The sequence below is a fragment of the Alligator mississippiensis genome, chromosome 3, assembly GCF_030867095.1.
Source record: "Alligator mississippiensis isolate rAllMis1 chromosome 3, rAllMis1, whole genome shotgun sequence".
Lineage (NCBI taxonomy): Eukaryota > Metazoa > Chordata > Crocodylia > Alligatoridae > Alligator > Alligator mississippiensis.
Genome location: NC_081826.1, coordinates 130,800,884 through 130,863,158, shown reverse-complemented (window position 1 = coordinate 130,863,158; position 62,275 = coordinate 130,800,884). Strand labels below are relative to the sequence as shown.

Genomic DNA, 62,275 nt, shown 5'->3' with positions numbered 1-62,275 from the left:
ACGTAAAAAAAAAAAAAAAAAAAAATGCATGTAACAGTAATGCTTGTGCTTGCATTTAATTATAAAGTGCTACTTGGATCTATAAACCAACAAAAAAAAGTTTAGGTGTTCAGAGCTATAACATTCAGGATTGTAGCTACGTGGCAAAATTCTTGCCAGTGATCTGTAGAGAACTAATGTGGGCAGTGGAGCTCCCCAGGGCTCAGTCCTCGGGCCTGTGCTGTTCAACATCTTTATCAGTGACTTGGAGGTGGGCGTGGAAAGCACGCTGTGCAAATTTGCTGATGCCGCAAAGATGTAAGGCGAGGTGGGTATACTGGAGGGGAGGGACAGAATCCAGCTAGATCTAGACAAGTTACAGAGGTGGGTGGATGAGAATGGGATGGAACTGAATTGCTTCCAGTCCATTCTCACTTTCAGGTTTGTATATTTGATGAATGCTGAAACAGATGTATCAAGTATCGCATACACGTATCTGCAAGATTTAAGACCCTCTTTTCAGCCATGCTTTACTTGGTTTGCATTTCTGTCACCCACAAATCAGGCACGAAGACAGGAAGTTCAACAGAACTGCAGACAAAAATAAGTCTGGGGACAAATTTTGCTTGAAAACATGGAGCACTACTTAACTAAAGATCTGGCCCTTGTCATGCAGACAAATGCAAGGTGCTGCATATAGGGAGAAGGAACCAGCAACGTACCTACAGGCTGGGGAAGACCCTTCTCAACAACACAATGGTTGAAAGGGATCTTGGAGTCATTGTTGACTTCAAGATGGACACGAGCTGCCAATGTGAGGAAGCCATCAGTAAGGCTAACTGCACCTTGTTGCACATCTACAGATGCATCACAAGCAGGTCCAGGGAGGTGATCCTTCCCCTCCAACTGTGGCTTGACCAGTGCCGCATAGAGTACTACATCCAGTTCTGGGCACCGCACTTCAAGATGGTTGTGGCTAACCTTGAGAGGGTCCAGAGGGCAGGCAGCAGGCCAGGTCCTACAAGGATAGACTAAAGAGCTTGAATCTATTCAGCCTCCACAAGAGAAGACTGAGGGGATCTGGTGGCTGTCTATAAACACAGCAGGGGTGACCAGTGGAAAATATGTGAGGCTTTGTTCCCCATAAGCAGCACCTGGGATAACAAGGAATAACAGCCACAAATTGATTGAGAGCAGGTTCAGGCTTGGTATCAGGAGGCATTACTTTACAGTTAAGGCTGCCAGGCTCTGGACTGGGCTCCCAAGGGAGGTGGTGCTCTCCCCTACCTTGGGGGTCTTCAAGAAGAGGTTGGATAGATATCTGGCTGAGGTATTATGATCCCAGCACTCATTCCTGCCCAGGGCAGGGGATTGGACTTGATGAGCTGTTCAGGTCCCTTCCAACCCTAGAAACTGATCACCAGCATACCAGTTCATCCTGATTCTTGCTCTTACGTGAATTAAAACAGAAAACAGTACACATGTTCTTCTACTTGCATTTGCAAGTGAGATTCTATATGGCAACAAATCAGGTTTTTAAGAGAATTGCTAATCTCTGACTTTTTTTCACAGGCCCATGCCCTCCCTGAGGGGCTAGTACTTCCTACTAACTGACCATGCATGAGAAATTAACATTCAGTATTAGAATCCTCTGGCAACAACAGATACTTCACTTTGTTTCCTTCCATAATATACCATCTGTACTACCAAATCAGCTGATAGGCTTGAAAGAGTCTTGTGAGGTATAAACACAGGAAGTGTAGCATGAAAAAGGCTGGGGAAATGGATTATCAGATGAACCCACTTTGGAAGAGGTTGCATTACAACATTTGAAATTTGGTTTTTAATTCCTTAATGGAAGTATATTAAAATACATGAGCAAGAAGCAGCAGAAGAAGTGCACTAAACTCTAAAGCAATTGACAGTGCCTGTCAAATATGTAACACACATTCAGAGCTTGAGTATTAGACTGACATGTTTTTCTTTATTCTTGACTTTTGCATCTGCATGAATTAATGCTGTGCATTAAAGTAAGTGACATTTCTTTTCATGCAGAAGAAACTGGACCACTCAAATTATCTTTGGGGGAAAAGTTTCATACAGACAATCTTCAGAATAAGTGGTTGATGCGGGTGGTTCTTTGAACATGGTAAGTAATACAATGTGGTCTGACGAATAAAGATTAAAAGAAAAAAAGCTATCCTGTAGAGTTTATGGAATATTTAGCCCTGCAGTTTGCTTTAGTACTCTTTTTTTTTTTTAAGCCACCTAGAAAAACCTCCTCATCACCACTGACTCAACTCTAGGCAATCGAAAAATTAAGACCCACTGCTTTTATTTATTTTATTATTACCCAATTATTTTACTTCAACTGTAACTTTTTTGGGAGAGGTTCACTTTACTGTGACAAAGCCTTTGCAGGTGCCACTGTGATGGTTCTAGTTAAGTTATGCTTATTAGAACTGAAAAGCAGATTAAGATAACACAGGCAACTAGATGCACAACACAACCTGTGTCAATAAAGGGCGGTAGATACCCTCTTAGAGATTGTTGTTTTCCTCCAGTTAAATCTTCTAACAGATAGTGGTGCCTTAGTACAACTGGAAGAAGCTGTGACAAGACAAAAACGAAGGAACAGAGAATACATTTGATGGAATTCCATTAGCATTTATAAAAAACAACCACTTCCTGGAAGCTCATACTTGAATAGTGACTAGCAAAAAGGGTAGCTTTTATTTATCTGTCTATGAAGACTAGGCAGTGCTTTACAATTATTTATATAGACAAAGTTGACAAGCAGCAACAATTTTACACTTTAAAAACCCACTCAGGCAAATAAATAAACTTCCACTTCAGAGAAAGATTTGTTTGCAACGGGTAACCAAAAAGATTAGATACCACTGTAAGTAGAATGTCAAAGTATATCAGTTCCAAGGAACATGTTGGTACTTACCCTAATGAAGGTAATTTCAAATAAAATACTGTGTTGTTATGCAAGAAAGTGAGACAGTGAATTAAGCAAAAGCTAAAAAGATTAATTTAGCTTCTCTGTTTTAAAAGAAACATCTTAATCCTCATACTTTCTAACATAATAGTAGATAGCAAGAGTAACTGCTGTAACCTCAGAACAGTATTTACTCCTAATCAGACATGTTAACCTAGAGAATACTGACATTGTGTTTGTAAGCTGTTTCCCAGCCACTGTTACACACTGGAAGAATAAACAGACCATTATCAAATCTGTGTAGCAGTCTAATGCAAAATATTAGCTTTCTTTATTCAGAGGTTGCCTAGAAGTTATTTTGAATATAGCACTGAATAGTTAGGTAGAATTTTAGAATATAAAAGTAAATACTCAATCGTTTAACTTCTGTGAAGTTAAAAGCATAACACAATCTGGTTAATATTTTCTGCATGCTGAATACAAACTCCTTCAATTACTTTATATGGTCTTATGCAAGAACTTGACAGAGACTTCCCCCATCAAAAGGAAGAAGCAAGTCAGCTTGTTACCATGATCTGTACTGTTCCTGTTACAACTCTGAAGTTATTTACATAAATCTAATTCACTAAATACCAGTGTAACTTGCCCTTCCCACAGAAAAAGCAGTTAGCAATTCACCCCTTCATTAGGTTTGACACGAAGTAAATGACTTAATGCTTAAGACTTAATCATGCAAAACCTTGTCACAATACATGTTTAGGTAAAACATTTTAGAAGTGGTAACAGAATACAGGTCCTGGAGTAAAGTAATTTATTGCAACACTTTCAGGGAAATAACTAATACCTGGCTCCCCTACACACACTTCAGAAATTCAAGGGAACCTGATTTGCTGTACTTCTGCCGCCTGCTTGCACAGAAATACTGCCATCCCCCTCAAGGGGATATTTTCTGCTACATGGCTTATGCAGGTGTTACCACCAAACAGGTGCATTCTTCAACTTAGTTCTCTAACTTTTTATGGCAGAAGAACTAGCATTTCTTTTGAAATGGCAAAATTCTAGGCAACCACTTTATGTTCTGGCAGAAACACTGTCTTCGTCTTTCCTGCCAAACTAATGTTAATACTTCCACATTTAAAACAATACTTCCAGATTTTAACTTCTTTGGCATTCAAGGAAAAGAAAAAACACTCTCAAAGTAGTTGCTGGCATCACATTGAAGTGATGCATTCTGTTTAACTCTCTGTCCCCAGCTACTTGGGCAATGTCATTTATGTTAGGGGTATTTTTAAAGGAGTTCAAAGTGTGTGGAAATCTGTTTTTTTCTTGGTATCATCTGACTCCATTCCTTTTTACCACAATAGTTCCTGCCACAATATCATAGGCTGTTCTGTTATGCTGAAAAAATAGTAGAGTAATAAAAGCTGGAAAAAATGAAGCAATAGAAAAGTTCTTGATCAATGCTCTTATTGTAGACCTGGAATGATAAGAAAAAAAAGCTTATTTTAAGTTTACTAGTTTAGACAGAAAAGTAGTTTTGCTAGGCACAAACTAAATTCAACAGGATTTGGAAATCAAGTACTGTATCATTTAAAGCTGGAGCAAACCCTTTAACTGATTCCTGGATCACAATTACAATGGACAATAGGATTTTGCCCAATAGAACCAATACTAGGTCATTTGGAAAGATGATAAGACTTCCATTCAAATTACAAGATTTCAGCAATAATTTGCTAGTGACAAAATTTAAGACTACTTACGTTGTTATGCTGACATTAGAGGATGGAATCACTAACACGCGACTTGGTGCAATAAGTACAGATGTATCACATGTCACAACTCTCAGTCCGAGCAGAAATTTGCCTGGGGTTGCCCCACCTGCTCCCCAAATACAGATAATCTACAAGAGAAGTCACTTATTTTAATTCTGCAGTCAAATACTGTTGGTTCTCCAGCAAGCATATGGTCTTCACAAAGAAAAACAATCAGAATGGCACAGAAACACTATGTTTTAAGCAGTCTTAATACAGAAAAAAGGACTTTGCTTTACGTGTAGTAATTTATGCAGTAATTTTACTTTATCAGTCAAAGCCCCCAACTGCTGGTAGCATTAGAGCATGTACTTAATAAGATCAGGTAACTCAACAATTTGATGCATCTGGTAGTTACACATTTCTGACAAACATCCAGTTGACAATCTTAAGAGTTAATGCTAATACCACTTACCTCATAGAAGCAGACTAACATCCTGTAGATAAGAGCCACTATCATCATTTTTTGCAAGTCTTCCATGGATGTGTCTTCATCTATTTCTTCTATTATATAATGCATAGCAAACTTGGAGATGTCCCTGTATAAAACAAGACTGTCCTTTAATAAGAAAAGCTACTTCACAAACGTAACATGATAAGAGTGAATTCAGTATGCATAACTGGAATGCTCTCTCATCACTTGGTCCTTTAAGGGCTTCATTTTCTGGATCCTCAACTAAAGAACAAAGTCAATCGACCATTATTAAGCAGACTTGCTACACCGTGTAATATTATATCCTCCCTAGCTCATCTCCTCTATTTGAGACCTGCAAAACTGCCTTAAAAAGACATCTCTGGTGGGAGATACACATGGGATTTGTGCAAGAGGAAACATCCCTGCATAACTTGATAGGAGCCCCGCCCCCCCACCTCACCTTTTCTGGTATCAGAAAGAGCACATACTTCAGGCTGGATTCTTCCTGTGCTCTAGCTTTCCTTGGAACTAGGTGCTCTCAAGCAGCACAGCTGGTTTAACATATGTAACTTAACTTTGTCCCAGGAACCACTGACCCTTTGCCAGGACCATGTGAAACTCCTGACCAGTCAAACTGGAGGCACTACACAGGTCAGGCAAGCACATCTGTCTTTCTGCTAAAAGGGATGCTTGGATGTTCCAGGCTCATCTGTTTCACGGTGCCTAAAACTTGATTCTCAAACAGCACAGAGACTAGTCTCAGGTCTAAGGTCCTCTGAGACAAAATCCAAAACATGTATTACCATTCCAGGCTCAGTATTATTTATCCAAGACTGCAGTTTCATTAGCATTAAACTGGGAGCAAATCCCTTACCCAGTAACACCAGTGGCACCTAAATCAAAAGCAGCTTGGAAGACCAAGCTAGTCCTGCCTATTAAGACCTCAGTAGCTTTGGCAACAATGCAAAAACAACTCTGGCTGGCATCTAGTCATTTGGCACTAACCTCTGGTGCCAACACCTCTGCAGTGGCTGCGAGTCTTAGCAGATGCTCATCAGGATACAAAAACAAGTGCACCTTCCTACAAGAGAAGCACAAGCAGAAGAAAGACTATCCTTTTCCTTTACATTCTGCCCCACCTGGACTTCAGACTGCTTGGCACTTAACTGCCATGCTCCTCTGGCGCCCAGTACCTTTATACTCAAAAGGGAGGTTTTTAAACCTCTCTGCATCCAAATAGCAAACATTAAGCGTACTGCACAAAACTTCAGAAATGTTCAGATTTATTAGAACCAAAATTTTCTGCACACCCAGCCTCCCATTTCTGGGCATTCAGAGCAGAACTGTGAGCAGCAATAAGAGCCTAACTGTTCCTAGTATCTTTACCTCCCACAGTTTACCCAGGAAGCCATTCTAGCTAATGTCTTTTTTGTCAGTAAGTAAGGATTCAGTCTCCCAAGCAGAGACACTACTTTTCTGTATAAAGGGCAACCTTGGACTATTTCCGTCATAAGGAGTTGAGACATCTTCTGACAGTCCAAAAAAAGAAAAGGTCCATCTAAAATGTTACTGAAAAAGGAACTGTCATTTCCCAGCACCCTGTACAGGAAGGTGGAGTCCCTGCAGTTCTGCATCTTAAATTGCAGGGCTTAGCTTAAGCTTCCTTCAGAGTCCATGTTCACCAGTATTTGCTCAATTAGATCAAGGACCAGCTCATCCTCTCTAATCCTACAGCAAGACATGTTAAATATACCATGGTAAATACAGCACCCCCAAAACAACTTGCAAATCCCTACTTACAAGCTTCTGGTGCAAGCCTTAAAATCTGTTACCAAAAACAGCTTTTTCTACATGGCAATTATACCTGTTAGGAGAATGAACAAGTGTTGCTCTCGAGCTGCCAATACCATAGTCTGCAAAGTCATCATAATGCCCCATCTTGGCATATGTGTGAGGTGCTCTTGGACAGCAGTGTACCTATGGCAGGGCAACAAGGGTAACTACCACTGCCCCTGTGCCCTAGGCTCCTGGCTGTGTGGCTATGATCTTGCTCTCAGATTTCTACCTGTGGAATATTTCCTTGCCCATGCCCACCCAAAGCAAACTCATCTCCATAACCTACACATAAGAAAGACTTTTACATAGGAAAACCAAACCTTTTTGAAAATCCAATAGGTCAACTGAAGCACACATGAAGAGAGGCTAGGGACAACGCATCATTAACCATTTCTCTTGGTGAATAAGGTGTAGCAGTATTTCATACATTGTAGGAAGCCAGCTCTTCTTGATTCAAATATCCATTTCCCAAGAGCCATTACAGCATCAGTAACATTCCTTAAACTGGCTCCCCAGGCTATGAAGCACAACTTTGGAGTTTAGAGCCTGCTTTCTCTAGGCACCTGTGCTGGGATACAACATATGGACCAATGCCCAAGCACAGAAGCAATGTAGCAATCCATATTTAGCTAACCATCTTTTACACACCCTCATCCTGAGGTAGTACTGGTTTACTAATTCACCCCACACAGGATTACACAGAGACCTTCCAGAGAGAAGTTGCATAACATTTACTTGTTTTTCAAAGGCTGCCTTTGGGCATTCACCATGACTTGCCCGCATACCCCTGTATTTAACATCACAGCTCTGCAATTAGAGCTGAGGCACTACCAGTGGTAGTGGTAGATGGGGCATAACGTGCTACCTTAGAAAGCACAAAACACCTAGGACATGAATTTTCAGGAAAGTTCCTCAACTTAGCATGTTGCAGGGGTTTAGGTTGTAGCCGTGTTGGTCTAAGGACACAGGCAGACAAGGTTCCTTGGGTGAATTTGATATCTTTAATTAGACCAACCCAAATGGTTGGAGAATGGTTATTAAGCAAGCTTTTGGGTTCAAAAACCCTTTGTTAGGCTAAGGAAGCTTCAGCAGTTGGTGTGTGCTCTTCATATAATCTGCCTGGCAACTGACTCCCCAGCCCAGCCTAGCCCTGGCTTGTTTACTTTTCATTCCATCCAGGAAGAGCACACACCAACTGCTGAAGCTTCCTTAGCCTGACGAAGGGTTTTTGAACCCGAAAGCTCGCTTAATAACCATTCTCCAACCATTTGGGTTGGTCTAATAAAAGATATCAAGTTCACCCAAGGAACCTTGTCAACTTAGCATTTGATTTGAAAACAGGTGACTCTTTTTGAAGATTCTTATACATGGTAAGCAACTTCCCTCCCCTCAAAAAAGGCATGATCATTCAAAAATCATTAAAAAATGATTCCCTTAGATTATCCATAACACATACTCTCCTTCCCCCTCTCCCTCAAGAGGCCAACTCTACAGGGATGAATGAGGAAAAGAATACCACAGGCCAATCTATTGCTTTACATGCTAAATAACTGATACACATTTTCATGAGTATGGCTGGAAGTTTTGGCAGCTGGTAAATAGATGACAGAACTCTGGATTAGGAACTTTAGTTGGATATTTCTGCTGAAGTGCTCAGTAATAAAAATGTCAATGGAAACATCAACATTCACCACAGATTTTGGACTATTCCAATATGAGAACTACCAACACATCTTTTCTTAGGCTGTTTTGGCAAAAATATGAACTCGAGACAGGCTCTAAAGCACAATTCTGTAGCTAGTGCATTGGCCTCTGCTGAAAAAATATCATATTGCTTCAGTATGACACCATGGTGGCAGAGAACTGAGACAGGCCTTAGTTTGTCCTGCTATCTCCTACCCCGGGGCTACAACAGCATAGCTGCCTTGGCATGCATGTGGTAACACACTAATAAGCCGAGATGGTGCTTACTATCATGCATACAGAAGCTTAGCCTGGTGTTCCATAGTGCTATGCCAGGACAATGTAGACCTCCTCAAGTCACAGACAGAAGTAGAATAAGGTAGGGTTACATAGCTTCAAAATTTAAAGATTTCAAAGATTTATGCCTCCATTAATTGAAAGGTTCGCAGACATCTTCAATCACAGAACCAAGAGGTTCTGAAGAAAAGAGAACAAAGCCTCTGGCTTAAACTGTATGGGAATAAACATTTAAAATGAAAGATCTCTGAGTGGAGTACAGCTTATGCATACTATATTTAGTTGGTATTTTCTAATCAAATCTCAAATAAACTCATCTCATGATCAGTGAAGATGGAAGCATAAGACTACTAGTCAACAAGTCAAGCATTTATACAGACAGCATATAATTGCATATAACATTTAAGTTCAAGTTGTACTAACCAATAAGGAACCAGTCAAGTTTGGTAGGTTCCATATTCGTCCTGCATTACCACACCTAGTCACAGTCCCTCAGACTTATTTTAAATAAATATTGCTTGATCTTTTTGTTGAAGCATATGCAATGCATGCAACCCCTAAAAGTTCTGGTATTTGTAGAGAACAACTGACAGAGATAAAGATATCCTAGTTCAAGTTTTAAAGGTTTCTATTCTCTCCCCCTGTCCCCTTTGAAAACTGGACTCAGGATTTCTGGAAAGCCTTGGCAATATATTTTTAAAGAGGAGCCATTAAACTAGTTTCAAATGCTCTCTTCCCACTACTCATGCTCTCCTATTCAAATTAACTTTCTAAAATAAGTTGTCCTTGCCATGATCAAATTTGTTTGATCATACAAAATTATTTTTAGGCAGACAAAATAATGTTTGGAACACCTATAGTATGTAGCTATGTTTTGAAAAGAAAAAGCCTGTTAACCCATGAAAGGAGCTACATAGCAATTCTTAACCATGTTCCATGAGTCATCCTAACATTTAGAAAGCAAGAACCAGTATAAAGGTCAATTGTTAGCTGCTCTAAAATGTAAAATATGCTTCCAAATGTCAGAAGAGTAACAAGGCTTTATATAATAAATGCCTTAAATTGATAACTTACTTTATTCCACTGAGGTGCATAATACTTAAGACAATGGTTGCCTTTATAAAGAACAGAATAAAGAAATCCACCATCTCTGCTATAAACCTGTGCGCCAAGGATGGAATAATGAACTCCTGACCTGTAATAAAAATAAACTGAGATTATGCAAACTTTTACTGCAACAAAGCAAAGTTTACAATTTAAAACTAAAGATTCTGTATACTGCAAGCCAATTTACAAGAAACACATTAAAAGGGTATTCAATATTTAAGAAACATTTTAAAATCCTTGTTCTGATCTACCAAGCCCATCTCTTTCATTCAAGCACCTCCTTAACTTAAAATACTCTTCACAATTCTGATAAGAATTACATTCAAATTAGAAAAGTTAGTTAAACCAACTACAAACCCATGTTTTAACTGAGTTACAGGTCTTTGCTGATGCTCATTCTTCTTTATTGTTTTAAGTCTTATCATATTTCAGTTTTCCATCTGTTAAAAGGTCACTTCTTTGTAACATGCCTAGGACACATCTATGCCTATCCATTTTTTTATTCTATAGTTTACAGTTATTTTGGTACAGAATGATTTCCTTCAGCTTTTTTTTTTTAAATCTGGATACTTTGATTAGAGGTAAAGCTCATTACCCCTTCAGTTTAGAATGGTGGGAATTCAATAAAGAAAGATAAAATAACTGTTAAACTGCTTTTAAATAAATTTTGATAGTGTTACTAACAAACATAAGGATTTAAAAAAAATTATTTTGAACAGTTCCCCTCCCCCCCCTCCAAAAAAAATGCTAGAGAGAACAATCTAGAGGTGCACCAATACAGCGGTCCCATATTGGATCAGCACCAATATAAGGAAAATTGACAGTATCAGCAATTGGCTTTTTCTGACCGATGTGGCCAATGCCACCAATAAATGCTCCTGTGCATACGCACAGCTGCAGCAGCATGCAGCCAGCAAGGAGCACAGCCCGGCAGCATCCAGCTGGTAAGTCTGCTGTGGGGAAGGGGTGCATGGGGGCGTGTTCCGCTGGCTCTGTGTGCGGAGGCGAACGGGCTGGGGTTGGGCTCTTCCCAGTGAGGGGCCTGGGCCAGGCTGTTCTTGGGGCGGGTGGCAGCACAGAGAGGGACTACAGCAAATTCTGGGGTGGCTGCAGCCCTCACCCCATAGCCCTGCTCAGCACTGCCACTGCCTACCCCAAAGCACAGCCCACCCCAACCCCCTGCTGGGAAAAGCCTGGTGCCACCCTGGCCCCAGCCCACAGCAGCAGCCTGCCCTTGCCCCCTGCATAGATCCAGGGACGCCCCCCCATGCCCTCCTGGGGTGCACACAGTGGCGGGAGCCGTCCCCCTTCTCCACACCCCCTAGACAAGCTGCTTGTGGCTTCATCATGTCCTCCTCCCCAGCTGGACAGCCCCAGCCCCAGCCCCACTCCTTCCCTCACCATGGGGGCCTCGATCTGCCCCCCCCCCAACAACAGACTTACCAGCTGGATGCTTCTCTCCAAGCTGCCAGGCCGCATATTAGCAATTGGATCGTATCAGCTAATACAGCTCCTTAAAAATCAGTCATTGGTATCAGCCCAAAAAATCTCTGTTGGTGCACCCTTAGAAAAATCCTAGAAGGTATGCATTTTGCCAGTAGCATATACAGAATAACTTGCCTGAAACTAATGAGCATCCTCCTAATTGAATTCTATTTAAGGACACACACACACACACACACACACCTGACAAGATATTTTATCAATCCAATGCTTGCAATGGTTTTATGCATGAGTGTCCATCTGTTCTGAAGGAGCCAAGGATGGCATTTACTATCCTTTACCTACCACCCCACCCCCCAAAAACATTTCACCACGGTAACCTCATTTACAGAAAGAAAGCTGCACAAGGCTTCTACTGAAGCTGCACAAACGCTGCTGTAAATATGTGCTGCGCTGAAGGAGTTCCTTGAAGCCTAAGGTGCTCAGTCTTTTTTTGTCTGCTCTTTCTTTTAAAAAGGCTAGTTTGTGACAGGAGAGTGAATGGATAAGGGCACCTTCTTATTAACATATCCCCTTCTTTGCATCTTTCTGCTAGCTCACTTAAAATTTTCAATAGCAATGCAGAATATCAAAATGGATTCAATTCCCATTTATGGGAAAGCTGTCAATAAAATTCCCATCACAGATCGTTTATCTAATGGTGAAGAGAACCGGAACAACCCAGCTAAGTATTCTGATCCCAGCTTGGCTGTGCATAGCCACTAGTTACAAATCATAAAGTTCCAAAGTGAGGCTATTTATTCAGTACGAAACAAACTAAAGTATTATTGTGACTACAGTCACAATAAAATTACACTCAAATTTGATGCTACAGAGACTTACAACTAAATAAGGAGGAAGATATGCATCCCAAAGAGACAGGGAGAATTCACCTGAGACTTATCAGTGTCTCAACTTAGTCTATGGCAGTAGTTCTCAACTCAGGTGGCCCAAGGCCCCCTAAGGGGTGCCATGACAGTGTTCCAAGTACCTGCAGCACCTGCAAGCAATCCTGCCTGCATTGGGGGGCTCTCTGATCAGCCTAAAGTGGGAAGGAGAGCTGGTTTGTGCTACAGCCCTTCCCAGTCTACCCCCTGCATGCTCCTCCCAGAAACAAAGACAGGCAGGACACTTCCACTTGCCCAAAATGCCTCTGTTTCCAGGAGATGCCATGCAGAGTTGCACCAGGACACGCTGTAGCACAAGCCAGCTATCCTGTATGCTTCAGGCTGATCAGAGAGCCCTAATGCAGGTGCTGCGGCTTTCCCTGACTGCCTGTACACAGAGTATTCTTACTGCTGAGGTAGCAACTTTCAGTCTGGAGGAGCCATGCAGCATAACTGACTTCTGTATGAATCTCCATCTGTCACTGAAACATTAAAATAACTGCATAAACTCTAAACAGATACAATTAGCTCACCGTCTAAACAGGCATTGCTTAGAGACACATTAATTCAGATTTAATAAGGATTTTTTTTAATTGGTCAAAGATCACTATAGTGGCTTTCAGAAAAATAAAAGACTGCACAGCGTGTCTTTTAACTCTTCAATGTCCACCTCCCCCTTTCAACGCAGGAAGGTTTTTTCATGGTCCCTCTATGCCTCTTCTAAGCACTGTCCATACAAAACAGATTGCAATAGTTCAGTGGTTCTCAACTGGGGATGCCTCCACATTCAAAAAAGTTGTGGACAAGTGCCTCCAAAGAACTTGTGCCCAATTCTAAAACCACTAAGATTCATTCATCTATGGCGCAGACTCTATCATGGGACTGCTACTGCCTTAACTCGAGTTTTACACACCCGGTGTAGACACTAATCTGGCCCCATGGGGCCAGTCCACAGGCCAGGCAGAACCCACAGACCAGCCCCGCATTCTGGATCTGGAGTGGGTCCTGTGTGTAGCATGGCTCTGCTCCAGCAACTCCGGAGCTGTGCAGCATGGCCCTGGAGCTGAGCAGGTACGGGACTGCATGCAACGTGGCCCCAGAACCCCACAGTGCTGCGCTGCCCGCAGCACCTGCTCCAGGATATGAGCTGGAACAGGCCACCCAGTGTGCTCTGCACGCTGCCTGTCGGTCACTCCAAGCCCCATAGGCAGCACCAGGGGTCAGATGATAGCTCCACAGGCAGATCCAGCCTACAGGCTGTGTATTTGACACCCAAGGGTTCTGATAACACTTTGCTGGCAAAACTGAGTCCATGCTGGATAGCCAAAGTTATGCTGACTACAGGGTGCAATCTTCTTGTATCCCATGCCAAACAGCTACTGCACAAAGCTATTGATTTCCTACATTCACCCATCCGGACTGTACAATTAATTGTGCTACACACTCTCCTTTGAGGAGAGCTGCCTACACTGCAGTGGAAATGCTCTTCTCTCATCAGGAAAGCTGTTTTCCATCGCTATCCTCGGTGAGCAAAGAAACATTCCCATTCCACTGAAACGTATTAGCAGGCAGTCAATTCCCTAGTGTCCTTGGCATAGTGGCTTGATCTACTATTATCTGAAGATGTGCATGACTGTCCAAGAGTGATTTTACTAAACCTTGTTCATACCACATTCTGGGACAATTAACAGCATTTGTTCTTAAGTGATCTAAACTTCAGAGTACGACTTCCCTTATTCCTTTTAAACCAAGCGCATATCTGTTCAGAGCTCACAACTGGGGGGAAAAAGTAAAATCTGGAAGCAATTAGATTTCACTCATTTTCGCTGGTTTTGTCCCCTTGACCTGCCATGCAGGTCCAAAGAGAAATTACTGATCTGCAGCATGGGGGTCACTCTAGAACGGCGGGTGTTGCCTGTTCAAGACCCAAAGGAGCCCTGCAAAGATTCAGGGCCCCCTCAAAAATGCCAACTCACCATTTTTTGACTACAGAAAAGCACTAGAGCCGTTCCGGTGCTGCGCAGCAAAATGGTGCTGACACCAGGGACGCCTGGCAGAAATCTCCAGGTCCGTCTTGTGACTCACGTGCATGGCGCTAACAGCGCACGGCACCCCCGCAAGGACCTCAGGGCAGCGTGGGGCAGAGCAGACAATCCCTGCTCTGGGCCGCTCAGCTTCCTGGGGTGCGCTCTGCCCCCTGGGGCCTGCTCCAAGGGCCCCCTCATTGTGATCTACTAGGCTGGGGGCTGACAGAAGTGCGCAGGGGCGGTCCCGTCCACCCGAGGCGCGGCTCACCTGCCGGGCGGGCGCTATCGCGCGGGGCGCTGCTGGCGCGGGGCGGGGCGGCGGGGCCGGGCCGGGGCAGCGGGGTGAGGCGGGCCGGGCCAGGCGCTGGCAGCACGTAGAAGGGGCTGTAGTAGGCGGCGGCGGCAGCGGCGGCTGCGGCGGGGCCCGCGCTGCAGGGCGCGGTGCCCGCGGCGGCAGCGGCGGCGGCCATGAGGGCGGGCAGGCCGCTGTGCCAGCTCACGTAGCCGCAGTACGAGTCCCACAGCCACTGGTGCACGCGCCGCGCGTACTCCGCCGCGCTCGGGGGCGGCGGCGGGCCTGTGCCCGGGCTGCTCCCCGCGCCCCCTTCCTCCTCCACCTCAGCCCCTGCCGCGGCCATGGCCGCGGGCTCCGGCTCCGCCATGGCCCCCGTCCGCTCCCTCCACACGCCCCTCCTCCACTGCGCATGCGCAGGCCGACAACCTCGCTCCGCTTCACCCACCTGCCAGGTGGGAGGGGGTAAGAGCAGGAGCGACCAACTGAGTGAGGAGGTGCGGGGGGAGGCAACACCGCTCCAGCGCGAGAGGATATCGCCCCCCGCCCCCACGGATACGGTATCGTCCTGTCACGCCAGCCCGAGGCTGGATGGAGCACAAGCAGTGGCGGGGAGGAGCTAGGCCGCGGGGGGCGGGGCTTCCGTTGCCAGGACGATCGGTGTGGCGCAGCTCGGTTCGTGGCACGGTGACGCCCTTGCTTCAGGGCTGCTGTCATGGCAACCGGCCCGGGGTTACCAAATATGGGCGGGGGAGGGGCGGGCGGCAGCTTGCAACCCATGCTGCCTCAGGTGGCGCTCGTCTGCCCAGAGTTTGATTTGCATGTCTCCCCTGGCGGGTAATACCGTAGCAGGCCAAGGGGTAATCCCGCAGTGCCATACTTGGAGTAATCCTGTTGTACCACAAGGCCATGCTCAGTGGTAATGGCTTCATTACCCACAGGCTTCCTGCCTGAGGAGGGGTTGGGAGTCCACCCTTGGGGATCTTTCCAAACACCCTGCAGGTGGCCTTGGAGAGCCCCAGTGGCTGCGTCACTACATGGAGGTTTTGATTCTCCAGCCAAATTTGCAAATATGTGAAGCTGGCAGGGGCACGCTGAAGGCCACTCACTTGCCCTGGGGGATGGAGCGCTGCTGGGCAGATGCTCACAGACCCTCCGGGTGTGCTGTGATCCACTTGAGGCTCAGGCACTGAGGGGTCCTGACGCTCTTCTCTGGAGCCTCCGCTGCTTCCAAGGAGCTGTAGCCGGTGGGTGAGGTCTGCTAGGTGAAAAGGGACTACAGGATCACATCACTAGGGTGGTTTGACCATAGCCCTTTAGACAGCCCCTTCCCTTCCAAGAATTTGCACTTCTTCTTCTTCCTGCCCTTTTCCCTCGGTGCTTCCCCAGTCACAGGAGACTTGTCACTCCCTGACTTGCCCATGTTGGCCCTTCACTCCAAACCAGATTGAACTCCTGCTCCTTTGAGGTTGACGTTTGGATCCTCTCTGCTGTTCTCTGCCTTTCTCCTACCTATGGGGTCTCTTTATCCTTGTCAATGCCCAGGAAAGGATCTATTCCCCAGCTCTGCATTACCAATATATCTCACGCTACATTTACTCTAATGACATCCAGTGTTCCTATCGACACTGGCTGTGCACCATGCCTTATCCATCCTGGCTCTGAAGGAGACCCTGCATCAGGAACCATTTGGTGGCTTCAGGTTCACAGTTGAGGAAAAACTGGTCTGAATCAGAGATACGAAACACACACAGGGTTAAAACACAAACATTTCTTATCCTGTCCAATTCAGAGTGTTGCCTCTGGACCATGCCCAGCTCCTTCCTGCTACATGCGGAGCTGGTAGGAAAGGTTACTCTCAAGGCAGGTCTTCTGTGGATGCAGAATTAGTCTTTACCTGTTTCTGACCTGCAGGACCTGGGCCTGAAATCAGAAGAGACCCTCGCTTCCTTGCCACCTCCACAAGGATGTGAGGTTCAGGGTGGTTTGTCCATTTACCCAAGCCTTACCTGCTCCCCCTCAGCTGAGTGATCTCTAGGACAAATCCTCCTCTGGACTGGCTTTGTTGTCCTTCTCCAGCTGCTGTCAGGCAATCACTATGAGGAACCAAAAGTGCCATGAAGTCTCACAAGTTTGCATGAAAAACTCAAGCACCCTGAGCCTGATTTAAACAGGGAAATGAATCCTGAAGTGAGGTGAGGAAGGATCTCATGTAAGCAGTACGCCTGTGTGTCAAGTGATGGAAATAGGCTACATGCTCAGGGGCGAGGCTGAGGTTGTGAAAACGTGGAGGAAAGAGGAGGAGGATTTTCTACGACAACCTCCATCATTTGGAGCTGTGACCCCTGTCGCTTAAGGTGTTCTCCTCGCCTGGTGCACACACTTGGCTGTCCTGTTTTTTTTTAAACAGGCCTGGAAAGCTCCGGTCCTGGTTCCTGCAGACCAAGGAAATGGAAACAGACTTTCTGCGGGGGCCACCTAGGCTGAGCATGGCTTGGTGATCCTCTTGCCTGGCTTTAAAAGCAACTAAAAAAAGGAGTAGGAAAAGGGACCAGCCAGTTGTCCAGGCCTTTCTTAAACTGTGATGTAAGGGGTGTTTTGCTGAGTAAAAACTGCAAGATGAGGTCCCAGTAAACCCCAAGGCCCCATGAGACTGTGAAGTTGGTGGAAATGTCATCAAGTCAGGTCATGGGGAACTGGTGCTGTCTTAGTCGGGGGGACACGTGCCCCCCTGCAACCAGTCTCGCAGCACAGGGTGTGGGGGTCCCCCCTGCAGCCAATATCGCTGCCCGGAGGGAAATCCCCCGTGGCCGATCGCTGCAGCCACTTCTGGGAGCAGCTGCAGTGATCGGTCACCGTGTGCAGGGGGGGCACTGTCACTCCTGCCTGCCCCCCTGCCCATCACTTAAGCAGTGAGCGCAGCCATCCAGGGTCTGCACCGGTGCAAACAGACCCCCTACACATTGCCACTGAGTCAGGTGAGGTGTCCCGGGGACCCGGCGCCCAGGAGCAGTCCAGCGCTGGGTCCCATGTGTCAGTGAAGTCTGACGCAGACATTCGAGGTTGGCAAGACGCCTCCTCCCTGGGATCCTTGTGCGCCGAGGTGGCAGGGCAGGAGAGGGGCAGCATCCCTAAGGTCCCGCTCACCTGTCCCTGCCCAGACACGGGGCGGCCGTCAGCACTGCTCCAGCCGCCGATGGCAACTGCCTGCAAATCCCAGGTGCCGGCGCGATGATTCGAGCACTGCCGCAGCAACGCACCACACTGTGCTCCACCACAGCCGGCCCCTCCGTCTGCCAGGGTCACATCCCTTTCCAGCTCGGCCCCCTCACATGCTCCTGGGGATGGACCTGCATGTGGGCAAGGCAGTTGCTCCCTCAGATGGAGGCGCTGCATAAATACATGTACTTGTGGGTGGTCATTACCAATGACAATGGTGCCAGTGCCATTTGGGTGTCTCATGAGAGACATCACTGTTTCGAAAGAGGTGCCCTGTGTCGGGGAAATGGGAGCTTCCCTTCAACAGAAATCCCCCCAACCTACCTGGCGGGGTGGGCCAGCGGGGAAGGCAGGGTGGGGAGGGACGTAGATTCAGAGATTCATAGTCCTAGGGTTGGGCGGGACCTCAAGAGATCATTGAGTCCGACCCCCTGCCTAGGCAGCAAGGAGTACTGGGGTGAGATGACCCCCACCAGATGCCTATCCAGCCTCTTCTTAAAGACCCCCAAGGTAGGGGAGAGCACCGCCTCCCTTGGGAGCCCATTTCAAAGTTTGGCCACCCTTACCATGAAGAAGTTTTTCCTGATATCTAGCTGAAATCCGCTCTCTTTCAGTATGTGACCATTGTTCCTTGTTACCCCAAGAGGCGCCCCGATGAACAGAGCGTCTCTGATCCCTTGCTGCGTCCCCGTAATGAATCTGTAGGTGGCTGCAAGATCACCTCTCAGCCGTCTCTTGTGGAGGCTGAAGAGGTCCAGGTCCCTCAGTCTCTCCTCATAGGGCTTGTCTTGTAAGCACCTAACCATACAAGTGGCCCTCCTCTGGACCCTCTCAAGTCTATCAACATCCCTCTTGAAGTACGGTGCCCAAAACTGGATGCAGTACTCCAACTGTCGTGTGACCAATGCCGCATAGAGGGGAAGTATCACCTCCGTGGATCTATTTGTCATGCATGTGCTGATGCATGGTGAGGTGCTGTTAGCTTTGCTGATGATATCGTTACCCTGATGACTCATGTTCATCTTGGAGTCCACAAAGACCCCGAGATCCCTTACTGCTTCTGCACTGCTGAGGGGGTCACTTCCCAGCAAGCAGGTGTGCTGGATATTTGTGCGCCCTATGTGCAGCACTCTGCACTTGTCACTGTTGTACTGCATCCTATTGTTGTCCTGTGGGGCCAGGCCAACTCTCAGGATCTCAAAAATGAAGTCTTAGATGGTAGGGTATGACACAATTGCACATATACACAGACAAAAATCAATTAGGCACATACACACCCTAATGATAATGAGATGAAATCATACACAATACAAACATACATACACATATACACACAGGTGAAACACTAACTCAGGTGTGAGTGTGTGTGTGTTGGTGCCTGCGTTACCTATGCTGGAGGTGCTTGGTAACTAAAGAGCAAGCTACAGAGATCAGGGAAAAAGTCAGTGGGGATGAGGCAATAGCAGAGGAAGAGATCGGGGAAAAAACAGTGGGGATAAGGCAATAGGAGTGGCAGAGATGGGGGGAAATTGCAGTGGGGATGAGGCAAAAGCATCGGCAGAGAGGGGGGAAAAGGCAGTGGTTCTGAGACAAAAGCAGAGGCAGGGGACGGGGTGGTAGCTGTGGCTCAGATTGGGGGAAAAGGCAGTGAGGATAAAGCAATAGCAGTGGTAGAGATCATGGAAAAAGGCAGTGGGGATGAGGCAATAGCAGTGGCAGAGAGCAGGGAAAATGTCAGTGGGGATAAGGCAATAGCAATTGCACAGATTGGGCAAAAAGGCAGTGGGTATGAGGTAATAGCAGTGGCAGGGATTGGGGAAAAATGCAGTGGGGATAAGGCAATATCAGTTGCAAAGGTTGGGGAAATAGGCAGTGGATATAAGGCAATAGCAGTTGCAGAGACTGGGGGAAATGTCAGTGGGAAAGAAGCAATAGCAAAGAAACGGGTTTGCAGGCCGAGAGGAGCTCCGGATGGCTGGAGCCACAGGAGCATGGGACAGGTGCTGGAGGTGAGGGAGAAATGAGGCAGACCGTAGAGGGGCGAGGAGCAGAGATTGGAGTGGGCCCAGAACTGTAGTAAAGCAAAACCCAACTCAGGGTCCAAATAACAGTTTTCTTAAGTTAACTCTGTACTGTACAGCTTGGTTCCCACACACACGCACATGAGGACTCCCACACACCCTCACACAACGGTGTCACAACCCAAAGTTGTGATTTTTTGTTTGTGTGTGCTTCAGCACTGCTAAATTATTTTTCCCGCTAAATTGCAGCTTCTTTGCACGGTGGAGTTTTCTGCTGCAGAAGAGAACCCCGGTGCAACGGAGAATTTCCCGCCAATTTGAAGCTTTCTTTGCATGGTGCATTTCTTTTGCATCTAAGAAATGCACAGTGCAAGGAGTTCCCGCCATTTGTATGAAGATTCGTGCCACATTATTGGCCGATTCTAATATATGCACACGTGACGGCTAGCGATTGGCTTGCTAGCCGTATAAAGAGCTTGGTTGGCTTCCGCCCAAGTTGGACAGAAATCAGTTGGAGAGAGAGAAATTGGAGTTAGAGCGTGAAGATCTCTAAGCGCTGCGGATCCTTACGGACCCAAAGCATTTCTTAAAAGGCAACAGAGGCCTGAACAGCCTCTAGCCTCTCCCCGTCGCCGATAAATTCCTAGACGTATCCCTTCCTGTACGAGAAACTACCGAACCCGTGGAGCTTCAACAACTCCGGGGAAAAGAACGAATTTGTCGTAGTCCTCTAACGAGGATTTAAGCGGAGCTGAACCTGGAAACTGTCCAGCCTACACCACGACCATCTTTGGTGTAAGTAAACAATCTTTAAATCAACCACTACGTGTCCGTGACTAATTCTAGCTCGTCCCCGGTCTTCTCCGACCCCGCGTGCCCGGGCTGCTGGCCACAGCCCGCGTGCGCAAAGACGGGCCCGGATCGCCCCTGGCCCGCATAAACGGGAGCAGGAGAAAGAGAGTCAGTGAAGGGGCTGGAGTCCAGGTAGGGAAGAGAAACAGAGTCCAAGTCCTTGGTTGAAGAGAGGGGTGGGGGTGATAGCTACCTTTCCAGGTGGGGAGGGGGTCCTCGATGGCCAGTCGGAGTCTTTGTCCAGCAGGTGTTGTCCAGAGGGGTCGCCGGCGGGGCCTCTGGGTTGATAGGCAGTGTGACGTGGAGCAGGTCTGCTCCAGGTGAAGATGGCATCCCAAGGAGTCAGTCTTCACTGGCAAGCTTAGAGGTGAAAGGCTTGCAATGACCAAAGGTCAAGAAAGCCAAGGGTGACTAACTCAACGCAGCCGAGGGCTGGAGGGTTTCAAGGCTCGGAACAGCTCGGTGCAGTCGGAAACCGGCAGGCTTAGAAGCAAAATATCGCACTTGGTTGTAGCCTGTCCTAAAGGGATAGGCTTCACGTGGGGAAGTTGTGTGGTTTGGTGACCAGCTGTGTGGTTTAGGCCAAGGAGGATCGAAGTCCAGGCGGAGTGATAGGCTTCTGACCAGCAAGCTTAGAAAAAGAAGCTCGGCGTGGAGCAAAACCGGCAAGCTCAGGGCAGGTTGAATTGGTAAGTTGTCAGGAGAGAGAGAGGTGAGTGACTTGAGGCCAACAGATTGGGAAAGAATGGAAGTGGATGTGGTTTATAACTCAGAGGTTTTAGGGAGTATAGGGACCAGACGTTGGTAGAGAAATGAACCCTATGAAAACAATGGGTCCAGGAAAAAGGTACCCGTCCCTGGAGTCTGAGTGCCTTTCAGGGACATGACAGCTTAAAGCAGGCTTATAAGGCATTTACTGTTTTGGTTACTGCCATGAAATCAAAGGTAATTAAGAAGTAAAAGAAAACACAAGCCATTTTCATTTTCTGGAAGGCTGCAAAGTACTATACAAATTTAGCTCAGAATCAAAGAGAGCTGAAATATATCTATATTTAGAAAAAAATCTGCTCTAAATTGTAACCAAATTTCAGAATAACTGAGATCCTGCTGTGGTTAAGTATAATGCCTTCTGTCGTGGAAACACACGCAGCATACTTTTGGGTCAGGTCAGCAGAAGCTTTTATTCAAAAGAAACTACAGCTGTAGGGGGGATTCCAAAGTGACATGGATTTCCCAAGCACTTGGAAGGGGTCCCCCCCCCAAGAGCAAAATCAGGAGGCTTATATACTTTTTAACAGTTGCTTACAACTCATGTGATCATATAGTGAAATTAGCATGAAAAGCGGCTATAATATTACTTCATTATTTCTTTGCTGTAATCAGGATGGGAACTAATGGGGGAGGCGAGGTTAGTTCACAAACCTCCTTCTTGCACCTGGAAATCAGATTTGTACATACTTTTTTGCTATCTTCAAGGCTGCAGTGAGCGAAGCAGTTGCAGAGGAGTTACAAAGAACAAACACTTTCTCTTATCTGTTCTACTATACAGAGCCAGCAATTCTCCACAAAGCGGTTATGTCATCTTATAACTAAAATAATCAAAGTTTAAGGCATATATTTTTTCTGATTCCACACTTCTCTTGCTGGTTCGATAGCAAGTCAGTAGCAGAGAAGACTAAGCTCTGTGCTCAAAATGATGTAAATGTTTAGAACAAAAATGAAGCCTAAAAAAATGGGCTGCAGTACAGAAATTATTAAGCTATTTATGTAAAACAGAGAGTGTAAACAGTGTTATGTGTTTGCTGTATGCCTGTAGTGTACAGCAGAGACTGTCAAAAATATGAATGTATGCAGTCTCATCGGTAATGGGATAAAATAGATCTAAAAACAGCGGGGGGATAGCCTAAGTATTCTAAAAAGTTTTTGCTGTTATTGAGTAATTCATAAAGTTTAACCAAAACAATTAAATAAAACCATTTCCTAAAGTCTGGCAGAAAAAGAGTTAAAACACAGCAAGATACCTGCATGTTTTCTTTAAATAAGACATTAAGCTTCCTCCTCACAAGAGTAGTGTAAAATTCACTATGGGATAAAATAAAATTATAATTCATAATAGATAATTTAAGTAAAAAAAAAATATAAATGTTTAGTATAGATAACTCTTTAATTTTGGTTCATGTTAAGAACAAACAAGAACCTAGAAACTAACAATGAACTTCAAAACTTTGAATGAAGTAATAACTTATAGCTCCTGATATAGCAAATTACCGTAAAATTCCAGCAGCTATAGCAGGAGTAAAATGATATTCAGTATTAAATTTGGCTCATATAGGTTTTTCTGGTTATTTTTGTGGCAAAAAAGGGCTAGTGTAATTTTAAATGTATATTAAAAAAACCCACAACACTATCATTTTATCCTAATTGAATATGTTAATATGTGTGTGTGTGTGTGTGTGTGTGTACACACACACACACACACACACACACACAAAGGAATATACATACAAAGGAAAAGAGATTGACGTCATATATCTCGGATTCAAAAATGCTTTCGATCTGGTATCCCACGACAGTCTTATAGGAAAACTGGCCAATTGCAGCGCCTTGGCTACATCACAGTCTGCTGGCTGGGGAATTGCCTCTGTGGTCGGACGCAGAGAGTGGTAGTTGATGGAAGTCAATCACTGTGGTGCGCTGTGACCAGTGGGGTCCCCCAGGGTCCGTCCTTGGGCCTATCCTTTTCAACATCTTCATTAATGATGTGGACATTGGTGTCAGGAGCGGACTGGCCAAGTTCGCTGATGACACCAAATTTTTGGGTAAAGCGTTCACGCCCAAGGACAGGATGGTGATCCAGGCTGACCTTGACAGGCTCGGAAAATGGGCAGACAAAAACCTGATGGCCTTCAACTCCGAAAAATGCAAGGTACTCCACCTTGAGAAGAAAAATTTGCAGCATGCTTACAGGCTTGGCAGTGCTACACTTGCTAGCACCATGGCGGAAAGGGACGTGGGGGTCATGATTGACCACAAGATGAATACGAGCCACCAATGTGATGTTGCAGATGGCAAAGCGAGCAAAACTCTGGCTTACATCCATAGATGCTTCTCTAGCAAATCCCAGGATGTTATCCTCCTACTGTACTTGGCCTTGCTGAGGCTGCAGCTGGAGTACTGTATCCAATTCTGGGCTCCACAATTTTAAAAGGATGTGGACAAGCTTGAGAGAGTCCAGAGGAGAGCCACGCGCATGATCAGGGGGCAGGAAAACAGGCCTTATGAAGCAAGGCTGAGAACTACGGGACTCTTCAGCCTGGAAAATCGCAGGCTCAGGAGGGACCTGGTGGCTGCCTATAAGTATATAAGGGGTGCACATCAGGATCTGGGGGATTGCCTGTTCACCAGAGCGCCCCATGGGATGACAAAGTCAAATGGTCATAAACTTCTTCAAGACCGTTTCAGGCTGGAGATAAGGAAGAACTTCTTTACAGTCCGAGCCCCCAAGACCTGGAACAGGCTGCCACTAGAGGTGGTGCAAGCACCTACTCTGTAGTCCTTGAAGAGCCAATTGGACAGTTATCTTGCTGGGATCCTATGACCCCCACTAACTTACTGCCCCTGGAGCAGGGGGCTGGACCCGATGATCTTCCAAGGTCCCTTCCAGCCCTAATGTCTATGAAATTTATGAAATATATATATATATGTTGATGAGCAGACCCCACTGTGGTTTTGGGCATTACAGGGATCTTTGGCTTAGGTAAAAGAAGCGTTGCTGCAGAGCAAATGGGGAGTTGAAGGGGAAGGAAGAGTAGGTGAGGTTCAGAGAAAAAGTATAGCAACAGGTTGACTATAAAAGTTATTTCTTGCCAGGTATAGGAACTTAGGATGATACCAGTAATAACAGGCATACAAGAGAGAGACAAATAAACACTTATAATATGACATAGTTTCAGTTAGGTTTTTGAGGAAGTCTAGCTCAAGTTTGATTACAAAAGTCAGGTTTTGAAAACTGCCTGCAGTAAGAGAATAAAAGTCAGGTTCCTGGAGTCAGAGAGAGAGAGAGAGAGAGTTGGGGTCTCACCACTCAGTGAAGCCTGAACCGGTCGAGGTTCCCAGGAGTTGCTGGAGCTGGCAGATGGGCAGAGCTCTGAGCACGGCCCATGGGGGGAGTCCAGGCAGGAAAGGAGTGGACCTGGGCACATTTTGATGCAAGCACCAGGACAGAAACTTGAACTTGGGCAGGAGTTTTTGTAGAGAAGTAACAATGGCTCTGTGGCATCCAGGACATGCGGCCACTGTGCTACCCCACTGGCCCCATTGCCCATTGGCAGGAAGACAGGGGCAGCCGGCTGCTCGGACAGCTGGGACACGCTCCCCACCACCCAAGTTCCCTGGCAGCGGTGCAAACTTGTGTGCCGCCCAGCCAATCGCCACCCACCCCCTTGGGGGAGCATGCACACCTGGCTAGAAGCATTACAGACAGACATTCAGACAGACACACAGACAGCCAGACTAAGCCTTTTATTATGTTAATGGTTATGGGGGCTGCAGTTAGCAGCACGGTATGAAGAAACCATGCTCTGGGCCGGGCAAGACTCTGGTCAGGGCTGTCCGGGGGAGTCCACCAGTGCCACAGAGGCATGGTGTGGGGTGGCCAAGAAGGATTTCCATTTCTAATCTCAGTCCAAAAAGAGTTCCCTATTCACATCATTGTCCTTAGTACAGTCGCTGGGGGCGGGGGGGCCAAACCGCTCTTTGGGCCGGACAATACTCTTGTCAGGGATGCCTGGGAGTATCGCCGAGTGCCACACAGTCATAGAGTGGGGTGTCCCAACAAGGACTTCCATCTCTAATCCCAGCTCAAAAAAACGTTCCTTATTCGAGCCATTGTACTTAGGGCAGTGGCTGGCGGGCTGTCAGATAGCAGCTGGTCATGGCCAAACCGCATCTTGGGCCGGGCAAGTTGCGGGTCAAAGATGTCCACGAGAGCCCTCCAGGGGCACAGAGGTATGCCATGTTAGACCCAAGAAGGATTACTAGCTGTAATCCTAGCTCAAAAGTCTGTTCCTTATTCGTATCCATATATCTAGCACAGTGGCTGGGTTGCTGTCACTTGGCACCCTGGCATGGCCAAACTGCCTTTTGGGCCGGGGAAGTCTCTTGCCAGAGATGTCCAGGAGAGTTCCCCGGTAGCACAGAGGTAAGTCAAGGAGTGGCCCAAAAAGGATTTCTAAGTATAAACCCAGCCCAAAAGCCAATTCCTTATTCAAACCAATGCATTCCCTACAGTGGGAATGGGGGGCTGTCAGATAGCAGCCTGGCACTGCCAAGCTGCACTTTGGGCCAGGCAAGATTTTGGTTACAGGTTTCATAGTTTCATAGTTGTAGGGTCGGAAGGGACCTGAGCAGATCATGAAGTCCGACCCCCTGCCATGGGCAGGAAAGGGTGCTGGGGTCAACTGACCCCAGCTAGGTGATTGTCTAGCCTCCTTTTGAAGACCCCCAGGGTAGGAGCCAGCACCACTTCCCTTCAAAGTTGGTTCCAGCTCCTAGCCACCCTGACTGTGAAGTAGTGCCTCCTGATGCCTAGCCTGAATCTACTCTCCATCAACTTATGCCCATTATTCCTTGTTACTCCTGGTAGTGCTCGGGGGAACAGGGACTCTCCCATTGCCTGCTGGTGCCCCTTGGCAAGTTTATAGATGGCCACCAGATCTCCTCTCAGCCTTCTCTTGTGGAGGCAGAACAGGTTCAGGTCCCATAGCCTCTCCTCCCTGACCATGCGAGTGGCCCTCCTTTGGACCCTCTTGATGCTCGCCTCATCCCTCCTGAAATGCAGCGCCCAGAACTTTACTCAGTACTCCAACTGCGGCCTGACCAATGTTGCACAGAGGGGGAGGATCACCTGCTTGGACCTGCCCGTGATGCAGATCTAGTTGTAGCCTGTCCTTCTCCTCTAGCGTGCCCACTTCTCCCCACATCTTAGTGTCAGCCGCGAATTTGAACAAGGTGCTTTTCACCCCCTCATCCAAGTTGCTCATGAAGGTGTTGAACGGTGTGGGCCCAAGGACCAAGCCCTGGGGAACCCCACTGCCCACATCCCTCCAGGTTAAAAATGACCCGTCCATCACCACTCTCTGGGTGTGGTCCTCCAGCCAATTTGCAACCCATTTGACTGTGTAGGCGTCAATACCACAGTCGCCTCATTTTTTAACGAGAATGGGGAGAGTGTCCAGGAGAGTGGCCCTGTGCTGCAGAGTCATGGTGTGGGGTGGCCCAGGAAGCATTTCCATCTCTAATCCAAGCCCACCAACCAATTCCTAAGTCAAGACCATATACTTAGCACAGTGGCTGGGGTGCTGTCTGTTGGCAGCCTGGTACGGCCAAACTGCAGTTCAGGCCGGATAAGTCTCTAGTGACAGATGTCCAGGACAGTCCTCCTCTGGCACAGAGGTATTCTGATGGGTGGCCCAAGCAGAATTTCTAGCCATAATCCCAGCCTGAAAGCTAGTTCCTTATTCAAGCCATTATACTTAGTATAGTGGGCATGGGGGCTGTTAGTTGACAGCCTGGCATGGTCAAACCAACCCGTGCTTTGGGCCAGGTGGGACTGTGGTTAGGGTTCTTTGGGACAGTTCTCCAGTGGCATCGCCATGAAATATGGCGAGGACCAAGAAGTATTTTGCCCCATAATCCCATCTTAACCTGACCTGCATTTAGGGCTCTGTACTTGATGTGGAATATTATTTTACATATTAATTAGTATATATGCATAGCTAATTAAATTCTCTTTCATTAGGATGTGGAATTCATTAATAACAAGTTTTTTTGGGGTCTAGATTAGCTTTGAAAAAGGAACTGGGAACCAGGAATAAGGAACTGCGAATAAGGAATAGGGAACCGGGAATAAGGAACTGGAAATAAGGGACCAACTTCAGACTCATGGATTGGGCTGCCTTGTCCCTGGGGCAGTGCGAGAAGGTCGAAGGAAGGCAGATGCATTTGCTGGTGTTGGGAGAAGGTAGCGTGGATGACGCCTGGGGTGGTGGAAACCAAGGAACCTGGAAGCCAGGTTCTGCCCCAGCTCAGAGGCACCCGATCCAACGCTTCCCCGATGACATAGCAAATCAACTTACCTTCCAATAAGGATCCATTTATTTATGCTTTGAACTTAAATTGAATAATATAGCCATAGTCTCTAGCATATTAGTAAAATTTCTATTTTCTTATTAACTGGAGAAAAAAAATGGGGGAGGAAAGAGTAGGAAGGTTTATTAAGCCACTGTCCAAGGCTTCCATACTGCAGACTGTGTGAGAAAGACCAACAAAAGTGTAAGCTCCTCAATGAACACAGAGAGGAATCAAGTAAAGGGGAAGTGGAGAAGCCTCACAGAAATAGTCAGGGAACATGAACGTGGCGGAAGGATCTGAGCGCACAGTTCGCAAGTTTGCAACAACAGGCGCTTAGGCTGGATATCAGGCCTATGATTTGATTACTCAGTCAATGCAGTGTCTCGCCCCTACTCCGTCCCGTACCTTCTCTGTCTGCAACTTCTCCTCCAGCTAAGATTTCAGGTACTTCCAGGTTGCCATGATCCTCATTTGAGCAGAGAGGTGCAAAGAACAAGCTTCTGATCCCGAGTGAATTCGGCCAACTTTAAAGCAGGTGATTTCCAGCAGATTTGTCCAAAGGAAAGTCAGTTGATTCGCTGCAGTTGGGTCCCAGCAGTGGAAAAAAGGACTGCTTCTGCACGGTTTAGCCCAAGAACACAGCAAATCCTGAAGTCTCTGTGGAGAAGAGAGGAGTGGACATGGTATGTAGAGAGTGGGTGAGTTGAGCCGAGGAGGGGGAGGCTCCTCACCCCATGCCTTGCCCCAGAGCCAGGCAATGCCCTCCCCTGAGGCAGATCAGAGTTGGGGTCCCCTAGCGGAGAAAAGCACCTGCCCCTTTCTCCACAGCCACTTTGCACTCTCATCACAGCCATCTCTTCCACCCTCCTTGGCATTGCCCTTCTTCTTCCTCACACCAGGGCCACTGGGCTCTAGTCCTCACCTCAGCCAGGGCTGCCCCATGGGCCAGCGCTTTCCAGTCCTCGGGCCATGCAGGCAGGGAGAGATCATGGGCACAGACTAGAGGGAGCAGCCAGAGGGCTGGAAATGGACCCAGAGGCTGCCCCACAGATTCACACTTGGCTGGGGGCACTGTGTGCCCAGACGAAGCCATGAGTCCTGAAAACAAGCAGACTAAAGAAAGGAGACTCCCAGGAGCTCACCAGGGCTGGTGCCCTCGCCTGGGCACTCCAGGTCGCAGTGGGCACCAGGGCAGCCGGGCAGCATTGTGACATCAGCCAGCTCCCAACAAAGGGCGGTGAGACTGGCAGCGCAGATCCTTCCTGCAGAGACGCAGTGCTCACCTCCCTCCTCCACACTCCCTCCGCTCGAGGAAATAGTCCCCATTTGAGGCCCAAGCTGAACCAACAAAGCAGTGAGGACAAAACAACAAGAAACAATTAGGAGTAGGGAGAGATGTTAAAAGGCCATGGGACTTGTTGCATTACCCAGTCTTTATACCACCAACAATTAATCAACATGTTAGCAATGACTGCTTAAGTGTTATCAATAAGTAATCACTAAATTGTATATTTCCAATGACATTCAGTTTGCGTTGTTAAATATGAACAATAATACTACAAGCAGAACAATTTGAGAATATCTTTTCTTGGAGGGACTTGAAATCTGGGCAGAGGTGGTGGAGAAGTAAGATGGAGATTCAGTAAGGGCATCTTGTGCCCAGGAGCTTGTCAACTGCATTTCTTAAATCTGGGGTTTGACCAATAAAATGTATTGTCAAGCAAATCCATAGGACTCCCAGCTACACCCCACTACAATGCTCACCCTAATGTGCACACATATTTCTATCACAGATGCAGAGCTCTTCCTCAGCACTGAATGATGAAGATGGGATGCACTGCGTGTCCACGTCACTGCTCCCTGCGTCAGCCCTGGCACCCCAATCCAGTGTGGGGCTGCCCCTCTGCTCTGCAGGGTCACTTCCTCACTCCTGGCCCTGCACTGTTGGTATTTTTCAGGCAGTCGGATCCTTCTGCTCTGGGGTCAGTTGTTGTGTGGGTCAGAGGTCGCTCTCCGGTTCTGGCCTCACTCCCCTGTCCCATGCAATTTTCTCTGTGAAGCATTTTGATGCTGCCTCCTAAATCAAACATCACCCCCCATGCCCCCAGACCACAATCCCATTTCATCTGCACACTGAGTTCATTCAACTCTGCAGCAGGCCATGGCCAAATCCATTCACCTTCTTCCTTTTGGTCTCCATGGCACGAGTGGAGGGAAGGGCCACCCTTGGGGACTCTCTGCTGTCTTGCACACCCTGCAGTGCTGCCACTTGACACCAGTGGGCAGGACCCCCTCAGGTGTCAGGAAGGGCAGGAGCCCAGGACCTGGGGTTTGGGGTTTGGGCTGCCAGGGCCAGCCTGGGCGGGTAGACTCAGTGTGCATCAACTTGTATTGAGACCAGTGAGTGCCAAGTGAACTAGGTCAAAATGGTCTTGGGGAGGAAGACAAAGTTAGAAAAGGCAGGGCTTGGGTTCTTGGACTCCTGGACTCTCTGCCAAGGTCTGGGAGGTGAGGAGGGCCTAGTCATTAGAGCAGGGGGTGGTGGAGTACGGACATAGCTGGACAGACAGAGGGTTGGGGGTAGGGAGCAAAAAGCCATGACCTCATATACAAAACTATGTCTACTTGCATTCACCAGCCCCTACACACCACTGCTCTGCACCGTGGACCCACCTGCCTCTCAGGCTCTGTTCCTGCCCCAGCAAGAGCTTTTTGGGGACCCCAGGAGTGCTCCTCTCAGGGCAGGAGACCTGAGAGCTGCAGGGGCAGAGCTCCAGTGAAAGGCAGACAAAAGCCTGTGTCAGTGGATGATGCCCATGGCAGAACTGTAGCACAGGCAGGGATGCATGTCTCAGTACAACTGATGGCATCTGTGGCGCGTTTCCAGAAGTCCTCCAGCTTGTCAAGGTATTGCTTGAGTCAAGGGCGACGTGGAGTGGGTGCATGCGGTTGTACATACAAACCCTGAGCGTGGTGGTGCACCCCCTACAAAAAGGTGCCACCAACACTGTCGGTGGTGCTTGTAGGCATTCGCCGCTTGCCACCGTGCCGCCAACACCGCTGGCGGTGTCTGCGGGCAGTCTGCAATCCCTGCTGGATGCTGCTGATGTTGCCAGCGGTGTCTGCGGGTGCTCTGTGACCCCGGTCAGTGTGGCAGAAATGCCACCGTCTGTGTCCCTCTTCAGAAATCTGTCTCTGCCAGCGTGAGAGGCTGGTGTTGAATTCCTCAGGGTGGGGGATCGGCCTCGCTTTCTCTATGACAAAAGCCTGGTGCCTCGGAGGCGGATACTCTGGTCACCTGGGGAGCGGGGGAAAAGCCCCGCTCACCGGCCCAGGTAGCCAGTGATGGTTTTTTAGATTGGTTGGCGAGTGGCCAGCACTGGCAGCTTCGATTGGACCGGGCGGCTGAGGTCAGAGAGGTTATTTAAAGGCCAGGGCCAGGAAGAAGGGTAGCCATTAGCCATGTGGTCATCCAGGTGAAAATGAACCTGGCTCTCTCCTCATCACCGCATGCTCAGAGTGCCCTGCCTCCAGAGGGAAACTCCAACCACCTCTGGACCATGCACGTGAGTAAGCTACTCGAGATCAGACTAGATATTTAGCTTACAGTAACTCAGATGCTTGTTCAAACGGCTACCTCAGCCATTCTAGTTTGCTCTATGGGATTCCTCTGATATTGCTCTACCTTTTGCCCCGTTTTCACCCTACCCCCTGTAATCAATACAGTTCTCCGTTGTGACCGGTGTGGGAGACTTATTGAGGGGTGGGTCTAAATTATGCCGAGGAGGCCCCTTAGGTCTGCGGACTAAGGGAGACTTTCCTAATAAGCCCCTGACTTGGGGAAGTGCCCCAAGTGCCTGTATTGGGTCTAGTACCCATTGAACGATCAGGCCTGTGTTTTCCAAGGTGCGCAGAGTCAGAATTGGGTCCAGAGCCTTGGATCGTGGAAGCAGGAACCCCAGGTTAGCGGGCTCCAGGGAAGGGGTCGGCCGGACGTGAGGCACCTCAGGGAGGCACTCGGAGCCTGGAAGGTGGTCGGGCGCAGGGAGGTGGGCGGCTCAACACAGGCGCGCCCCCTACTGGCCCGCCACAGTCAGCACGTGCCACGCCACCCTCCCCCTTAACTTAGGCCATGACAGCTTCTCCTGACATAGTTTACATGTTGTCATAGGTCCTGCCTAGAGATTTGGAGCTGACAGGGGAGGGGGACAGGCTGGTGCCATCCTGAGCATACAGGTGAGCTAAGAGGCTGCAAGAGGGAGAGGAAAAGTGCAAAATACCTTGGTCTGATCCTGGTTGCACCGCCTTTCAGTATCCGCTGTCTAGCACTGTGTGACACAGGATGCTGAACAAGAGGGATCTATGCTTTGACCCAGGAAACGGTAATTTTTATGAAGTAGTGGCAGTAACGGTGTAAACTAGTTGAGAGTGGATTTAGGTTAGATGTTAGGAAGACATTTTTCACAGTAAGGGTGGCCAGGATCTGGAATGGGCTTCCAAGAGAGGTCGTGCTATCACCTAGCTTGGAGGTCTTCAAGGCTAGATAGTCAACTGGCTGGGGTCATCTGATCTCGGTCCTCTTCTCTGCCAGGGGCTGAGGGTTGGACACGGTGATCCATTGTAGTCCGTTCCGACTCTACAATCTATGGATTTATACCTAAAACACTCAGTGGCCTAATGGGTAAAGCACTTGTTGTTAAAGCCAGGCTTTCTAGATTCAAGTCCCACACACAGTGTGGTGATCTAACTCTTATCCCTTGTGCAGATAAGGGAAATATGTCTTCATTGACCTTGTCAGAGTTGGGAAAACTGGTCTGTACTCATTTTCTAGAATTAAGTTCAAGGAGCTTCACCTTTAAAAAAAAGGCCATCATAAATACAAGTCTAAGAAGGTTGACCATGTCAAAGAAGGGATGAATGACTGGGATGTCTTGGTAGATCTCCAGAGTGCCTGTGAGTCTGCAGTGATAAGCACAAAAGCAAGTTCAAATGCCTCACCAAAAAGAGGTGGGCATGATTAGGGAGCATTTAGTGCATACTGGCTCAAACTTGGTTTGATCTTGTCCAGAGTACTGTGAACAGTTCTGGCTTCTGTCTTTTAAAACAGACAGGGAGAAGTCGGAGAGGGTCCAGAGGTGGGCAGCTACGATGGTCCAAGACCTCAAAAGTTAATCATACAATGAGAGGCTGTAGAAGCAAGGGCATATCATGTCAGTCTTGAAGTACTAGCAGGGCTGCCATACAGAAGAGGGAAAGACCTTTTTTTCTCTTGCTGCAGAGAGGAGGAAGCAGGCCAATGCTCTGAAGCTGTAGCAAAGGAGGATTAGGTTGAATATCAGGGAAGGCTTCTCCACAGGGGAAGAGCCTGCCTAGGGAAGTTGTGGACTCTCCATCATGAGTTGTTCAAGAGGTTGTGCAGCAACTGCTCACAGAGGACCTAGGACAAGCTATGCCTATGTTGTACCATGGGTATTTCCCAGGCTTCTGCTCATTGCCTCCTGCCCCACTTTCAACTACGTCTCATGACATTTTTAAGCCTTTCTCAGAAGTATTACGTATTGACTGCAGCCAAGGCTGGGGATTTTGATGGATGTGCCTGTGGCAGGCAAGTAGGGGGAGCTCCTGCGCTGAGCCACCCACCTCATAGCACCCGACCACCTTCCAGGCTCTGAGTGCCTCCCTGGGATCACCTCATGTCTAGCCAACCCCCTTCCTGGAGCACACCTGCTACCCTGGGGGTAATGCCACCACCCAGGGTCTGGACTGATCCTGGCTCTGTGCCCCCTGGGAAACACAGGCCTAGTTGCCCTTGACGGTACTTGACCCACTTCAAGAACTTGGGGTGCTTCCCTTAATCTGAAGCAGAAATAGCAGTCTCTTTTAGTCAGTCGAACCAAGGGGACCCCAAGGCATAATCTAGCTCCTCTCCCAGTAAGTCTCCCACGCTAGGTATAAAGGAAAACTTTATTGGTTACAAGGAGTAGGTTTGGAATAGGATACAGGTTACAGCCATATCAAAGAAATCCCATAGAGCAGACAGGGTGGCTTTGTAGCCTTTGATCATGCATCTGAGTTACTGCAAGGTATATATCTAGTTAGATCTCAGGTAGCTTACTCACGAGTATCATCCAGAGGCAGGTGGAGATTCCCTCTGGAGGTACGCAGTTCATTGATCATGAGTTTCAAGAGAGAGAGCAAATTTCAGATGGTCCAGCTTCTCTCTCAGTTCTTTCATAATGACTACAGCCCCTTCTCCTGGTCTGTCCTTAACTTATGTAAACCTTATGACCTCATTTACATGGTCCAATGGAGGCCAGCACCTGTTGGCTGCCAGCCAACCAATTTGAAATGCATCACTGGTTGCCAGGTAGACTGGCATTGCTTGGAACGACAGGGAGAATAAGCCCCACACCCAGGGATGTGATGCTAGTCCTGTAGGCAGAGGGAGCAGGTTTCCCCACTCCCTCAGGAATGTATCCAGCTCAGGTTACAACTCAGGGTTAACTAAAGAGATGGGATGTCTGCCCTCTTTGGGCCCACATTAACTGAACTGTCACATAGCAGAGTTTTTGGGGAGAGACAGAGGTGGCATTCTGCCACAGTGCCAATGCACCTGCTGAAAAAGCTGGCGGTTCATGCTCCAGAAAGAGGGCCTTCCTTTTTGCTTGGTGGTATGGCCTGGACGGGGAGGTTGCTTTCCCCTGTAGAATCATAGCCTGAAAGAAACTTAGCATTTCAGGTTTGAAAGGGACCTCAGGAGGTCACATTTAGCTAATACTACGTGGCAGAGGGTACCCTCTGCCCCATGGTTGTGCGAAACACAGTCCTCAAAGGGCTTCACTCCTGACACACCTGCAATGCCACCACCCACAGAATGGGGCTCCAGGGCACGAGCTGGGTGGATTGTGACAGGGGAGCACAGCCGACCCTAAGCAGATCATACGTGAGGTCAGCGGGAGCCCGTACACTGACGGACTGGGAATAGGAAGTAAAGAAGGAGGATGCATGAAGAGCTGTGCAAGGCCAGAGCAGTATGCCTGGAGTTGGAGAAAAGAGAAGTTTGGATGGAGGGCACAAGCAGTGGCTGCAGAGCATCTATGTGGGAAGAGAGGTGGGTGGGATCAAGGTAGCTGAAATCCCAAAAGTGGAAGCAGGGTAAGGGAACAGTCCCCACACCCACAAGCTAAAGAGCTATGTCCCCTGAGAGCCAATGAGCTATGGGGCTCTGGGGGAAAATACATGGTGACAGGCATCAGAAACTACAAAAACACCCCAGGGCTCCCCAACACAGGACACAGAGCACCACACAGCATGGCGCACTGTTTTACTGTAGCTTGAGGGACAGCCCATGGCCGTCTTTCTGAAGAAGTCCCCAGAACTCAGGGACTCCTCCTGGCCTCTCATTTGGACATTGGCTGCTTATCATCATCCCTTCAACTGCACGGAGCTGCTCTGGGCAGTGGTGGCCTGTCCCTTGAAATGGTTTTCTGTAGCACTTGGTGGAGATGTCTGCAGAAGGGGAAACCCTTGAACCATGAAGCAGGATGTCCAGCTCATTGTGTCCCCTGGGGCCTGGCACTGAAAACACACGGCTGAAGTCATAATTGTGACCAAGGTTTCAGGGCAGTGACTGACAAATCCATTTTTCCCTTGCTGAGGCCACCATCCCTTGAGGTCTATCCAAGGCACCTGTCCAACGGGCCCGGCCATGCTACTGTCAACTGGGAGCTCTTGTAGAGTTGGAGGAACAGCATTACTCTTCTGCCACGCTCCATCTCCATCCTTTTCACTGGGTGCCGCTTGTGGGTGTGCCTACCAACAGGCTAAGGGGAAACAGTTAGACACCCTTGGGAGGCTGCCATTAGCAAGTTAGGATCTTTTCTTTGAATTCAGAAACCCCCTGAGTGCAGGTTCCCATGCCTACAAATGCCATCTTGAATATTTCAAAGAATGTAAAGAAGGGATGAAGAAAAGATCTAAAATGTGCTAGCACTGCTGGATGCTTGGTGGCAAGTTTAGTAGGACACTTCCCTTTTTCAAACCCAGGGAGTTTGAATCAGAAGGGACCTGGGCTCCCAAGGAAATGACCTTGTCCTGGGCTGTCACCATGATTTGCCACCAAACACCAGCCTTGTAGTTCCCTGCAGCTCTGGCTTCTTGATGCAACAACCATCTTCCCAATGTGAAATCCCCATCTGGCACAAGTGTAGTGTGAAGCTCCTGGCCTAGGATACCAAAAACGAGGATCGGTGAGCAGAGCTGGCCCTGGTGGGCAGGGGAGGGAATCAGGGCAACCCCCCCCCCAGGCCCTGTGCTTTGGGGGACCCCGCGGAGCTGGGCGGAACAGCGGTAGTTCAGAGCTGGGCAAAGCCGAGGCTCACTACCCACCCCTCGTCCCCTGCCGCCACGACCGATGGCAGCGGCAGCTTCTTCAGGTCTGGGATCAGAGCGGGGGCTGCGCAGCTGGTCTCAGCTTTCTTGTCACACCTTGTTATTTCACCACTTTAAAGCCAGACAAACAGGTCCCATCCACATGTGTGATCTATGTGAAGCAATAAACTACAGAGGTCTCAGAATCTCTGTCCCTTCCAGCCTGGCAGCGCAGCCGAGGCTGACCCTGCTCCGGCCCCTGGCTCCAGGCCCCACAGGTGTAATGACTGCGGGAGCTGTGGAAGGGGCGGCCACAAGGGCACAGCAGGCCCTGGCCCTGATCCAAATCCCAGGCCCTTCTCAGTTGTGCTCCCTCCCGGCCCTACTCCCCCACCTCCCATGGCCCTTTCCCTTGCAGACAGTCTTGTGGGGGTGCACGGGGCGGTTCATGTGCATGCGCATGTATAGGCACGCTCTGCCGCCCCTCCACCCATTTTTTTCTCCCTCCGCCTATGGACGAGGGTGCTTCATTGTGGAATTAGCTGTGAGCAGCCCCCATACTGAAGCACCTTCTTTCCCCAGTCAGCCATGGCAGTCTTTATATAATGTGACTATGTTTCGACTTACATGATACCCTGCTTCACGTTTACACTGTTCAGGGTAGAGCAGGTGTTAGTTTGGAGTCTGCTTACATAGTGTTAGCATCACTTGTCGTCTTTTCCAAGATTGTCCATCATTTTTGCTTACGTTAACCCCTGAATATTTGTGAAAATGGCGTCAAAGAAAGCCTTTGATGTTGTGCCCAAAAAAGCACGTAAGTCTATCACCCTGGCCCTGAATATAGAAATCCTTGATAAATTAAGAGTAGGCAATAGTGCTGCATCGATTGCCCGCCAATACAGTTTAAGTGAACCGACTGTGCATACCATTAAAAAAAAGTGAGCAGAGAATAAGAGACTGTGTAACAACGACAACCCCTGTGAGTTCGAGAGTGCCAATGGTGACTAGAATTCCTCATTTAGATAAGGTTGAGAAACTCCTTAATCCTTGGATTAATGAAATGACCAAATGCAAAAGGAGCAGTTAACGACAGCATGGGAATTAGGGCTAAAGCTTTGTCTTTGTTTGAGCACATAGCCGGGAGTAACGGTTTTAATAGGGCCATTCATTCCATTACTTTGTGTTTAAATATCCTTTTATTATGAAATAACGATATCAAATCTTGGCCCCACATCCCTATCCCCCTGTTTTTATTGACTTAATGCCTCAAGTTACACGGTTTCAACTCACAGGGTGTTTTTCAGGAATGTATCCCCTGCGTAACTCGGGGTCTGACTGTACTGTAATTTATAAGTACTACTCTGCTGCAGAGTTAGTTTATGTAGTCCAACCTAGTAGGGGTGCATGTGTAGACAGGAGACATTTACTGCACAACTAAACAGTCAACTCCACAGTAAATGTCTCATGTATACGCACTTACAGAGAAGAAAGCTTCAGTGCAGGTGGAAATGGGGGACTCTAATGTGTTGGGTCTCCTCCAGGTGCAGCAGCAAGGGGGTGGGCAGGGTCTTGTAGGGAGGCAGTCTGGTGATGTGGGGAGGAGCAGTGGGTTGTCCGTCTCCCTTGGTCATTGGAGTTGCCTGGCCATGGTTGCCAGGCTCAGTCCAGAGGCAGGTGCACTGAGAAAGGGGCTTGCAGCTCAGTGGCTGCCTGGGGAGGGGAACCCTGCATGGTTCAGCAAATCAGTGATTGGAGCAGGGGCAGCAAAACATGGGACATAGAGAGAGAAGAGATCTGGGACTGAGTGGGGAGAGGGGACAAGACTTGTGGGAGCCCTTGCTCTGTGGGAAGGTGGTGCCAAAGTCTGAAGGTAGGTGCTGGACTACCACAGACTGGGGGGTTTCAAACGGTTTCATGTTTCCCACAGCTTGTTATGTCCGAGGGATACAGAGTTTGGAGGAGGGGAGAGCAATTATTTCAGCTATGGGGCTGCTTAAAGAGTTCTTGTGAGATATCAAGGCCTGCCTTTAACAAGCACGCCATCCCCTAGTTGCCATCTTGCGACCCACCCACGGGTGGGATAGAGCTCCTCCAAAGGCGAGATCTGTCCCACAGGACAGTTTTTGTCCCCCTGATTTGGAGGGACCTGTCCACTACAGACAATAGAGATGTAGAGAATTGAACCCAGGACCTCATACATGCAAAGCATGCACTCTACCACTGAGCTACATACCCCTCTCATGAGTCTTGATGTCTGATTCTCACTCTCGCCAACCTGCAGCCAATTGGCAATGTGCTAGAATCGATGGTTGGAGAGCTGTAGTCCTCTCTCATCTTCCTATTGACCTGGGCCTTTGTCTGCATTAGATGCTGTCCAGGTGTAGGGCAAGGCCATGCTGAGTCCTGCTCAGGGTTGCAAACTGTACCTAAATTTACTGACTGTCAGTCAGTTGCTGGATAGAGAGCATTTAGAGTTGGTCTGGGTGTATGTGCAGCGAGAACAAATGGGAGCCTGATGCAAAGGGTGGGTTAATGCTAGAAAATAATATTTAGAGGTTTGTTTTTTGGAATTATCTTATAGATAGAGTAGATATGCATTAGAATAATGGTCCAAGGGAATTGGAAGGCTTAATTGGTTTCTAAAAGCCTGTATGTGACCGTTTTTTTCATAGTCCACTCTGTCTGATGCAAGCAGGTGTGACGGGCTAGCTGGCAGTGACTTAGCCCAGGGGTTTTGAAAGGGCAAAAGATGATTGGAGGACTTGGGATTCCCTTTCCTCACCAACCAGGCCCCAGAGACTCACCCTCTGTGTCCCCTGATTGGCCGCTTGGGTCACCTGGAGGGGAATAAAAGGGGCAGCATGACTGACTCAAGGGTGACCAGCGAGGGTCCACAAGGAAGGAGGTTCAAAGAGCTGGGCCAGCAGCAGCTGGCCCAGAAGAGCCTGAAGGAGCAGGACCTGCAGGCAGCAGTTGGACCCTCAACAGTGCGGTGTGCGGCCAGCAAGGGAGGCTCCCCACTGGGCTCCAGGATTCATAGATTCATAGATTCATAGATGTTAGGGTCTGAAGGGACCTCAATAGATCATCAAGTCCGACCCCCTGCATAGGCAGGAAAGAGTACTGGGTCTAGATGATCCCAGCTAGATGCATATCCAACCTCCTCTTGAAGACCCCCAGGGTAGGGGAGAGCACCACCTCCCTTGGGAGCCCGTTCCAGACCTTGGCCACTCAAACTGTGAAGAAGTTCTTCCTAATGTCCAGTCTAAATCTGCTCTCTGCTAGCTTGTGGCCATTATTTCTTGTAACCCCTGGGGGCGCCTTGGTGAGTAAAACCTCACCAATTCCCTTCTGTGCCCCCATGATAAACTTATAGGCAGCCACAAGGTCGCCTCTCAACCTTCTCTTGCGGAGGCTGAAAAGGTCCAGGTTCTCTAGTCTCTCCTCGTAGGGCTTGGTCTGCAAGCCCTTAACCATACGAGTGGCCCTTCTCTGGACCCTCTCCAGGTTATCTGCATCCCTCATGAAGTGCGGTGCCCAGAATTGCACGCAGTACTCCAACTGCGGTCTGACCAGCGCCCGATAGAGGGGAAGTATCACCTCTTTGGACCTATTCGTCATGCATCTGCTGATGCACGATAAAGTGCCATTAGCTTTTCTGATGGCTTCGTCACACTGCCGACTCATGTTCATCTTGGAGTCCACTAGGACTCCAAGATCCCTTTCCACTTCCGTGCCACCCAGCAGGTCATTTCTTAGGCAGTAGGTGTGCTGGACATTATTCCTCCCTAGGTGCAGCACTTTGCATTTCTCCTTGTTGAACTGCATTCTGTTGTTTTCTGCCCAAAGGATCTGCCCATAGGATCGCCTATGAGAAGCTGTGGCCAACAGGAGAGGCTCCCCTGCTCCAGCAAGGATCTGAGCAGTGACCTGAGAGGTTCTCAGCTCTGCTTCCAGCTCCTCCAATAAGAGGCCAGGCATCTTGACATGAAGCCAGGGCTCTAGGAAAGTCAAGACCCCTAGCAGCTTAAAGTAGTAGCAGCACTGGTGGTTGTATGGTCGAGTTGCTGCATACCATAGGGGCGATCCAAGTTTAAGCCCCAGATGGGGTGAGTGAACTAACAGGGAGAAATTCTTCTTGCAGTGGAAAGGGGCCATTGTGTTTTCACCCTTTTGCCCCCTCCAGGTACCTAGGCCCTATATTCCTTGTCATTTGACATTTTGTATTTTATGCCATTTATATTTCACCAACCGGTATTGTTTGTTATGCTGTTTGTGTTTTACATTTTGGTTAACCCTATCTTTTGTCAACTGGATGAATATGTCTATGATTGTAAGTGTTTAACCTTTGTTGAATCCTGCCCCCTCAGGGCATTGTAGTGTTCACTCTACCCCCCGGTTTATACTGGTTATGCTCCCATTATTGTTCTCTCATTAAAAGTTATATGGTTAAGTCCCCATTGGTGGTCTGGCTCTGCTCTATAGTGGGAGGAGAGTCCCTACACCTCCCACAGCGCTTGTGCACCTGCTTTGATCCTTTCAATTGGAGAGGGGTTACCTCTTGGAGTACCACCTGGGTTACACAAGGCATACATTTTGTGGGGGAAAAAAACATCCCAGCAGTGTTCCATTTCATGATATGCTTTGCCACATTGATGACAGGTCACAGTGACCAGCTGCAGAGCCTTTGGGATTTCCAGTTTTGGTGGACAGACCAATTGCCATGCTGGCACATGCCCAACTTAAGACACCAGTCAATGATGTGTGCACGTGGTGGGTTAGGGATACAAAGGTATAGGCTGGCAGGAGAGACCATGGACAGTATGAGAACCACACTGAAACCAATCAATGATGCCTGCAAGAAAGAGTGGTAACAGTGCAAAGCAGTTGCAGGGCAGCCTGGTGCAGTGTGGGCTCCAGATGGCTGCAGTGGGTACTGCTCAGCAGCAGCAAGGGTGAGGGACTGCATGCTCCATGCTGAGCAACAGTTTCTACCACGTGCCGTTGCTGCTCAGCCCAGATGTGTCGGTCTGGAACAGTTGCAGGCCCCCACCAGTACCACAAGTCTTGGGCTGGTCACGGCGGCAGCCAGAAAGAGCCACCAGCACCCCGGCTGCGTACAAAGGCAATCCCACCATGAAGCTTCCCTAGCCCTGTTGCCTGCCTAGGGGCAGCAGGACACACCATAGCCAAGCAGTACCTGGGCCAGGTTATTCTAAGGGCCCCCCACACGCAGGATAAAGACCTTCCACATGCCAGATCCATCCAAAGGGCCATATATTGTCCACCCCTCGTTTGGAGGGGCCTCCTGGGAAGCCTCTGCAGACAGAAAGGATGGAGAAGATGGGACCTGAACCCAAGTCCTCACACATGCAAAGCATGCAGTCTACCACTGAGCTACATCCCCCTCCCTGGAACAGCTCTCCTTTGACTCTCACCTACTCTCACTCTCACCCACCTGAAGCTTGCTGTCCAGGTACTGGACTCTTTGCTTGGGGAGATCTAGTCCTCTCTCACTTTCCTATTGACCTGGGCCTTTGTTTGCACTGAATGCTTTCCAGGTGTAGGGTAAGGCCATGCTCAGTCCTGCTCACGGTTGCAAACTGTCACTAAACTTACCGACTCTCAGTAAAAATTCGGGTTAACAATTAGGTTCAATGAACTCAGGGAAAACACTTTAGCTATGAAAGACAGTAAGCACCTGCAGCTTGACTACAGCTACCACATAAAAGAAAACCTGAAGTGGCACCTGGTGTCTGAGTGGGAGCACAGCACCCTGCAGGCAATGTCCTCTCATCCTAGTGCTCCTGTTGCAGTATCCCAGGATGCTTGTACAACTGTTGGGTTGCAGGTAAGCTGTTTTGGGGTGTCTGTACACAGATGGGAGGGCACAGACAGTGGGGAAAGGTGGGGCCTTGGCTGGGGTGGACAGTATGGTACAGGGTGAAGTCCAGGACATCAGGGTATGGGGATAGTTAGGGGGGCCCTCCGGTGGGACAGCACAGTGTAAAACGATTGCTGCCATCAAGTCTCAGCAGAGTCTACTCCTGTGACTGCTACCGCACCAGCTGTTTTGCAAAGAGGTGGCTTAGCTCAGTTCCCTCCTTGACTTTCCCTTGCCTTTGTTTTTCCCACACTTTCTTCGTTTTGATGCTCCTTGTTTAGAAACAAAAGTGAAACCCTGGGGAAAGGCAGAGCCTTCATCCCCGACTTCCTTCCCACTTGCAAGGTTGAAGCCCAAACCCTGCCCTAGGGGAGCATGTCTGACTGAGAAGCCAAGGGGAGGCCCTGAGCTGTGGGGTCTTTCTCAGAAAGACGGGTCTGGGGGCCCATCAAGCTCTCGCCTGGATCCACCTGCCCAGCACCCAGACCCCCACCCTGTCTGATTTTGGCATGTTTTACCACTCCTTGGACATAGTCAGTAGGGAAAGGACACTGCTGCGTGGAAAGTGTCCTGAGAAAAAGATGCTTTCCTTCTTCTCTATGGCAGCCCTGCTAGGACTTCAAGACTGCTATCATATGCCATAGCTTCTACAGCCACTCATTGTATGATTTGCTTTTCAAATCTTGGATCATCTTCGCTGCCCAACTGTAGACCCTCTCTAACTTCTCCCTGTCTGTTTTAAAACACAGAGGGCCGAACTGTTTACAGTACTCTAGGAAAGAGCAAAGCAAGGTTGAGCCAACATACACTAAAAACTCCCTTGAAGGGGAACATTGGGGGACTGCAGATGGATTTTGACTTGCTTTCTTGTCAACCACTGCAGACTCTAGCGATCTACCAAGACACCCTAAACATGCTCCAAGGTGCTGGCATCTAAGCCAAGGTCATAGGTATTAGAGCTGTTTTTTGCTCGAGATGCCTCGGTAGATACATGCCATTGTTTGATTAGCTCTGCCAGCTAGGACATCACATTGGGGACTGAGGTCTTGTTGAGATTTTGTGCTAGCAAGCATATCACTGCCCAGCCTGTAAGTGTGTTGTGGATTATTTCTCCCCAGCAGGAGCACTTTATATTTCTACGTATTAAATGACATCAGGTTGAGGTGTACCCACCTCGCTAGCCTGTCCTGGTTGGCCTGTATTGCCAGCCTGTCTTTGAGCATGACCACACTCCTTTATAGTTTGGTGTCATCTGCCAACTTTGCTAGTTTGCTTTTAATACCCAAATGCAAATCATGGATGACCATGTTGAAAAGCACTGGTCTCAGGACTGAACCCTGTGGGATGCCACTGGTCTCCCTCTACCATGATGACTCAGTTCTGTCAATCAATATGCTCTGGTTCCTACCTTGGAGCCAGTTACCTAGCCACTGGACTTGAAAGGAATTGAGGCTGCATTTTCCCAATTTTTTCATGAGGACTTTGTGGGAGACCAGGTCAAAGGCCTTTTTGAAGTCCAGGTATATGGTGTCAACCTGATTTCCCCCATCCAGGTGGTGAGTGACCTGATCATAGAAGGAAATGAGGTCAGTCTGGCATGACCTGCCGTAATGAAGCCATGCTGGCTGTCCTTCAGCATACTGCCTTGTGCTAGCCTGTCTGCTATGGATTCTTTGATAATTTACTTCAGGCATTTATCAGGGATTGAGGTCAAACTCCCTGGCCTGCAGTGGCTTGGGTCCTCCCTTTTCCCTTTCTTAAAGATAGGTGCCAGCAAGACATAGTCCCTCATTCAGTTGGTCTCTCTCAGTCCATTTCTAGGTGACTTTTGTCCTCAGGGTTTCCTACCCATTCTTGATCTGTGACCCGTTAAATGCATATGGAAAAGTCCAAATCAGAAGGCCTCTTTCAGAAATGATGCCCCTGGGATCTGGATTTGGACTCTCAGTGCTGCTCCTGGGATTTAGTTGAATTTCACTTGGGTCTTCCTGCAACAACCAAAGACAACCTTTAAAAGATGAGATGGTGTCTTGACAAGAAGAACAAAATTCAGACCCATGGATTTCCTATGAAAAATGGGGGTTTACATTGCACAGTCCTCAGTGGCACATAGAAACAGGATAGAGATCCCACTCTTTCTGATCTTTCCCTACTGTAAATATGGCACTTGACTTACCCCTCAGGAGACCCCATTTCTTGTTAAGTAGAGACAGGTTTAGATACTGTAGCAGAACCAGCTGTCAATCAAAGTCCCAAAGCATGGGGACATGGAGCCAGCAAGCTAGTATTGACTCCAGGTGCAATCCTGTTCTGATGGTAGGAAACTTTGTGTTGTGGGGAGAGGTGAAAAAAACAGGCAGCGCTGGGATTTGAACATAGGATCCACTACTTAAAGAAAAAATGTTTTCAGCAACTAAGCCACAGCACCAGCACCAACTCAGAGTGGTGAATAGCACTAGTTTGCTTTGGGAATTAAGACAGAAGTGTTTCTCGCAAGTTAAAGAAGTTGGTGGTTGGGGCAGGTGGCCTGGGTTTGAGGCAAGGTCTTCACAGACCTGACCTGACCCCAGGGCCTGGGGTTTACTCAGGGCCTGGACCCCGGGAGTCAACGTGACTTCAGCCCAACCTGGCAGCTGCACACCCAGTGCCAGCAGGGCCCCGCTGTCTCCTCTCTGCTAAGCGGTTCCCTCCTCATAGGCCCCTGCACAAGGCGCATGTTCCTGAATCCATGCTCCAAAGCCGGGCAGTATCCTCAAGAAGCCATGCATGTTTGTGGTGTTGCCCTCACGTCTCGCATAAATCACAGAGTGGCCCATTCCTGTGACTTGATGGAGGATGAAACGCTGGCTCAGGTTTCACAGGAGTGAACTTCACAGGAGCTGTAACTTCACAGGAGCGTGTCGTCACAAAATGCACCAGGAGTTGGGGTGCGGGATTTAATAGTGTCATAAAATGGTGTGCCTGGACCAGCAACAGAAGTTGCAACCTGGTCCCCAAGGCAGACAAGTGGGTTAGTCCTCACTCGGGCAAGCCACTGAGGGCTGCTATTTCCAGGCAATACCTTGCAGCAACCACAACATGCTGTATGGCTCTTCTTCACCAGGCTTTCTTCAGAAGATGGCTTCCTTCATCAACACGGGCGTAGCTTCTTATGGAGTCAGCTGCGCCAGGAAAGCTTATGCCTCCTTGCATGAGTTACTCTCCCAAGTGTTACCCTGCCCTGCCTTTTGCCAGTGTAGCCATACTGTCTCACCATCGAAGAGGGGAGCGTCCTGTCTGTGAAGCAGGCTGGGTTGAAGGTAAGTCACAAGCATAAAGGAGATGAAATGCAGCCATATGAGGAAAGGCTGGGAGAACCAGGTTCATAGATTCATAGATTCATAGATGCTAGGGTTGGAAGGGACCTCAATAGATCATCGAGTCCGACCCCCTCCATAGGCAGGAAAGAGTACTGGGTCTAGATGACCCCAGCTAGATGCATATCCAACCTCCTCTTGAAGACCCCCAGGGTAGGGGAGAGCACCACCTCCCTTGGGAGCCCGTTCCAGACCTTGGCCACTCGAACTGTGAAGAAGTTCTTCCTAATGTCCAGTCTAAATCTGCTCTCTGCTAGCTTGTGGCCATTATTTCTTGTAACCCCCGGGGGTGCCTTGGTGAATAAAACCTCACCAATTCCCTTCTGTGCCCCCGTGATGAACTTATAGGCAGCCACAAGGTTGCCTCTCAACCTTCTCTTGCGGAGGCTCAAAAGGTCCAGGTTCTCCAGTCTCTCCTCGTAGGGCTTGGCCTGCAAGCCCTTAACCATATGAGTGGCCCTTTTCTGGACCCTCTCCAGGTTATCCGCATCCCTCTTGAAGTGCGGTGCCCAGAATTGCATGCAGTACTCCAACTGTGGTCTGACCAGCGCCTGATAGAGGGGAAATATCACCTCTTTGGATCTATTTGTCATGCATCTGCTGATGCACGATAAAGTGCCATTAGCTTTTCTGATGGCTTCGTCACACTGCCAACTCACGTTCATCTCGGAGTCCACTAGGACTCCAAGATCCCTTTCTGATTCCATGCCACCAAGCATTTGATTTCCCAGGCAGTAGGTATGCTGGACATTATTCCTCCCTAGGTGCAGCACTTTGCACTTCTCCTTGTTGAATTGCATTCTGTTGTTTTCTGCCCACTTGTCCAATCTATCCAGGTCTGCTTGTAGTTGTTCCCTGCCCTCCAGCGTGTCCACTTGTCCCCACATTTTTGTGTCATCCGCAAACTTGGACAGAGTACATTTCACTCCCTCATCCAAGTTGCTGATGAAGACATTAAAGAGTATTGGTCCAAGGACCGAGCCCTGCGGGACCCCACTGCCCACACCCTTCCAGGTCAAAACCGACCCATCCACCACGACTCTCTGGGTTCGACCCTCTAGCCAATTCGCCACCCACTGGACTGTGTAGTCATGCAAGTCACAGCTTCTTAACTTGTTCACCAGTATGGGGTGGGATACCGTATCGAAGGCCTTCCTGAAGTCTAAGTATACGACATCCACCCCTACTGCTGTGTCCAGGCGTTTCGTAACATGGTCATAAAAAGAGACTAGATTAGTCAGGCATGATCTACCTGCTACGAACCCGTGCTGGTTTCCCCTCAGCATAATTAATCCTGCTGGGCTCTCGCAAATGTGAGCCTTGATAATTTTTTCAAAGACTTTGCCAAGGATGGAGGTGAGACTGACTGGCCTATAGTTGCCCGGGTCCTCCTTCCTCCCCTTCTTGAAAATGGGGACCACATTGGCCCTTTTTCAGTCCTCCGGGACTTGGCCCGTGTGCCGTGAGCATTCAAATATTCCCACCAGTGGCTCTGCAATGATGTCGGCCAGTGCCTTCAGCACCCTCGGATGGAGCTCATCCGGGCCTGCCAACTTAAAGGCATCCAGATCCTCCAAGTGCCTCTGCACCATCTCAGTGTCTATGCATGGCAGTCTGGCGCCTTGCTGCTGCCTCTCTACAATCCCAGTGAGAGACTTGTCCTGCCCCTCACTTAGGAACACAGAGGAAAAGAACTCGTTGAGGAGTTCAGCCTTGTCCCCCCGTCTGTCACCAATTGCTTCTGCCCATTTAGTAGGGGTCCTATTCTTCCCTGGGCCTGCCTTTTACTCCCTATATATCTAAAAAACAAGTTCTTGTTATCCTTTACTTGGGATGCCATCCTCAGCTCCATGGTAGCTTTGGCCCGTCTAACTGCCTCCCTACACGCGCGAGCAGAGGAGGTATACTCCTCTTTGGTGATCTCTGCCTGTTTCCACTTTTTATGTGCTCCCCTTTTGGCCCGTAGGCTGCCCTGGATTTCTCTGGCCAGCCAAGGAAGCTTCCTGGCCCCTTTCCCTCTTTTTCCTCGCTTTGGGATTGTCTCCCTTTGTGCCTGAAGGATCATTTCCTTAAGGCACAGCCACCCTTCTTGGGCTCCCAGCACTTCAAAACTCCTACTCTGCAGTGCGTCCTTGACTAGTCACCTGAGTTCATTGAAATCAGCTTTCCTAAAGTCTAGCACTTTCACCCTACTAGTTACCTTACCCACTCGATGTCTTATGAAGAATTCTATTATTAGGTGATCACTGTCCCCCAGATGACCACCAATCTGTAGGTCCCCTACCATATCATCCCTCGTTGCCAATACCAGATCCAGTAAAGCATTCCCCCTAGTGGGACCATGTACCTCCTGCGTCAGGTGGAGGTCCTGTACACAGGATAGGAACCTGTGTGAATGGTGGGACTTTGCTGTCTGTGTCTCCCAGCAGATGTTTGGGTAGTTTAGGTCCCCCATGACTACCGTCTCCTTAGCTTTTATGGTCTCCGAGAGCTGCCTCAAGAGCCCCGAATCTAGTTCTTCCCCTTGGTTTGGGGGTCTGTAGCAGATCCCTACCACCAAATCCCTTTCTTCTTGCCCCCCATGTAACCTAACCCACAATCCTTCTACTTCCTCATCCTTTGATTCCGTCTTGATGAGGGTTGATGTATATTGCTCATTGACATCGAGCGCAACCCCTCCCCCTTTCTTCCCCACCCTGTCCTTTCTGTACAGGTGAGGTTGGCTTGAAGAAAGTTCAGGGGGCACATGAGGACAGTCAGTGATTTTGGACAGCTTGCCATAGAGAGGAGGGAGGAGAAGTTTCTCCCTCATTGCATAGGCTGCCGTCTGCACTGGGGGCTCAGAGACGCTCCACAACCCCGTCATAACAGCAGGGCCAGGGAACAAGTTGCCCAGGGCACCTGTGGGCTCTGTTTCATTGGAGGTGGGGTAGTGCCTGAAGAAGGGTGGGTTTCATCCAGCGCACCCTGCATTTGCGCAGGATGTAGGAGTAGAAGACGATGGTCCTTCCCAACCTCATGACTCAGAGGAGATGCCAAAGGACAGAGACACATCTTGGAGGCACTCTGTGAAAGAAAGGCTGGCCCGGACTGCAGGCTCCATCGCTCTGGGCAAGGATCAGAGAGTGAGAGAGGCAGGAGGAAGTGACTCTCGAGCTCAGGGGCCACCCACAGCCCGGTGAGGAAGAAGAACTTCAGCAATGTCAGTCCAGCCCTGATTCTTCAAACTTTCAGACTCATTTCTTGCTGTGGGAAAATGTGGCTTGTGACAGCCTTCTCCCTCCCCGTGTAGTGCTTTATGTGCCCCTGCTAGGCCGTGCTCCTGTTTCCCTGCCAGATACAGGGACTGTGCAAACCGTCTCCCTCTGCCCCCTCTCCCTGCAGTGTGGGGCACACTGTCACTGAGAAACACACTCGACTTGTTTTCTAATCTCACTGAATGCTTTTGGTGCTTTTGTCCCTGTGTCCACCTTGGCACAAGGGCTAACCCCAGCCCCCTGCCCTGCAGGGATTTGCTGCCTGAGCTCCCCTCACTGCTGCTGCTTTGAACCAAAACATGATGGCGCCTCTGGAAGCAGAGCTGCTGGCCAGTGTTGCACTTGACAAAGGACATGGGCAAGTGCCCATCCTCATGCAGAAGGCAAGTCAAGGGAAGGGGCAAATGGCTTGATTGCTGCACTTGGAGATTTGCACTTAGTCCAAGGCTCCTGAGGAACGAACGAGTCTAAGCTGTGAGCTGACTCCCTGCTCCTTCCTACTGTGTGAGGCTGGAGCTTCAGTTTAGGCCAAAGACAGAAAGAGGTTTACCCAATTAATTTCTGCAGCACGCCAGAGAACTTGCATGATTTTATATTCCCACTGTTGCATGTAGTGAGACCCAGACACTCAGGTGAGGGTCAGGTCACAGAGAAATGGTGGCAGCCACACACTTCTTTGGAAAGGAAAAGATACACAAGACAGACATATCCATGGTGTTGGGTTTGCTATGAATACCAAGGTGGTCTTCCAGATATTGAAATGTCTGGTTGGCAGCAATGAGAGTCTTCAACCAAGCAGCATACATGCAACAGTCATCAGTACATACACCCAGCCCCTTGGTTCAGATGAAGGAACAAAAGTATTCTGTTCTAAACTCAGCCAAGTCCTGTCATCTGTCCCCAGAGATGATCAGGTAATTCTTCTTGAGGATTTCAATACTGGAGCGGGGAAGGACTCTTAGATAGGAAAAGAAGCACTTGTAAAGGATGGGGTGCGGAAGATCAATCCCAATGGATTTCTTCTCCAGCAAGCGTTTGGAACATGATCACATTGACAGATGAGACACATCCTGAAGGCACTCTGCTCAAAACACTGGCACTGATTGACTAAGTCATGGTGCATACCGGGACCATCATGACATCCGTACCACTGGAGCTATGACCAATACAGATGGTTTCTGCACAGATCATCATTTGATACACAGTGGGGGCATCTCCATGAGATGTTTACTGTGGAGCAGCCTAATTATCACTGCAGTAAAATCTCAGGCAGGGTCCACACGCAGGAAAGGGGGCAAAGGGGCCAAGAAACCCTCTTGGCTGTACTGGGAAATCCAGGAAAGCCTAGGGGCAAAAAAAGGGGCATATAGGCTGTGGAAGCAGGAGGTAGCTAAAAGCAGGAATGGAACTTAGGCTGGCACCAGCTGGGGGTGTGGAAAGCACTGTCCAAATTTGCAGATGATACCAAATTATGGGGTAAAGTTAGCACACTAGTGGGGAGGAAACGAATCTATGTGGATCTGGACAGGTTGGAAAAGGGGCAGAACAGAATAGGAAGCAGTTCAACTAGTACAAGTGTAAGGTGCTGCACCGAGGGAGAAGGAATCACCAGCCCGCTTACCGGCTGGGGGAGGACCCTCTCATCAGCACAGTACAGAAGTGGAAAGGGATCTTGGAGTCATTGTTATACTGCTTTTATACATAATGAATCACATAGCAAATTAGCCCAGGGGAGGGGCAAACAGCAAGGGTGATTTCATAACCCATCTCTATAACAGACACCAAAGCAGGGATTTGAGGGGAAGGGGAAATAGTAAGGGTCTTGTCAGAATGGGTGTGTGTTGGAGACCTCCAAACTGGGAAGGCTGGGAAAAGCAATTGTGACATTGAAATGGGTGTCTACTACAGATTCCCAAAGAGTCACAGGGAGGGGAACTGAGCAGGGATGCTGTCACACCTTGAGTTTCTTACAGACCCCAAAATGAGTGAGGAGAGAGTAGGAGGCTTTATGAAGCCACTCTCCAAGACTTCTATATTGGAGGCCTTGTGAGAAAGACCAAGGAAAGTGTAGGGTCCCCAATGAACACAGACAGCAGTCGAGCAATGGCCGAAGTGGAGAAGGGCGACAGAAATGGTCAGGGAACATGAACGTGGCGGAAGGATCTGAGTGCACAGTTCTCAAGTTTCCAAATGAAGAGCAGTTTAGATAGTCACGTGGCTGAGCTGATTGGGCCAGGGATGAGCTTGCCCTGAGCCGGGGGTTGAACTAGATGACATACTGAGTGTCCTTCCAGGCCTATGAGTTGATAACTCAGTAAATGCAGTGTCCCACCCCTATGCCAGCCAGTACCTTCTCTGTCTGCAGCTTCTCCAGCTGAGATTTCAGGTACTTCCAGCTCGCCGTGACCCTCATAGGCTTCAGCACCTCTGTACTCATGAAAGGCAGCGGATTCAAGCAGAAAGGTGCAATGGACAACTGCAAAGTGCCCAGTTTCAACCAGATTTGCTGAAAATCAGTGGATTCCCAGGAGTTGGGTCCCAGCACTGGAAAAAAGGACTGCTTCTGCATGGTTTAGTCCAACAGCACAGCAAATCTTGAAGTCTCTGTGGAGAAGAGAGGAGAGGACATGGTATGTAGAGAGTGGGTGAGTTGAGCCCAGGAGGGGGAGGCTCCTCACCCCATGCCTTGCCCCAGAGCCAGGCAATGCCCTCCCCTGAGGCAGATCAGAGTTGGGGTCCCCTAGCGGAGAAAAGCACCTGCCCCTTTCTCCACAGCCACTCTGCACTTTCATCACAGCCCTCTCTTCCACCCTCCTTGGCATTGCCCTTCTCCTTCCTCACACCAGGGCCACTGGGCTCTAGTCCTCACCTCAGCCAGGGCTGCCCCATGGGCCAGCGCTTTCCAGGCCTTGGGCCGTGCAGGCAGGGAGGGATCATGGCCACAAAGGGAGCAGCCAGAGGGCTGGAAATGGACCCAGAGGCTGCCCCACAGATTCACACTCGATTGGGGGCACCGTGTGCCCAGACGGAGCCATGAGTCCTGAAAACAAGCAGACTAAAGAAAGGAGGCTTCCAGGAGCTCACCAGGGCTGGTGCCCTCGCCTGGGCACTCCAGGTCGCAGTGGGCACCAGGGCAGCCGGGCAGCATTGTGACATCAGCCAGCTCCCAAGAAAGGGCGGTGAGGCTGGCAGCGCGGATCCCTGCCCCAGAGGACGCGGTGCTCACCTCCCTCCTCCACGCTCCCTCCACTCGAGGAAATAGTCCCCTTTTGAGACCCCAGGCGAACTAAAAAAACAGTGAAGAAAAACAGCAACAAACAATAAACAGTGTTATACCTGGGAGAGATGTTACAAGGCCATGAGATATAGTAAATTGTATATTTCCTATTACATTCAGTTTGCATTCTTAAATATGAGCAATAATACTAGGAGCAGAATATTTTTGAGAATATCTTTTCTTGGAGAGACTTGAAGGCTGGGAAGAGATGGTGGACAAGTAAGACGCAGATTCAGAAAGGGCATCTTATGCCCCAAAGCTTTTCAGCCACATTTCTTAACTCTGAGGCTTGACCAAGGAACGGTTTTGTCAAGCAAATCCCTTGGCCTCCCAGCTACACCCCACTGCAATGCTCATTTTCACAGCCATGACCTCATACACAAACCTATGTCTCCTTGCATTCACCAGCCCCAGCACAGCACTGCTCTGCACCATGGACCCACCCCCGTCTCAGGCTCTGTTCCTGCCCCAGCAACAGCTTTCCAGGGACCCCAGGGAACGCTTCCCGCAGGGCAGGAAACCTGAGATCAGGCGGGGAGGGGGAGCACCAGTCACAGGGAGACAAGAGCCTGTGGCAGTGGATGATGCCCATGGCAGAGCTGTCGCTCAGGCAGGGGTGTGTGTCTCAGCACAACTGATGGCAGCTGTGGCGTGTTTCCAGGAGTCCTCCACTTGGACAAGGTACTGCTGGAGCGGAGGTGTTCCCGACGGCAGCTGGAGCGGTGCTGACGGCTGCCCCATGTCTGGGCAGGGACAGGTGAGCGGGACATCGGGAACGCTTCCCCTCTCCTGCCCCCCGCAGCGCGCAAGGATCCCAGGGAGGAGGCGTCTTGCCACACTCGAATGTCCACGTGAGACTTCGCTGACACACGGGACCCAGAGCCGTCCTGCTCCTGGGCGCCGGGTCCCAGGGAGGCCTGACTTGACTTGGTGGCATTTCCACCAAACTCCCAGTCTCATGGGCCTTGGGGTCAAGTGGTACCTCATCTTCCAGTTTTTTACTCACCCCGTACATCACAGTTTGAGGAAGGCCTGGAAACTGGCCAGTCCCTTTCTCTATTCCTTCTTGGTGAAATTCAAGACCAGGTGCTGGACATGCCTGCTCTGCTGCAGCAGGAAACCGACAGCTCCCAGAACAAAGACTGAGGAGGGAGAGGAGCCCTCTATGAAACCAAAGATGTGGCCTCAGCACCGGCGGGGCAGGCAAGACCCATTGCAGGAAGAGCACCAGGCAAGACTGCCATGTAGCTCCCCTCCCAGGGCACCCAGCCACCAGGAGCTGTGAGTGAAGCCAGGCCAGAGGAGGTGGCCCCCTGCACTGTCACGGAGGGGGACCCAGCTTCCCTGGGGCAGGAGGTCAGCAAGCCCTGCCCGAGCCCCAGCCTCAGCTCCAGCTCCTCCCGGGGAGACCTTGAGAGCTCTGTGGAGTCCGGGAGCAACCCGCCCCATGGCACCACCATGAAAGGTGAAGAGACAGCCTGGGTGCCAAAAACCTGGGGACAAAGGTCTCACTCAGCCCAGTCTGTCCATCCCTGGCATTACACGGTTGAATCCCAGCCAGGGCGAAGGGCCTCAGACACACAAACTCCAGTGATCCCAGTGTTATGAGCACCATTCCCTGCAGCAGGGCACAGTGGGGATTAGCTTAGCGGGAGCCATGGTCAGCGCAGGGGCCAGCACCTGCCAGGGAAGCAGGGACAGTCTGGTCCCCCTCAGCCGTGGGGGCCATGAAGTTGAAAATGCAGAGTTGGCGCATGGGGAGGATGTGTGATACTTGCTCTGGCACAGGGCCCTAGGATGCAGAAGGAACATGAAAGCACCCCTTTACCTCCTCTAAGCTGCAGCAGGAATCACCCTGTTCCCTTTCCTCCCTTGTGAAGTGATTCCCTACGAGCCAGATGAGGAGGTGGAGGAAGGGCATGAGGGTGAAGACCTGATGCTGCTGGAGGGAGAAGCCCTCACAGAAATCATACTTCACCTCCAGGGCCAAGAAAAGGTAGGAAACTTCCCCAGGGGAGCTCGCACCCAGCCCACCCTTGACTCCCACCTTCTAGCCTTTGGGACTGGCCATACCACATGAACAAAGGTCTCCAAATTGAGACAGTGCAAGGATAGTGGGGCAAACAAGGGGTCTTAGTCACACATTTGCTTTGTGTTACCAAATTTGCCCATTACTTTGGGGTGTGCTCATTTATTAGGGATAGTTTCTAGGGTCTTGGTGATTCTGTCAATGTGCTGCTTGTGTTACTATATGGAGCTGTAGTTCTCCCTTCTGCAAGCCCTCACCCTCAGTGGAGCTATCTTGCAGGACTCAGTCTCAATGGGACTGGGTTCCTCCAGTCACCAAATCAGTCATACACACAAACACACACAAATTAACATGACACGCCTGACCTGGCCGGGCTGATCAGCATGGACAGGCTGACACCCTCATATGCCAAGAATCAGTTCATAAGAGCAACAATAAAATGCAGTCAAACACAAGCACACAGGTAAACAGAATCCCTCTGAATCCGGCTGGGTGTCCAGCTGACACCCTCATGGGCCAGCATTCAGTTCATAAGGGCACGTCTGAGTCAAACTGGGTCAATCAGCCTGTACAAGCTGATCCCCTTATGTGTTTCAAACTCAGCACGTCCCAATCTTTGGCCTCTTGATGAGCAGACCCCACAATAATTTAGGCTTCACAGGGATCTTTAGCATAGGTAAACGAAGCGTTGCTGCAGAGCACAGAAGGAAAAAGAAGCAGAGAAGGAAAAATATACCCAATTACTACCAGTTTGCCTATAAAAGTTATTTATTGCTAAGCATATGAAATATATAATAGTACTAGTAGTAATAGACATGCAAAAGAAAAACAAACACAAACAATGACAATACTACCCTGGTTTCACTAAGTATTTGGGGAAACTTAGCTCAAGCTTAACTGATACAGGTCAGGTTCAGAAGTTTATGCCTAGAAAGAAGAGAGAACGCTGGGAATCTCACCTAGTCCACGGTACGCAGGCTGCAAAGCTGACAGGCACAGTCCGTAGCACAATCCTTGAAGAGAGAGACGATCTGTTCTTCCAGCGTCCCAAGAACAACAGGGGATGGTGTCAGCACAGGAGTTTTCTTCTTCTTCTTTCTTTCTCCTTCCTCCTGCTTCTTCTTCTTCTTTCTTTTTTCTCCTTTTTTTTAAGCACACACACTTACAGATTTTTATACCCTCAGTTGAGCTGCTTTGAAGTACCCTCAGTAGTGTAAATCATTGTCTTTTCTATTGACAAGGGGTTATCTGGTTTGGACCATCTCAGGAAACTGATTGATAATCAGGAAACACTTAAGATTAGGGAGTAACCCAAATACTTGGGAGCCAGCTTGAGATTCCTATGGATGGCAGATATCCTGATGGGATATCTCATGGTTTCTTCAGGAACAATAGATAGCTTGCAGTATCAGGATTTTGGATTTTTACTTGTTGTGCACAAGCCTCAGCTTAGCATGACTTTTCCAGATTTTACTATAGTCTTTTAACAGACTTAAAGCAATTATTGGGGTGCTCATAACCTTTTGTGGAGAGGACTCCCACGAGTCGTCTCGGGAAAGATACGACAACACCTGGGATTAGGGCTCCAGCAGGCTGGATGCTGTGATGAACCCTTAACCATTGTTCAAATGTTGCCCATACCCCCTCTGACTCGGTCTCTTGCCTCAGCATTCCCTAACCCGGCAACCGAGTTTTAGTCAATCAAGTTTAAATAGGCCTCCCATAGTGGGACCAGGGAATGTACGGCCCGAGATGCCTATTAAACTTAGAGCTGTGTGTGTGTGTCTGGGGGGAGAAAAGTCCTTAGCAAATCCAGATTAGAACTGGTCTGATAAATGCTGAGCTGGGTGTGTGTGAACATGGGTTAATTAACATTGGAAGCACAGATTCCCCATCATGCAGCGCTCTCCTGCTTCTCTGGTCCCAGAATTCGCTGCAGTCTCTGCTTCAGGCTTTCTGTTTTCCATCTCTCATGTAAATGTATGGTCATCTGGTTCCATCTCAGATGCAGATGAGACCGAGGGCAGTTGTTCATTCTTATCACCCTTATCTGGAGAGTTTTAGGTGCGTCTCTCACTGCATCTTAATCAGTTTCGTTTAGGTAGAGGAGGGGACGGAGGGAGGGGGGGGGAGTCCTTTGTGAGTCAGACAGACTGCATCCTGTGCCAGGGTTGCCCAAGAATACAGAGCTGAGGCGTAACATTTGGGGAGGACAGGAAGGTCCCTGGCCAACACTCTGTCTTTCCTCCTGTCCCACTTTGGAGGGATGCAGGAGAAGGAGCATGAAGAGGGCTTCCTTCCCACCATCCCCACACTCTGCAGCGACACCAAGCAGAGGGGAGAGGATACTCTGGAGTCGGAGACCTGCAAAGTGGTCCTACTACAGAAGACCATGGTGAGCTTGGCCATGCACTGGGCACTGTGGGGCATTTAAGGGAAATGTTCGAGGGGGCCTGCCATAGGGATCAGATCCATGTCCCTGTGCCTGGAGTACTGCATGGTCTCCACCACAGGACGGGTCTGTGGGGCCCCTAATCTCACATGGTCATTTGGGTCTCTCCAGGGCCTGATGGAGACGGTGGCACTGGATGAAGACCCAACTAGGACCCTGTGCTACAGCATGGCTGCCATCTGCAGCCTCAGGTACTGGTATCCCCGCCCAACACCTCCAGGCCTGATTTTGGCTTTGGCCCTGGGTCAGGCCCTGGGCCTCACCCACACCAGCCAAATCACCTGCCCCCAGTGGCCATCATCCATTTATGCCAAAGAGCAAGGGCATCACTTCCTCCTGGCTGGGGAGATATTTACCTCCAGAACTGGCAGGAGGAAAAGAGGATAGCTGTGGGGGTCTTGCAAGAGGGCAGCAGGGTCACAGGGGACAGTGGGAGAGGGGGCTCTATTGCAGGCCTGATGCTGATGGGCTGGGAGACTTCATCCGGTTTGTAACCACCTGTCTGCTCCTGCTTCACTGTTGCCAGCTGATGCCGACTACCCAGCCTGTGTCCAGCCCAGAGCAATGCCCCTGCCAACCCCACAGAGCTTGGTCTCACACAGGCTTCTCTCTCCTGACAGCGAGCTGAAGCCAGCCCTGGAGCCAGCCATGGAGTCGTGCCTGCTGCAGACCACCCTGAAGATCTGCCTGACATCCCCAAGAAACAACAGCCTTTATGTCAGGGTCAGTCCTCCTCCCCCTACACAGTCCTGCGCACCCTCCCCTGGCAGGTGCAGCCCGAAGCTGCATGGTACTGAGCCTTGGCTATCCTTCCCCTCCAGACCAAACAGTAGAAGCACATGGAGGACCTGGAGGCCATGCTGAGGAGCCTGTTGGCCACCGCACCCAGCTTGGACAGGCTGCAGTTCCTTTGGGAGGTGAGCACAGTGCGGAGGAGCTGGGCTCTGGGGAGGGACAGCCTCAGTGCCCTGTGAGCTGCCCAAGGTTGTCCCCAGGGATGCATCCCTGCCCTGTCAGGAGAGAGACAGATTTGTCCTGAGGCATCTGTATTGTCTGCACCAGGCCTGGAGAGCCTTGAGGCACTGGCCCCAAAGTTAAGGATGGCCGTCCTGGTCCTGACCGTTGGGTCTGGGCAGGATTGAGGTGTGGGTCCCCTTCCCAACTGATTATCTGTGAATCAGACATTCGGAGAGAGCCAAGCCTGAAAATGAATTTTATGCCAGTCTCGAGACACAGGGACCAGTAGTGACGTGCAGGGCAGGTGCCACATCCCTGGGGCCACAGTCCCTTCTCAGTCCTACGCAGCACTTGCTCCATCCTGAGCTCCAAGACAGCCTTGAGGCAGGGCATGGGGATGGGCTCATGAGTACAGCAGGGGCCGGTGGCCATTGATCTTGTTTCTCCCGCAGCACCTTACAACCTGGCCGCAGTCTCCCAATGCCATGGACAGGGCAAAGGCAATGAGGAGCAGCAACGTCCTTCTCCACTTTGCTGTCTCCGTCCTCCCGCAGTTTGAGGTAAGGGGCCCCTGGCTCAGGGGTGCCTCCTGGGTCTTTTGAGGCTGCCATGTGATCACCCTGCTCTGGGCAGTGTCACATTTGGTCTTGTGGCCATCCTGGCCTTCCTGGAGCAGCAGGGCAGGGAGACCTCCAGGGGACCAGCTTAAGTCCCTTGGCTCCAGGCTGTGATGGGAACAGAGGGCTTGAATGCTCTGGCTCTAGCTCCTTTGCTCCGACCCCTCCTGTGGCATGGGGCAGCAGGAGCAAATGGACAGAGACACCCAGGCTGGGAAAGTGTGTGTGTGATGCAAGGTAGGACGCAAATGCATTCCCTTCCCCTATCCCCCTTGTTAGGACTCACCCGACCTGCCCCAGATGGGTGACACCGCGGCCCAGCTGTGTCTGTCCCACAGCCACCCAGCAGCAGACATCAGCTGCCAGGCCAGGGAGGGCATCTACCTGCTCGCCCAAATCCTGCTGCACCACAAGGGTAAGGAAGCCCGGCCAGGGTGCAAGACCCCTATGGAAACAATCCTTCTGCCCACAGACTGATCCCAGCTCGGGGACAAGAAGCTTCCCCAGCAACATTTGTCCACACCCAGTTTAGTGTGCAAATGTACACCAGCTCTTTCACTACAGAGCCCAGCTTGGCCTCAGGCTAGGAAAATCAGCATGCTCAGGGCCTGCCCTCGAAAGTGGGGAAAGGAAAGATGCTGGGAGAGACATGGAGGGAAAGAGCCCTAGGCTGGGCAGGAGCAGTAGCACAGACCACAAGCAAGAGCCTGGGGGTGTTGCCAGGGAAGTAACTTGGAGCAGCGCTTGCCTTGAGTGGTTGCGGGCAGTTCCAAAATTTGACCCTGTCTAAACCAGGCAGCCAGTCCAAGACCCCCCAGAACATAAAGGACACAGGATGCCTTGGGAGCTTGGATCACCTCATACGACTCAGGACAATGAAACCCTGCCAGGACCTGTGTGCACATTGTGCCATGGGGGCAGTCTTGGGCCCACTAGGCAGGCAGCAAGCAATGAAGCCACAATGCCAGCTCTGAGTAAGATCTCTCTGTCTGTCCTAGGCCAAGACATGCAGGAGGCAGAGGGGCTGCTCTGTCTAAGCCGGGAACAGCAGAGCCAGGTCCTGAGCTACATGGACCTGGCCCAAGTCGGGGAGGTAAGGATGCTCTGCCCAGCCCTCTCAAAGCTCAGGGTGTGGGGCTGTGTGTCCTTGGACTGTCTTTCTAGGGTTGTGGAGCAAGACCTGCTCTGCAGCTCACAAGGTTCCCACTACTGCCCTGGTGAGGGGCTGGCCTGGACATAGAGCCTGGCTCTGGGATATGCAAACACTTTCTGTCCCCTGGGTTTCAGGTGTTTCAAAAGATCTTATCAGAGGGGCAAAGGAGATCTTTTGCGCAGAGGGCACTTGCGGGGGTGCTGAACATCAACATGTGTGTCAGCCGTGCTGCGCTGATCCTCCTCTAAGCCATGCTGGGGGAAGCCGGCCACCTGATCGGGGACAAGGTAAGCAGAGGGTCAGGCTCAGGGAGTGGGTGGAGGGCATAGGGTCCCTCACCTCTAGGCCCCTTCATCCATTGACACTTGGTGACCTGGGGAAAAAAGTGTGAAAGGAAATGGGAACCCTGGCAAGTGCCTTTGAGAAAGGGGTTAGTTCAGCTGTATGCTCAGATTGGCACCAGCATGTAACCTGCAAAAATACAGCCCCTTCAGCTGCGTATCATTAGCCATGACCTATGACAGCATGTACAAGTCCACCAGGAGAAGCTGCCATGGCCTAGGTTAAGGTCTGGGCTCCTTTATATTCCCACTGGGCCCCAGTTCACTGGAAGTGGACCCGGGCTACACACCAGGCAGAGTGTGTTCATCTCCCCAGGAATGAACGGGGCTGGAAATCAGGTCTTCCACATCCTAGAAGACTGGTGAAACCACTTAGGCATTTAGTGCTTTGTCTGAAGCACAAGACAGAGTCATAGAGCCCATCACCGTTACCCTCCTGTTTAGAAGACTTAAATGCACCAGTGTGCATATCTGATCATCCACTGCTTATTCTCGCCCTTTATGGTGACAGCTTCAACCAGCAGCGAGGCTGACAGCACCTCCCTGAGCAAATGCAACAACTAGAGCCTCACAGGCAGCAAGACGGCCCCAGAGGGAACGTCCAGCCCAGAATCAGCCACCACGCTGGGGTCATCTACTGATGCAAACACCCCCTGAATCAGTCAGAGCTAGCCTTAACTCAGAGAGATTTCAACATCTGCCCAAACGTGAGAAGTTACCAGTGGGTGGAAACTTTGGCTTATTCTTCCACCCACTTTGCCCATCAAGGTGTTGGGGGCAAGGTACTGGTGTCATGAATTTCTGGTCCCTCAGTTGCAGGATCCAGGTAGTTCTTGCAGTGTGTGTGGCATTTTGCAGTCCCAGGCCTCAGGGCTTTTGCTGGTCGCCAGTTGGGGCCAGGAAGGAATTTTGCCTCCTGTTCCCCTTGAAGATCATACTGCCTGTGGGGGTTTTTCACCTTCCTTTGAGGCATTGGGGCACAACGAGGTCACAGCGGTGTCAGTTCTCCAAACAGCAGGACTTACTACCCCTGGCCAAAACATGAATACTTGTCAGGCGGAGAGAGAAAGAAGCAGCAAATGCAGTGTCCTATCCATCATGTTAAATTGTTGTAGAGTAATAAAGTAAATATTTTTTTCCTTTTCTGATAACTGTTGATTGCCCTTCTTCTTACTGGACATAACTACTGACCTGCTGCAAACAAAGGAACTTCTTGACGCTGCCGGTCTTCCTCTGTCTTTTTACAGGCAGTGCTAGCAGCCTTTAGGTTAGCTTGGACTTGGTGAATGGTCTTGAGGAGCTCTAGTGCCACAATAACCAGTCAGGAGAAAGGTGCTGTGTGGTGGAAACACAGATGAAGTCCATCAATTACCAAAAAAAGAGAAGAAGTGGTTCCCATTGAGGCATGTTCCACATTGCTGCATGCCTGTCCGGGCAGGAGTAATAGTCCTGATAACTGCAAAAAATCTTAATTATTGCTTTAGGATATGGTTTAATCCTTCTCCCTACCCCTCTGCCTGGGGGTTAGAGAGCAGTGTGGTGGTGAAAGGTGGAGGCAATCACTGAAAAAGTTGTCACCCTTAGCTAAACATGGGGTGTGCACTGGGACCCATTATAAAAACTAATAGGGTTGTGAAAACCGTGTCATCAAAAGACATGCAGAGCAGAAGGGAGGCTGTAGCCTCTGCAGGTAAGAGCTGGGCTCAGGGTGGGAAGAGGGCAATCTTTGTGAATTGGTCTCTGTGACGGGCACTGGGGTGTACCTGTCCCATCAAAAGGAGAACCTGCCTGAGAAGCAGCTTCCAGGTGAAGTGGGAGGCCTTTCTGGTGGTGACTTTGCGTTGGCCGCCTGGCACAGAACTGGCCATCAGGACTCCAGGACTCTACACTTGTGCCAAGCCTGCCCTGCAGGCCTGCATGGGGCCCTACCACCATTCAGAGTGTTGCGCATGCCAGATCAAGCCCATTCCCCAGCCCTCTCCCCAACCTCAATCAGGCCCCATATAAAATACCCATGCACCAGCTGAAGTCACAGCCTTCCCCTGGGCACACCCACACAAGCTGGGTCCGAGGGTGGTGTGGAATACGGGCAGTGTCAGTACCCCATTGCTTTGAGCCAACACATTTTGCACCCACTGGCAGATGCTCTGGCTGCAGAGCCCACAGGGGTCTGGTTACATACCAGCCTCAACTCAGTCTGGGCCTGCAATGAGCTCTCCAAGAGGGGACCAGGTGACCTGGGTGGACCATTCAGAGCCACAAGCCCCTGAGTGGCAGGCTGCAAAACCATGCCACTTTCTGCAGGGCCTTGGGCAGCAAAAGCATTGCTGGGTAACTCTGCTTGTGGCTGGCCTGTTCTGATGTGGGTTAACCGTATTATTGTCTTAGTCCCCCTGGACCATATCGATCTCTCTCCATATCGATCCTGCATTCACCCTGCCAGGAGTCCAGAGTTTAACCGGTTGCATCTTTTTCTGAGGTCACGACAACAACTCCCTAACACAGCAGCTACCCAGAGAGACAGGGGAGGAGCACAGGGCATGACTGGGAGCCTCTGGCGGGGGTTGCTCTACCCATTAGCCCCTATAGTTGTGCCTTT

At 49.5% G+C, this 62,275-nt stretch overlaps 1 protein-coding gene across 1 annotated transcript; it reads right to left on the bottom strand.

Annotated features, from left to right (window-relative positions):
- Positions 1-2,681: 2,681 nt before the first annotated feature.
- FAM8A1 (family with sequence similarity 8 member A1) lies at positions 2,682-15,145 on the bottom strand. Its single transcript, XM_059724423.1, has 5 exons — positions 14,737-15,145; positions 10,040-10,160; positions 5,150-5,273; positions 4,684-4,823; positions 2,682-4,400 (listed from the first exon to the last, which is right to left on the bottom strand). Exons 1-5 carry the CDS (start codon positions 15,128-15,130, stop codon positions 4,256-4,258), a joined length of 924 nt encoding a protein of 307 aa, XP_059580406.1. The 5' UTR covers positions 15,131-15,145; the 3' UTR covers positions 2,682-4,255.
- Positions 15,146-62,275: the final 47,130 nt, after the last annotated feature.

Bases quoted from the DNA above. Each gene is read 5' to 3' on its own strand.
- FAM8A1 (XM_059724423.1), bottom strand. From the start codon at position 15,130: ATGGCGGAGCCGGAGCCCGCGGCCATGGCCGCGGCAGGGGCTGAGGTG. The intron at 10,161-14,736 runs GTGAGCCGCGCC...TTTTTATTACAG, and splicing joins CGATAGCGCCCGCCCGGCAG to GTCAGGAGTTCATTATTCCA. The intron at 4,824-5,149 runs GTAAGTGGTATT...CTTCTCTTGTAG, and splicing joins TGTTAGTCTGCTTCTATGAG to ATTATCTGTATTTGGGGAGC.